At 41.2% G+C, this 72,089-nt stretch overlaps 2 protein-coding genes and 1 long non-coding RNA gene across 4 annotated transcripts in view; 2 read left to right on the top strand and 1 right to left on the bottom strand.

Moving 5' to 3' along the window:
• Positions 1-5,215: 5,215 nt before the first annotated feature.
• On the top strand, positions 5,216-39,299 carry LOC308668652. Its single transcript, XR_014026564.1, has 3 exons — positions 5,216-5,255; positions 9,591-9,689; positions 39,239-39,299. It is a non-coding gene; the product is annotated as an uncharacterized lncRNA (long non-coding RNA).
• A 5,953-nt stretch (positions 39,300-45,252) lies between these two features.
• SSR3 (signal sequence receptor subunit 3) lies at positions 45,253-53,477 on the top strand. The gene is made up of 5 exons (XM_081329009.1): positions 45,253-45,513; positions 47,721-47,847; positions 49,502-49,600; positions 50,464-50,595; positions 52,623-53,477. Exons 1-5 carry the CDS (start codon positions 45,372-45,374, stop codon positions 52,687-52,689), a joined length of 567 nt encoding a protein of 188 aa, XP_081185135.1. The 5' UTR covers positions 45,253-45,371; the 3' UTR covers positions 52,690-53,477.
• A 4,063-nt stretch (positions 53,478-57,540) lies between these two features.
• KCNAB1 (potassium voltage-gated channel subfamily A regulatory beta subunit 1) overlaps positions 57,541-72,089 on the bottom strand; it is a gene marked incomplete at its 3' end in the record, with an annotated part of 153,852 nt that continues 139,303 nt past the window's right edge. For both annotated transcript variants that reach the window (XM_081328750.1, XM_081328749.1), the window contains 6 exons: positions 66,229-66,314; positions 65,223-65,343; positions 64,342-64,436; positions 62,016-62,136; positions 58,096-58,184; positions 57,541-57,630 (listed from right to left, as the gene is read on the bottom strand). In XM_081328750.1, coding sequence (XP_081184876.1) covers positions 57,541-57,630; positions 58,096-58,184; positions 62,016-62,136; positions 64,342-64,436; positions 65,223-65,343; positions 66,229-66,314 — 602 coding nt within the window. The remainder of the gene's footprint in view (positions 57,631-58,095; positions 58,185-62,015; positions 62,137-64,341; positions 64,437-65,222; positions 65,344-66,228; positions 66,315-72,089) is intronic.

Here is a 72,089-nt window from a genome sequence, read left to right on the forward strand (position 1 = left end):
TCCCGAGCCGGCAGAAGAAGAAGAAGAAAAAAAAAGCGAAAAAGCACGCTTGTGCACACGTGCTCCTGGAGTAATCCCCTCCACTCCTTTTACAAAAGGACTTCTCGTTTTCCGAACCTTATGAGAAACTCGTAGCGTGCTTTGAACCGAAGCTGGAAACTTCGCTGCAAGAGTGGAGCAGTTTGTTGTTGTTGTTTTTTGTATACGCAACGGTTGGGCAACAGCCCTTAAGGTATCATTTCGGGTAAAACAAGAATTTCATTTCAGTGTCGGTTTCTGGCTTTTGAGCCGAAAGGGTGGGAATCAGAACTGGGCAGAATGACTGGCTGTTTGTATGAAACTGGCCTGAATTCGCTGGCGTTAACTAAGTCCCTGCCTCTTTGAGGACTTTTAAATTAAACCGTCATCTAATATAAATTAGAGAAGAAAGCAAGGAACCTAGCCAAAAACGGTGGGAACGAAAGAGGAAGCTCCAGAGTGGTTCCAGGAATGCTGTCTCTGTGAGAAAGTTTGTGAGATAACAATAATTTGTGCTCATTTTTTTTTCACGCACAGACACTTGCGACAAGAATTGTAATCCAGTGTATATCAAAAGTGAATATGAATTATTGCTTCTCGCAAACTTTCTCGCATAGAAACAAGTATTGTATGCCTGGAAACGCTTTACAGCTTTGACTTTGGCAAGATGATTGGTTTCGCTTATTGAGAAATACTGAGTTTCAAGTAGAGAAAGAGTAATTTCACAAAGAAGGAAGTGGACAGATAATAAATTTATAGATTTGGACAAGGTCATTATCTTTTATTTAGTACAGGACTAACCACTATTTTAATTTCACTCATTCTCCCTGCTTTTCACACCATTCATCTGAAACCATTAAATCAATATGTCCATCCGACACAATGAACTATAACAATCATAGATTCAGTCCTTTTTTTCAGCATGGCTTTAGCACAATAATGGTACAAAAACATGTTCCAAGACACAAATCCCTATTAAGTTAAGAGGGAATGTACTTACAACTGCTGTCAAAATTTAAATCATCAATGCAAAGCTTTTTGATTCAAGTGGTCCTCGATTTACAACAGTTCATTTAGTCACTGTTCTAAGTTACAATGGCACTGGAAAAAGTGACATGACCATTTTTCACATTTATAACCATTTTAGCATCCCCATGGTCATGTGATCAAAATTCAGACACATGGCAACTGACTCATATTTATAACGTTGCAATGTCTTGGGGTCATGTAACCCCTTTTGCAATCTGCTGATAAGCAAAGTCAATGGTGAAGTTAGATTCACTTAATCATGTTACTAACTTAACATCTGCAGTGATTATCTTAACTGTGGCAAGAAAAATTGTAAAATGGAGCAAAACTCAATTGTCTACTTAACAATAGAAATTTTGGGCTCAATTGTGGTAGTAATTCGAGGATTACCCATACTGCTGTAAAGCAATACTATGGATCTGAGGCATTGAATTTCATGGTTTTTATACCAAAACTACCAAACCATGAGATTATATTTGCCATTAAATTGGTCAGTGGGTATGTTAGGCAGTGGTGAATGTGATTTTTGATTCTCTTTCATCTCTCAGTGGCTAATTGAATCTTCAGCCTTCATATTCTTTTGGAGCACTTTTTAAAATTAGGACATCAAACTGTAGTGAATCTAGTCTTATTCATTTATTTCATTTATTAAGGAAATTTTATATGGCTGCCCAACTCAGTGATTCCAAGTGGCATATACGAATAAAATCCCCTCCCCCAAAAAACAGTGACAAAGCAACAAAATAAGGTAACAGCAGAAAGCTTTTTAAAAATGTGTTTTTGTGCAATTAAGACTGACTGATCCAATTCAATATCTGAGGTTTATCAGACCTTGAGCCCTTTCTTAATGTAAACAAGATTTCTCAGTCATTTTGTCTTCTCAGCATGTGCTTTAACATATGAAAATAAGATCTTGGTTTAAAAAACATTCACACAGGTAAAAGGGCTTTTGACAGAATATGTGAAAACAGTTTCCAAAAATCTTCCCAGGAATCAAGTGACTTCTATTCTGTGGTCCACTGGAGTTACTAATTATGTGCAATCCCGATTTGCTGATAAGAGTGAACAATTTTATTTGGAAAGTATGCTGATTGCCCTGATCAAAGCCCAATATTCATCCTTTAGCCCCTGGTTATCTGCCTTCAGCTCTGATAGCAACTGTGAATTCTTCCCTTTCATATATTTGCCTTTTCAGAGCTATTCACTTCCCTTTTTCCATTTCTTGCAGAGACTGATAAACACATTTTTCTGTCTCTGGGTTGCCTTCTCCAATTGCAGCTTAATATGGAGAATTAATCTGTATGATGCAGATATGCTTTCAGTTTTTCATTTTGAGCTATAATCTTACATAGTTTTTTAAAAATCAGTTGTATCTTCTTTTTCTACTTTACTGGCATATAATTTGTGATTTCCCAAGTAACTGTACTGAATCATAACAATCTCCAGATGACCCTGTGTCATATCTTGAATGACTGTCTTTTTTATGCGTTCTTTTTTATTAGTTTCCTCTTATGGAATTAGACACATGTTCTTGTTTCATCACTATCCTACGTCCCAAAACAAATTCCAGTTGATCTTTGTTTTTCTTAGTTTCATTTAACTTTTCTTTTTCTTCTTTCTTGTCTGCTTCTCTCTCGTTTTCTTTTGCTGCACTTCTTGAGTAAGCAGAAGTTGTATCTATAGCTGTTTGACCTATTCTTTTGGCTTGAAGAATTAGAAGATGAGGCTATTGAAGAAATATATGAAGTAGTTGAGGATGTAGTTCTATAACTCTGATAAGTTCACACATATCTTTATCATCCTTAATTTCTGATTCTTTCTTTTCCATTTCTTTTCCTTTGTCTTGTTTTTCTTTTCCTTCCTATTCCTTTTCTTCATTCTCTTGTTCTCTAAATCATATAGCCCAAGTTCTATCAATTTTTTCCCCAGTTTCCTGAACACGGGTTACACACTGTGTGGATGTTCTGGATTGCCTCGTTTGTCTTGATCTTGCTTTTGTTTGATATTCCAATTCATCTTCCTGAACTGGAATGAGGTATGACCTGTGCCTTTCCCTGACTTCTGAAGATGACACAGTACTGCTGGTAGTTGTAGACAAGGCAGTTGTAGTACTCACAGTATTTACAGCTGATGGTGTAACAGGAGCAGTCAGTGTTGTAGAAACATTGTCTTCCTCAGCTCGTAAACAATCTGAGATGCTGCTTTGCATGGCTGCTGCTGCTGAACCTGTTGTGGCCTTTGTAGGAGAAAGCAGATTGTTGTCCTAGAAAACAGATTTTTCTGAACACCAGTCACAGAGATAACAGTTGATGTGGATGTAATGTTTGGAATACTAGAATTAATCAAGTCATCTTGTCTTTTATGATAGCTTGAATTAAGTGATGAAGTTCCTTCATTTAATAGTCTTATATATACGTCTTATTCCCATTTTCTTCTAGTTATAAGATCCACTGCCATGTATCATACTGGCTTAAAAATTCCTATTTTCTTACTCTTCAGATTCAGAGCCAAACATATTGATATTGTAAGTGCCATATGCACATTGTTGTTTTGGTTTCTTCTTGTCTTTGTTGTCTACTTGAAGAGGACAATCTAGGGCAGAGGTGTCAAATTGACTGCATCGTGGGCCATATTGTGATATATCGGGACTTGTTTTGCCCTTGCGGTGCTGGGGTGGGCGTGGCCTACACGGGCCACATAGGGTCTGCAGGCCACGTGTTTGACATGCCTGATTAGGGCTTGAAGCTGAATGCGTAACTCAGTTCAATCTTTTTCCTTCTGAAATTGGTATAATAATAATAATAATAATAATAATAATAATAATAATAATAATAATAATAATAATAAAGTTGGAAGGGACCTTGGAGGTCATCTAGTCCAACCCCCTGCTCAGGCAGGAAACCCTATACCATTTCAGACAAGTGGCTGGCCAGTCTGTTCTTAAAAACTTCTAGTGTTGGAGCATTCACCACTTCTGGAGGTAGGTGGTTCCACTGGTTAATTGTTCTAACTGTCAGGAAGTTTCTCCTTAGTTCTAGGTTGCTTCTCTCCTTGACTAGTTTCCATCTGTTGCTTCTTGTCCTGCCTTCAGGTGCTTTGGAGAATAGCTTGGCTCCCTCTTCTTTGTGGTAGCCCCTGAGATATTGGAACACTGCTATCATGTCACCCCTCACTCTTCTCTTCGTTAAACTGCACATACCCAATTCCAGCAACCGTTCCCTAAATGTTTTAGCCTCCAGTCCCCTAATCAGTTCTTCCTGCCTGGTTAAAACTATTTTTATTTAAACAATAATCCCACCCAAAACCACTCTTGTCCTGCCCGCTAGGTCCCTGAACAACAAAATTATATGTATCAAATGTTAAAGAATGTGATCCTTTATCTCACAATTAATCTACCCTCCTGTTGTCTGGAATTTGGAATTATTAGGCATTAATTTACACTTTCGGAATCAACTACCTCTGAAGAAAGCATTCAGCTAACAACGATGTTACACTTTAACAATTTTCCAGTGGAGATTTAGACAATGGAAAACATCAGTCCTTTCATCCAAGAGATTTATTTAGCAAGCTTTTGTCTGAAACATGGAACAATATAGACAAAATTAGTAAGCAATCTGTAACCATAATTATAATGAATATTACAAGCAATACAGCAGACTAAACTATGATGCTGAGAATTAAATCAGTAGCTTGAGATAAATATTTAAAATATTGCCACTCGATGCCTTACAAATAATATAAATGAACGTCATGCTCACCTCAGTCCCTCTTTTCTTTACAAGATTAAAAAAAGAAAGCCAATCCCATGCCTGAGTACAGCTCAGAGCCTAATTTGTAGCCATTACAGGAGTCGTGCTGATGAAGTCTGATTGCAGCAGCTTATTTAAACATTTTTGCTTGTCCTTTATGCTCAGCTGGCAAAAGCTTTATAGTTTCAAATATGCAGAGCTATTTGGTCTTGAGATCAATTGAAGTTGCGTAGCCCCTATTTCAGCCTTAATTTGCCTTTGTTAGTTACCCTTAGTCTACCATAATTATTAATTATTTGACATCAGTTTCAGCTTCTTTACTCTTTGCCCCCTTGTGAATTTCTTCCAAAGACTTTACAAGGATGTATATTGGAACTCCATTATTGTTTCAGGCCTCTCCGTTAGGGCATTCCTTTCAGACGGAACAGCTCTCCAGTAAGCACACGTCAGTGGCCAGAGGTCAGTATCTGTTTCCTTTAATATATGAGGAGCATAAAGCGGGCATCAGTGCATATACTCCCCACCCCGAATCAATGAAGATTAAAACTAAGGAGGCCTAGGATGTCTTTAAATGCAGTGTGCTCTATGTGTGTCTGCCCTTGAAGACTATTTGGAAATTTCAGCTGGTCCAGAATACAGTGGTATGGGCAGTTATTGCCAAGCCTCTGTCTCTCCATGTGATACCTCTGCTTCGCAAGCTGCCCTGGTGGCCAGTTTGTGTCCAGGTGTGATTCCAGATGCTGGTTATGATCTATAAGGCCATACATAGCATGGGGCCCACTTATTTGAAGGGCCACTGTCTCCCATGGTGTTTGCCCAGCCAATTCGAGCTGACAGGGTAGGCAAGATCCAGTTTCCTTTGTCTAAACAACCTCACTTATCAGGACTCAGGAAGTGCACCGTCTCTATGTGGTGCTTTCCTTCTCAATGAGAGTCCTCCTGAGTCCAAAGAGGCACAAAGACCTGACCGTTCTCCCAGGATTTGCGCTGGAGTGTTTGGGGTCCCCTTTGTTGGATGTCAGTTGTTGATGGGATGTTTGGGGGAGAGTGTTTGCTGGATTTGCCATTTTGGTCATCTTTGAATTGGGTTCTGTTGTTTGTATGTCTGTTTTTACATTGTTTTCGGTGTATTGTGAACTACCTAGAGCCCAATTGGGCAGCATGACCAGGCATAACAAGGATTTCATTAAACATGTTGTACAAACTCAGCTATAATGTTGCAAGTGTGAGAAATAGGTTACAAATATTATTATTATTATTATTATTATTATTATTATTATTATTATTATTATTATTATTATTATTATTATTATTATTATTATTATTATATTTAATTTCTATACCGCCCTTCTCCTGAAGGACTCAGGGCGGTGTGCAGGGCAATAAAATGCAATAAAAATACAATATACAAAAGTTAAAATGAGAATTAAATAGAATAGCCCAATTGCAGTAAAAAGGTAATTAAAATTACAATTAAAATACCCCAAACCCATTAGACCAGGCCGGCTTGTTCAAATAGGTGAGTTTTCAGGTCACGGCGGAAAGAGCGAAGGTCAGGAGCCATCCAGAGCTCAACCGGAAAATAATTCCAAAGGTCTGGCACGCCCACAGAGAACGCCCTCCCCCTGGGGGCCGCCAGCCAACACTCTCTGACCGACGGCACCCTGAGGAGGCCCTCTCTGTGGGAGCGCACTGGACGAAGGGAAGTTGATGCCGGCAGCAGGTGCTCCCGTAAGTAATCTGGACCCATGCCATTTAGGGCTTTATAGGTCATCACCAGCACCTTGAATCTCACCCGGAGGGCAACTGGAAGCCAATGCAGCTCGCGGAGTAGAGGTGTTACATGGGAGTATCGGGAGACCCCCAACACAACTCGTGCGGCCGCATTCTGCACCAGCTGAAGCCTCCGAGTGGTCCTCAAGGGCAGCCCCATGTACAGAGCATTGCAGTAGTCTAAACGAGAGGTCACGAGCGCATGAGTGACTGTACGCAAGGCATCCCGGTCCAGATAGTGTCGCACCAGGCGAACCTGGGCAAAGGCCCCCCTGGTCACAGCTCCTATATGATCTTCCAGGGAGAGCTGTGAATCCAGGAGGACACCCAAGTTGCGAGCCCTATCTACGGGGGGTAATACCTCACCCCCGATGGTTAAAGATGGAATAACCTGAATTTCCCGAGATGCCGGCACGTACAACCACTCAGTCTTGTCGGGATTGAGCCGAAGCCTGTTCCTCCCCATCCAGACCCGAACCGCCTCCAGGCAACGGGACATCACTTCGAGGGCATCACTGGGGTGGTTTGCGGTGGAGATGAAAATCTGGGTATCATCAGCATACTGATGATACCCGACCCCAAAACCACGAATGATCTCACCCAGTGGCTTCATATAGACTGAGGGGTTTTAATTATTTATTAATGGGGTTTCAGTTTAAATTCAGGGACTTAATTTGATCTTAGTTTTAATCGATTTTAACTTTCTATGTTATGTATTTTTAATTTTTCCCTGTAAACCGCCCTGAGTCCTACGGGAATAGGGCAGTATACAAGTTTAAATAATAATAATAATAATAATAATAATAATAATAATAATAATAATAATAATAATAATAATAATAATAATAATAATAATAATAATAATAATAATAATAATAATATAGATGTTGAACAGGAGAGGCGAGAGGACCGACCCCTGAGGAACTCCACAAACGAGAGGCCTCGAGGCCGACCTCTGCCCTCCTGCCAGCACCGACTGTGAATGTCCCAGGAGGTAGGAGGAGAACCACTGCAAAACAGTGCCTCCCACTCCCAACCCCCTGAGACGCCGCAGTAAGATACCATGGTCGATGGTATCGAAAGCCGCTAAGAGGTCTAATAGGACTAGGACAGAGGAGCAACCCCTGTCCCGAGCCCGCCAGAGATCATTCACCAGCGCGACCAATGCCGTTTCCGTGCTGTACCTGGGCCTGAAGCCCGATTGGTACAGGTCCAGATAATCAGCTTCCTCCAGGAACAGAGGGAGCTGATGCGCCACCACGCTCTCAACCTTCGCAAGAAAGTGAAGGTTGGAGACCAGACGATAGTTGTTCAAAATAGCCAGGTCCAGGAAAGGCTTCTTGAGGAGAGGTCTCACCACCGCCTCCTTCAAGGCGGCGGGAAAGCTACCCTCACTCAAAGAAGCAGTTATCACTGCCTGGAGCCAGCCTCGTGTCCCCTCCCGAGCCGCATAAACCAGCCAGGAGGGGCACAGGTCCAATAAACATGTGGAGCTCAGCCTCCTCATGATCCTGTCCACATCTTCCGGAGTCACAGGATCGAACTCTTCCCAGATAACATCACCAAGACCGCCCATGTCACCACCGTCAGACTCTGCCCAGTCTGCATTTATAAATATAATGTATTTTTTTAAAAGAAATGGAATACTACAGAACTAGACTCCAGTTGCTCTCAGTTAATTAACTATCCTTAGATGCATCACAATAAAATAATATAAAACTAATTCTGCATGTTCATAAATATACTACTGCCCCAGCTCCATTAGTTGCCCTTCTCTTTTCTTCAGACAGGAGTATCCACAACAGCAGTCACTGGCTTTAAAAAGAAGTTGAATTGCACAATCAAAGTCCCACCCCTTTAATGTATGTTATATACATTGTAGGCACCTAAAAAGAGAGGGTTTTGATTGCCCAATTCCTCCTGTCTTTTGAAGCCAGACTTCAGACACAATTGCTATGTAAATTCCAATAATTTCTCCTATAAAGTGCATTTATGCTTATCAATTTCCCTTGCAAATGTCTATTCTGTAGTCAGTTTCTAAATAGGATCTTATCAGCACATCCCAGTTTAATCTGTATTTATGCTGTAGGGCTGGAAAACTACCTGGATTATTTTCTTTCTTTAATTTACAAGTTTGTGTGTGTTTGTGTCTGTGTAAATTTTCCTTTAGCAAAACTCTGGAATTAAGATTAATATTATTGAGCTTTGAAAGATACTGCTCTTAAAGGTAAAGGATCCCCCGCACATGCGTGCTAGTCATTTCTGACTCTAGGGGCTGGTGCTCATCTCCGTTTCAAAGCCGAAGAGCTAGCGCTTGTCCGAGGACGTCTCCGTGGTCATGTGGCCGGCATGACTGGACGCCAAAGGCGCATGGGACGCTGTTACCTTCCCACCGTAGTGGTCCCTATTTTTCTACTTGTATTTTTACGTGCTTTCGAACTGCTAGGTTGGCAGAAGCTGGAACGAGTAACAGGTGCTCACTCTGCTACACGGCACTCGGGATTCGACCCGCCAAACTGCCGATGTTCTGATTGACAAGCTCAGCGTCCTAACCCAGAGCCACCGCGTCCCTTACCAGCACAAAATAGACACTCTCACTGCACAAAATACCTGTCATAACCCCTCCCCAAATTTATAGTCACTATTCTAAACACACCAATGTCTATAAACAGCTGTGTTTTGGAAAGAGAAAAGCAACAGCTCATTTTCTTAGGAATTCTGATATGTTCACTAGAATTTCTCAGGAAAAACTGGGTAGCCTGTTTTCAGGCCCCAGGCACAGGTACAGTGAAAATAATGCTTTAGTTTTCCCCTCTATCTTTCAAGCTCACTTTTAGGTATGTCACTCTTCTAAGTTACAGGTGAATAAATGACTTCTGAAAAAGTCTGCTATCATTCTATCAAGGAGTCAGCAGGGATATTTGTAGAGTTATCTGGTGTCCTTCCTACTCTTGTTATTTCAGAAGAGGAAAATACCACTTAGGCCTGACACATTCACTAAAATGTTACTTTCTGCTACAGAATTCAAAATGGAGGATGTTAGAAGCAGCAGAAGGCAAGACATGAATGATAACCAAATATGCCAGAAAGAGAAAAACAATGGGAAAGGAGCACATACCGGTACTTACTTTTTTGCAAATTTTACACACTATAAGAAACCCAGAAAGCATACGGACATCAATCTTGTGTTTAGATAAGGACCTCCTGATTGTGAAAGTGAGTAATGGAAAGGTCACAAAGAGGTCTGGTTTGCACATTACACTATGATATGGTTTATTTATGCTTGACATATTGAATAAACCACATGCTAAAATATAGATCATGGTCTATAAACCACAGTGGCTGGGTTTGCACAATTTGAGAAGCTAGGCATTAGTAGCACTCCCTAAATGGAATTTTTATGACTTGCAAATTATATAAAAAAATATTTGTATTTTAATAATTTATAAATATGTAAAATTTTGCAAACCTATTCCTCATGTGAACTGAAATGTCACAGGATTTTGAAATCATTATCGACACATTTTGATGCACGTGATCATACTTAGTGGAATGATAAGTTTTGTTGGTCTGACGTTATTTTTGGACATAACTTATAGGTGGATGTGACTTACAGACAAAAAAACATACTACCTACATACAACTGAATCTTGTCATCCATTGTTGCATTGTCTGTAATTAAGTACATTGCAATTGATCGGTAACTATTAGTCCTAGATCAGGGGTAGGCAACCTTGGTTGCCTAACCCTGTCCTAGATAAATGCATACATTTTTTTCATATACATGGGTTTAGACTTTGTTTTATATTGCCTTATGCATGTGCAGAATGACACATTTGAAGTACCATATATACTTGTGTATAAGCCGACTCGAGTATAAGCCGAGACCCCCAATTTCACCCCCAAAAACTGGGAAAAGTTGTTGACTCGAGTATAAGCCGATCCGCCGTTCTGCAAGCCTCCGCCGCCGGCGGAGGCTGGATCCGCGCTCTGCAAGCCTCTGCCGCCAGCAGAGGCTCGATCCGCCATTTTGCAAGCCTGAATACACAGGAATACCCTGTGTGGCCGCGGCTCTCGGGGAAGCCCTGGCTGTCCGCTTCCTCGCTCCACGCTGCCATTCGGGGCCCGCGCGTTCCCCGGGCAAATCGCGGCGCCCAGCAGGCAAGGAAACACGCCTGCTCCAGTCGCCCCCCCTTCCCTCAGGAGACGCGAAGCAAGTGACCGCCCGGAGCTTACCGAGGACTTGCGCGCGGCCGAGGCTTCGGTGCTTCCAGGATCACACGCACCTCTCCCAAGCCGCCGCCGTCCGGAGACCTGCCGAAGTTTGGGGAGGTGCGCGCGCACCTCCCCAAACCTCCCCAAACGTCGGCAGGTCTCCGTTCCTCCGCGCAGACCTGCCGACGTTTGGGGAGGTTTGGGCGCCTCCCCAAACCTCCCCAAACGTCGGCAGGTCTCCGTTCCTCCGCGCAGACCTGCCGACGTTTGGGGAGGTTTGGGCGCCTCCCCAAACCTCCCCAAACGTCGGCAGGTCTCCGTTCCTCCTGCCGACGTTTGGGGAGGTTTGGGCGCCTCCCCAAACCTCCCCAGGTCTCCGTTCCTCCACACAGACCTGCCGACGTTTGGGGAGGTTTGGGCGCCTCCCCAAACCTCCCCAAACGTCGGCAGGTCTCCGTTCCTCCTGCCGACGTTTGGGGAGGTTTGGGCGCCTCCCCAAACCTCCCCAGGTCTCCGTTCCTCCGCGCAGACCTGCCGACGTTTGGGGAGGTTTGGGCGCCTCCCCAAACCTCCCCAAACGTCGGCAGGTCTCCGTTCCTCCTGCCGACGTTTGGGGAGGTTTGGGCGCCTCCCCAAACCTCCCCAGGTCTCCGTTCCTCCGCGCAGACCTGCCGACGTTTGGGGAGGTTTGGGCGCCTCCCCAAACCTCCCCAAACGTCGGCAGGTCTCCGTTCCTCCTGCCGACGTTTGGGGAGGTTTGGGCGCCTCCCCAAACCTCCCCAGGTCTCCGTTCCTCCGCGCAGACCTGCCGACGTTTGGGGAGGTTTGGGCGCCTCCCCAAACCTCCCCAAACGTCGGCAGGTCTCCGTTCCTCCTGCCGACGTTTGGGGAGGTTTGGGCACCTCCCCAAACCTCCCCAGGTCTCCGTTCCTCCGCGCAGACCTGCCGACGTTTGGGGAGGTTTGGGCGCCTCCCCAAACCTCCCCAAACGTCGGCAGGTCTCCGTTCCTCCTGCCGACGTTTGGGGAGGTTTGGGCGCCTCCCCAAACCTCCCCAGGTCTCCGTTCCTCCGCGCAGACCTGCCGACGTTTGGGGAGGTTTGGGCGCCTCCCCAAACCTCCCCAAACGTCGGCAGGTCTCCGTTCCTGCTGCCGACGTTTGGGGAGGTTTGGGCGCCTCCCCAAACCTCCCCAGGTCTCCGTTCCTCCGCGCAGACCTGCCGACGTTTGGGGAGGCGCCCAAACCTTCCCAAACGTCGGCAGGTCTGCGCGGAGGAACGGAGACCTGGGGAGGTTTGGGGAGGTGCCCAAACCTCCCCAAACGTCGGCAGGAGGAACGGAGACCTGGGGAGGTTTGGGGAGGCGCCCAAACCTCCCCAAACGTCGGCAGGTCTGCGCGGAGGAACGGAGACCTGGGGAGGTTTGGGGAGGCGCCCAAACCTCCCCAAACGTCGGCAGGTCTGCGCGGAGGAACGGAGACCTGGGGAGGTTTGGGGAGGTGCCCAAACCTCCCCAAACGTCGGCAGGAGGAACGGAGACCTGGGGAGGTTTGGGGAGGCGCCCAAACCTCCCCAAACGTTGGCAGGTCTGCGCGGAGGAACGGAGACCTGGGGAGGTTTGGGGAGGCGCCCAAACCTCCCCAAACGTAGGCAGGAGGAACGGAGACCTGCCGACGTTTGGGGAGGTTTGGGGAGGCGCCCAAACCTCCCCAAACGTCGGCAGGTCTGCGCGGAGGAACGGAGACCTGGGGAGGTTTGGGGAGGTGCCCAAACCTCCCCAAACGTCGGCAGGAGGAACGGAGACCTGGGGAGGTTTGGGGAGGCGCCCAAACCTCCCCAAACGTCGGCAGCTCTGCGCGGAGGAACGGAGACCTGGGGAGGTTTGGGGAGGCGCCCAAACCTCCCCAAACATCGGCAGGTCTGCGCGGAGGAACGGAGACCTGGGGAGGTTTGGGGAGGCGCCCAAACCTCCCCAAACGTCGGCAGGAGGAACGGAGACCTGCCGACGTTTGGGGAGGTTTGGGGAGGCGCCCAAACCTCCCCAAACGTCGGCAGGTCTGCGCGGAGGAACGGAGACCTGGGGAGGTTTGGGGAGGTGCCCAAACCTCCCCAAACGTCGGCAGGAGGAACGGAGACCTGCCGACGTTTGGGGAGGCGCCCAAACCTCCCCAAACGTCGGCAGGTCTGCGCGGAGGAACGGAGACCTGGGGAGGTTTGGGGAGGCGCCCAAACCTCCCCAAACGTCGGCAGGAGGAACGGAGACCTGCCGACGTTTGGGGAGGTTTGGGGAGGCGCCCAAACCTCCCCAAACGTCGGCAGGTCTGCACGGAGGAACGGAGACCTGGGGAGGTTTGGGGAGGCGCCCAAACCTCCCCAAACGTCGGCAGGAGGAACGGAGACCTGGGGAGGTTTGGGGAGGCGCCCAAACCTCCCCAAACGTCGGCAGGTCTGCGCGGAGGAACGGAGACCTGGGGAGGTTTGGGGAGGTGCCCAAACCTCCCCAAACGTCGGCAGGAGGAACGGAGACCTGCCGACGTTTGGGGAGGCGCCCAAACCTCCCCAAACGTCGGCAGGTCTGCGCAGAGGAACGGAGACCTGGGGAGGTTTGGGGAGGCGCCCAAACCTCCCCAAACGTCGGCAGGAGGAACGGAGACCTGCCGACGTTTGGGGAGGTTTGGGGAGGCGCCCAAACCTCCCCAAACGTCGGCAGGTCTGCGCGGAGGAACGGAGACCTGGGGAGGTTTGGGGAGGCGCCCAAACCTCCCCAAACGTCGGCAGGAGGAACGGAGACCTGCCGACGTTTGGGGAGGTTTGGGGAGGCGCCCAAACCTCCCCAAACGTCGGCAGGTCTGCGCGGAGGAACGGAGACCTGGGGAGGTTTGGGGAGGCGCCCAAACCTCCCCAAACGTCGGCAGGAGGAACGGAGACCTGCCGAGGTTTGGGGAGGCGCCCAAACCTCCCCAAACGTCGGCAGGTCTCCGTTCCTCCGCGCCCTGCCTGCCTGCTTCTTTCCGCTGCGGAAAGAAGCAGGCAGGCAGGGCGCGGAGGAACGGAGACCTGCCGTTTGGGGAGGTTTGGGGAGGTGCGCGCGCACCTCCCCAAACCTCCCCAAACTTCGGCAGGTCTCGGACGGCGGTGGCTTGGGAGAGGTGCGCGCGATCCCGGAAGCACCAAAGCCTCGGCCGCGCACAAGTCCTCGGTAAGTTTTTTTTGTTGACTGGAGTATAAGCCGAAGTGGAATTTTTCAGCCCAAAAAGTGGGCTGAAAAATTCGGCTTATACTCAAGTATATACGGTACCTATTTTTCATATAGGGTTAGGTGTTTAATGTATCTGTATTTGTTTTTCCTTTTCCTCATTCAGCTGCAGTAGGTCTGACTGGATCAGCCTAGTCACAAGGCTCCATGTGGCTTTCTTAGAGCAGCTGGCTCTTTTCCTCCTTGAACTGACTCACTAGACTGGTCAGGGAAAGAGTCATGTGGCTCAAACTGGTTTCATCTTCCACTTGGTTCTTTTATGATTTGGTCTGTCATCTTGCTGCTGGATCCTGGGACTCTCCAGAGGCTATTAATGGATCAATGTCTATGTGATTGAGATAGTCCCATTACTATGAAGTCTCCAGCCACAGAGATGGGCTGGTGATGATATATGGAACATGATATAAGAGGATTAGAAGGTAAACACCACAAATTAATGAAATTGAAAAAAATATAGATACATGATAGAGAGAAGGAAGGAAGAGGTCTGAATGAAGGTGGACTCTTCTGGAGACATGCCTCTGGTATCTATATAAAAAATGGAATCTTAATATGGAGCTGATTATTTTGGAAGCAGCTCTATTAAGAATATAGTTTGGGAAAAGGTCTTCTTTCATCAATATAACTATATCATTTTCTCCTAATTCTACAAAACCCCTTGTTATATCTCTGACAGAATTTGAGGAGGCTCTTGGACAACTTGAAGATAGTTTTACTTCCCCTTTTATAATTTAATTGATAGTTTTCATGCAAAGATGATAAAGATAAATTAGCTATAACTTTAAATCTGGAGGTCTATGTAGATTCCCAGTCATGCAGGTCATGGTTGTCCTGAAAGTGCTTTTTAAAAAGGCAACTGGACTTTGTTTTTCCTTGAAGATGTTTCACTTCTCATCCAAGAAGCTTTAAACAACAAAGAAAATAAGTCAAATTGCCTTTTGAAAAAAACATCTTTGGGACATTTAGGTTTGGAGATACTGAACATATTTCCTCTCAAGCATTTTCAAATGTAGGACATACCTGGCATATTTATTCAGGTCTCAAGTGTACTGTTCATCCTGTGTTGTTTATAGTAGTCACAACACAGGGAGGAATAATAAACTTGTCAACACCTTTTTTTAGTAGGAAACAAAGGAAAGGTAACGACTATTTTGCAATAGGTTAAAGGATACATGGAACATAATATAGCTCATATTAGAGTGTATTGTTTTTTTTATTGAAAAGTTTTACAATACATTTTATCTTTAACAATCCCTCCCCCCCTCCCTCCACCCAACCCTTCCTAACCCTCCCCCGAGTGTATTGTTGTAAAACTACTGTCCTCTGTTGTTTCATGGGTTTCTAGAGTATCATGCTTGGTATTTGACTGTCAATGACTTTTAAGTTTTCTTTCTCACCTTAAAGGATATTTCTAAGGCCTGCTTGGTGATGCAAGGGTTCAAAACAGTAAAAAGGTAAAGATTTCCCCTGTCCAGTCATATCCAACTCTAGGGGGCGGTACTCATCTCTATTTCTTAGCTGAGGGAGCCAGATTAATCCAAAGACACTTCCATGGTCATGTGGCCAACATGATTATACTGTATACTATGGAATGCTGGTGTCTTCCCACCAAAATGGTACCTATTTATCTAGTTGCATTTGCATGCTTTCAAACAGCTAGATGGGCAGGATCAGGGGCAAGTAACGTTGCTCATCCCATCACATGGTGCTTGGTTCTTGAACCTGGGCTGTCAGCTTTCCAGATGACAAGTTCACCATCTTTAACCCCCTGGGCCATGGAAAAAAGGTACATTTCGTCAATAATTGCAGGGTTACTGAAAGAAACATATTGAAAGAAAGATTGTAAGGGAAATTATCCATATCAGAAACAAAATGGTGTTAAGTGAACTGCTATTTTGGTCCCATAAAAAGGCAAACAGGAAGCATTCATGCAGAACAGTGCAGAACATCTTCCCAACTGGAGAATTGCTTTTAACTAACATTAAATGAGGCATGCATATAATTGGTTGTCCATCATGGTTGCTAGGGTACACTTTGCACTTAACTATTCCTTGCTTTACATACTTGGTGTGATCTCCTGCTTTTGGTGCTCTAACAATCTAAACCCTTTGCTCAAAGCAGAATCTGTAGGTACAGCATCCTTATTAGATAGTTGTGGCAAGAAAACTGATAGATTTTATTGACATCGACAAATCACCAGGCCTTGATGGCATCCATCCAAGGATGGATGTTATTAAAGTGCTTACAGCTGAGACTGTGGACCTCCTAACTAAAATATGCAACCTGTCTACACTCTGTGGTTGAGGACTGGAAGGTGACCAACATAACTCCCATTTGGGTTCACACGGAGATGCAGGAAATTATAGGTCTGTCAGCTTAACATCTTTTCTGGGGAAGATAGCAGAAACAGTTGTTAAAGATAAAATTACCAAACTTAGTGAGACACAGCCTTCTTAAAGGATATTGAACATGGTTTCAGTAAGGGGAGGTGCTGTCTATCTAACTAACTACTATAGTCCGGGTCTGGATGGGGAGGAACAGGCTTCGACTCAACCCTGACAAGACTGAGTGGCTGTTCGTGCCGGCATCCCGGGAAATTCCGATTATCCCATCATTGGCCATGGGGGGTGAGCTATTACCCCCCGTAGATAGGGCCCGCAACTTGGGGGTCCTTCTAGATTCACAGCTCTCCTTGGAAGAGCATGTTGGAGCTGTGACTAGGGGGGCCTTTGCCCAGGTTCACCTGGTGCGCCAGTTGCGGCCCTATCTAGACCGGGATGCCTTGTGCACAGTCACTCATGCGCTCGTGACCTCTCGTCTAGACTACTGTAATGCTCTCTACATGGGGCTGCCCTTGATGTCCACCCGGAGACTCCAGCTGGTGCAGAATGCAGCCGCGCGAGTCGTCTTGGGAGTTTCCCGATACTCCCATGTTACACCTCTGCTCCGCGAGCTGCATTGGCTACCGGTTGCTCTCCGGGTGAGGTTCAAGGTGTTAGTTATGACGTACAAAGCCCTTCATGGCATGGGTCCGGATTACCTACGGCAACACCTGCGACCGGCGTCAACGTCCCTCCGTCCAGTGCACTCCCACAGAGAGGGCCTCCTCAGGGTGCCGCCGATCAAAGAATGCCGATTGGTGACCCCCAGGGGGAGAGCGTTCTCTGTGGGCGCGCCAGACCTTTGGAACAGCTTACCGGTTGAGCTCCGGACGGCCCCCGACTTTCGCTCCTTCCGGCGCGATCTTAAAACATTCTTTTTCGAACAAGCTGGCCTGGTCTGACGGGATGGGGTTGGGTTTTTAAAATTAGTTTTTAACTTAATATGTATTAATTTTATGGGCATGATGTTTAATTGGTTTTTAATGGTTTTTTAATTTTTGTATCTGATTTTTATTGTGTATTGCCCTGTTCACCGCCCTGAGTCCTTCGGGAGAAGGGCGGTATAGAAATCAAATTATTAAATTAAATTAAATTAAATTATAGTGTTTTGAGGATGATAATAAAGATAAGGGCAAGCCAGTAGACATCATCTACTTAGATTTTTAAAAATATCTTTAATAAAATCCTTCATAAAAGATTTCTTAATAAGCTTAACAATTATGAAATAAAAGGGCAGGTCCTCTTTTGGATAAGTAACTGCTTAAGAATTTAAAAAACCTGTTTCTATCATATTGTGAGACATACAGTATCTCACAATGAAGGGATAGAACAAGGGATAGAGATCCTGCACCGATCCTAGGATCAGTGGTTTTTAACACTTTTATAAATTATCTGGAATCAGGTGTGACAAGTGGAATAGTTAACTTTGCTGGTGAAGCTATATTGTTCAGAGTGGTAAAAACAATAAGGGACTGCAAAGATCTCTGAAGGGATTTTCGCATGTTAGGGGAGTGGGCATCAAAATGGCAGATGTTATTTGACATGAGCAAACGTAAAGTAATGTACTTTGGAGCCAAAAAATACTGCACACATCCTGGAGAATTGAGAAATTCCCTGAGGATGAGTTCCAGCATGAACCCAAAAGCTTCAAAGAACAAACCTCCAGTCCCAGTGACTAGTTCAGGTTGGATCCAAAAATCCCAACTACTCACACAAAGCAATAGGTTCAGAAATAGCTGTGATCTCCAAAACAGACAGAATTACCTTCAAGAAGTAGGCAGGACTAGAGCAAAAATTAAATCTATTTAACATTAAAAAAGAATGAATATAGGCAATATGATAATTCTAAATTTGTTTATTTTTTCTTTTAGTTCACATTAAAAATACGTTTAGGATGAGCCCCAGAAACTTTGGGAATAGGTAAATTTGAAGCTCCAGGCAGTGTCTTCCTACATCCCTATGTCCTTTGCTTATGTGTCAGTAGAATAGCCAAGTGATCAGCTGAACTGAGTCTGCAGTCACAGAGCTATTCATGTTCAAGTGAACATAAGTCAAATTAATGGAAAGTATCAAGATTGCAAAGGCAGGTAAATAAATATACATGGGGTCATCAAAAGAAAAAACTGATAAAAGAGAATATTTGTAATTCAGGGTTAAACTGTGGGGTCCTTGGTACTCTCTGAGCTTGGTGGTTTTTTGTAGACATTCCATTACCAAACTAGGTAACATCAGTGCATCGTGGTTACTGATGATGTTACCTAGTTTGGTAATGAAACATCTGCAAGAAAAACTCCAAGCTCAGAGAGCATTAAGGACCCAACATTAGAAAAAAAGCTATTGTCTGCAACTTTATCCCTCTGTGTTAAATTTCATGTCTTCTGAGAGGTTATGTAACGTAGGGAAAACTTAAGATGACTGTAATCAATTAAATCAAGTGTATATATAGACATATAAGGCCACTGTCTACTATCAGAATCATCCCACAGATTTGCAATGGGACATATTTTTCTTTTTGCACCTGGCATTCTCAAACTGCCCCCTCCCCTTGATTTATGGGAGATGCTTCCTCCCTGTTTTAGTGTTTTATTGCTTTAGTTCTCCCTTTTGGTTTCTGAAGGAAAACAAGGGCAGGATGTAACCTTAGCTCTATTGCCTATAAGTAACTTGAGATCCTTTACCTATGAATATGTATGCTTTCATCGTCTATTTATGCATTAGTCTCTCCCACCTTTCTGAGATATATAAATATGAGTGCATCCCTTTATTGGGTTGGAGGTCTCAATATTCTTTGGAGGGAGTCCAAATTAACACATTGCCGTAAGCCTTGATTATTTGCTTTGGATCCTGGGGTGATTCCGCAGGAAGTTTATTCTCATGATTTGGACACCAGCCCTATGTTAATACAAACTGAGAATGCAGTTGGTGTTTGAGCAGCTCCATTACAGTGTTGGCTCATACCCTGTGCCGCTAAAGACATTAGAACCTAAAAACATGTCTTCTCAAAGTCTAGATTTTACAAGGAATTGCGTTCCCAAATATTTATTTTATTTTATTTATTTTATTTTATTAAATTTATATACCGCCCTTTCCCGAAGGACTCAGGGCGGTTTACAGGGCATTTAAAACAACCAATACAAAAGTTAAAAACAAATTAAAAAAAATAATTAAATCATCCCTAGAATTAAAACCCCAGTTAAAAATTCTCAGCCTGGGCCGGAGAGCTCAAAGAGCCAGGTTTTCAGGTCCCGGCGAAATGTGCGGAGGTCGGGGGCAGTCCTAAGCTCCACGGGCAGCTGGTTCCAGAGGGCAGGCGCACCCACAGAGAAGGCCCTTCCCCTGGGTGTTATCCGCCGACAATCTTTTATCGGCGGCACCCTGAGAAGACCCTCCCTGTGGGAGCGCACTGGACGAGGGGAGCTTGATGCCGGCAGCAGGTGTTCCCTCAGATATCCCGGACCCAAGCCATTTCAACTTATGTTTGATAAGACTTCCTGGCCATTCAAATCACCAGCATTTAGAATTTTTTCCTGAAAGATAAGCACCCTGAAGTAACATTTATAGTTCTCTACCTATCAACAGTGTTATAATTCAATATCGTATAGCACGAATGTCCACAATGCATTCCTTCCAGTATCCCTACTGGCAAAGAGTTATCTTGCTCCCTCTGAGTATATCCCTCTACAGTAGAGAGAGTCTGAGACCCCAGGCTGAAGGTAGCTTCTGAAAGCTTTGGGTATGGGTCTCAAAAGTTATCCAGAAACTGCCAGAAAGTGGCATTTATTTAATGTTACAAAAGGAGAAAAGTACAGAGTTATAGTATGATTTTCTTAACTGCTCTATTACCTACATAAATTGTATAACTATATGTGGGTGTCTGTGTGTACACAAACATTTGCATACAGTTTATATTGTATAAAGTGTATGCATGTGTGTGTGTATGTATCAGTGTGTGTATATTCATACATACATACACACACAGACAGTGGCATGAAGTTTATATATATATGTTTATATATAAACTTCATGCCACTTTAAAGATAAATCAGAGGCAACTCTATTTTGTTTCAGACCTGGACCCACTTTCACTTCATTTTGGAAACACAACTCCTGATATTCCCCACAAAAGTTCAGCACAGTTCACAGGCAATGAAGAACATGCTAAGAAAACTTAGGTTGTGGGAAAGAATTCAGGATCTCTACGGTTGTACTTTTGCATTTCTAACCTAGATGGATTTGCAGCAATAGGCAGATGAAGCCTTTTGTTAGCATGGGACAAGATTTTGTGTAAATTATTGTACACCAAACTGCTCTAACAATGCAGCTACAAGACTGGTACCAACCTCTATGAGAAAACAAAGGGAGAAAGACACGTCCCCTTATTATTTTTGTTTTTATTACAGATTACAGGATGGTTCTTACTTTACGAACACATGTTGTGTAAATTCCGAGTCATTCAGATGGTTGGCGAATCAGTCAATCAAACAATAAAGCAAATAGATCGGCAACCCAGCCAGCTGTTCTGTTTGGTATAGTGTTTCTTGGCCTGAAACCAAGAAAACTTTGGGCCATCCCTTTTCTCTGAGCCCTAAGAAAAAAGTAATTGCAAACCCTTTCTAAAAATACTAGTAAGAAAATTGCAACGATGTGTTCAAGTAGTTATCAGAAGTAAAGGCTGACCTGAAGAGGAGGGAAGGATAAATTCCTATGAATGAGGCTGCAGCTTGGAAACCTTAGGCTCTTATTTTTCTAAAGAGACATTAGGGTTTGGCTTAATGGTTTTAGGCCCTTACTTAGATAAGTAATTTCTGTTTCCAGGTGCACAACTGACATTTCTGTTCTTTCCCACAGCCATTCCATGCTTTAAAATCCTTCTGTATCCCAAACAATTTGCAAACATTTGAATTTCTTAAAGAAATTCAGTGCTGTTCATTTTTGCATTAAACTCAAATCACGACACCATGAAACTACACCTCTTTGTTGTGATGCAAAAAACATTTACTTCAGAATATACTTCTTGTCATCATAGAAAGGAGCTTACCGGTAATTTTAAAATAGAATTATATAAAACAATCCATGTCCCTGGCTTGTCATAAATACTATCTTCTAAAAGTTTTTCCATTAGATTGAGTATTGCAATAGCTGTTGCTAATCTCTCTTAAGCGCTCCCATTGCTTCAAAAGGGACAATGTAGGATCAGCAGTTACAGCCATTCACCATTTAATATTTGATGCTACCAATCTATGATTATTCATGTTTCTGAATTCCTTTCCAAATCATGTGCTGTTTCGTCAAATTGGCATGGTGGTACAATTCCTTATGGGACACTTCAGTTAGTATTTTCCTTCCCCAGAGTCTATACATATAGCCGTATATAGGCATAAATCCATATGAACATATTAGTGCAAGGGTCTAGGTGTGATTTTACAGAAACTGTTATTAATTTTAATTTGGCACAACAGCTGTTTACTAACTGCTCGGTCATCTTTGCAGCTCACTGCATGTGTCTGTGCGTGCATGCCAGAACATGGTGGGTTAATTAAGCAGGCTGGTGCCATTGGCAGGGATGTTTTGAGTGTGAGTCATATACTTACCCTTGATTAGTAGGTTTCAGTGAAGGTGAGACTCCCAGTCCACCAATTTCATCTGAGCTAAGAGTAGCATAATTCTGTGGTCTTGGTAATTGACACTCCAATGAATTCATTGTGCTAAGACTGACCCTGTTACTAATTGCTTCTGCGGGCTATTTGGAGAAGAAACACGGGATTTGGGTATGAGGCTTTTCTATTTTTGAAAGATAGCAAAACAAGAAACCAAATTTGAATATATTTTCAAAAGAAAATATTTGATGCAGGAAAGATCTCAGGCCTTCCTAGTCTGCTAAAAAAAACTGGCTTGATCTGGCTTGATTTCTAGAAAGCTTGCATGGATCTCTGTATAAGAACAGAATATAAGCAATATATTATTATATATTATTATTATTACCATATGAAAGAGAATATATGAACCGATGATGCAGACAGATGCAATTAAACTCTCAAAACAACCTTTGATTCAATGATACAATTTCTTTTTTCCTGATCCTTCCTCCAAGGGGAATGCAGTAGCTACATTTTCATTCTGTTTTCTCAAAAGCTGACTTGCTCGCTTACTTTAAGCTACGTGTCTTGACTACCAGAAGTCTAACTACATCTCAGAACAGCAGAAGAAAGGCTGCAGTAGGTCATCTGACAGGAACCACATCTAGCTCCTTTTTTCAGGGCAGTATTTCTCAACCTCAACAACTTTGAGAGGTGTTGATTTCCAAAATTCCCCAGCCAGAATGGTTGTCTGGGAAATTCTGGAAATTGAAATCCCCACAACTTAAAGTTGCTAAGGTTGATAAACACTGCTTCAGATTATTTAGAGAAAGCATAATTTCCAGGGATGGATGTCACAGCCACGTGAGGCACAGATCATCAGTTCTGTCCTCCAATGTTTTCAGAATCATATCACTCCAATGAACTTCAAAGTAATAGAAAAATGCAAAAAGCAAAACAAGAAAGTTCCCTTTAAAACAGAACATTCCAAGCGAGGGACCCAAGAAAGAGGTTGATATGTTTAAGACTGCAAAGTCCAAACAGGTTTTTTTTTAAGGTATACTGTATGTTTACACAAATTTGCCAAGCAGCTTATCCTACCCCTGTGTATGATGCTTGCTTTCTATGCAGGTACAAAAATATTTTGTTTTAATCTGACAATAATTCAAAACCCTGGCGTGAATCTTTTTATACAATTACTGCAAACCATCTCAGTCATAACTGCATGCTGTCACACCTCTCAATAATAGATCACGTTTATTCCAAACATCTAGAAGGCAGTAGTAGACAGTGCTTGATTTGACTAACAAGGCAAGCTATTTTATAGCACTGGTTCTTAATGGAATAAGCATAATAGTTTGGTTTAAACAATCGTTGATTAAAAAATCAGGAAGCAGAGATTAAAACCTCTGCATAACATCAATTTTCTTCAGTGGAAGAGTGATAACACATGGAGTGTCCCATGAATCAGAATGCTATATGGAGCTTTTTATTTATGAACAATCAGAATCAATTTATACTTTTCTTAAAACATAGCAGAGGTTGAAATCTGATACTAGCGAACTAAAACAGTGAATGTGGATCTCCAAACAGATAAATGTGACCGTGTTATAAAAAGCTCAGTGAAGATATAGAGACACCCACTCAAAAATAATGAAAAGTGCAGATTCCACTAGGAATCAGTAACAAAAATGAAAATGAATTGCCAATTATCATGGATTGTCCAAGCACTGCTGAGATGAAGCTCTGATTTCTTTGTCAACCACCATAAAGAAGACCATTGGTTTTCACATCCAGCTTTGCTACTATCCCTTTGGAATAGGAAAGGCCCAACTTCAGCACAGGAAAATTTCCCAAATTAAAATCAATATTCACATAGGAAACAGATACTGTGAGCAAGTAGACTATATATATAGGCTATATAGAATAGATACCAAAGAGCAGCATTCTCTTACAGCATGAGGAAGTGGTTGAATCTGCAAAATACAGGGAAACTGCCCTATAACTAACAAAAGCTCAGTTCAGCCCACTTTTTTTTATCCTATAATGAGGAAAAGTGAGCAGCTACATATGAAAGCAAAGATACATGTTAGAATATTATTAAAATGGATTAGCAAGCCCCCTCTTCTTCCTCAAGTGAAATAGTAAAACTGATCTGTCAGAAGCTTGGAGAGGAATTAAAAGAGGGAGTAGAGATGATGGGTAGGAATGGCAACCAGGAAACAAAATCTTATCAGAAAGGGCAAATACTTGAAGATAATTATCTAAGGCGGAGGCTGTCTTTTGACAAGGGAAGGAGGCTGTCTGACAAGGGAAGGCGTGGGCATGTTTTCTGAAACTCCCCAAAGAAATCTTCAATCACACCCATTATTGATTACCTGGCTTTGCCCCCAAGCTAACGAATGACAAAGTGTGACAAATGTTATATAATGTCTTAAATAGTGCTGTAAGAAGTAGAAAAATACTGGTGGAGTTAGTAACAACTTGAACTGGTCTCACTCACTGACTTATGATGAGTGTGGTATTGTCAGAAACGATTATGTCATGGTTAAATACAAGTGTGAATGGGGGGCTTAAGTGTTGAGATCTTAAAATGAATGTTTCAGAATTGGAAAAGGTTTAGGAAAGCAGAACTAAAATCATCAAGGGACTGAAACAAATGTTGCTTTGCTGTTTTGAATTTAGAAATTACAAAGTAAATAAGGAGATACTGTAATCATGCTCAGAATTAAGCAGGGCAATATTAGATTTATGTACAGTTCAGACACAGTTACCTTGAAAATACAGTTCATTCTTAGAAATAGTATCATGAACATGATAATATACATTTTTCATACTTACATATAGTATTTATTTATTTGTTGGTTTGTATCCTGCCTTTATTGTTTTTACAAACAACTCCTAGGCGGCAAACATATCCAGCACACTCAAAGGTGCTTTTCTGAAAGGAAACTGTGAGTTCTAGTCCCATCGTAGCCATGAAAGCCAGCTGGGTGACCTTGGGCCAGTCACTGTCTCCTAGCCCAGGCTTATTGTTATGGGGAAAACAGGAGGAGGAAAGGGTGTTGGATATGTCTATGGAGATTCTTAATCATCACGGCCGGCCGTGGTTGTTCCAAAGGTGCTTTTCCAAAAGGCAACTGGCCTTACTGGTTTTTTTCTTTGAAAACATTTAGCTTCAGATCCAAGAAGCTTCTTCAGTTCTGGATGTAAACCAAAACATTTTCAAGGAAAAAAACCAAGAAAGTCCATTTGCCTTTTGGAAAAGCACCTTTGGAACAACCATGACTGTGATGATTAAGAATCTCCATAGACATATCCAACACACTTTCCTCCTCCTGTTTTCCCCATAACAATAAGTTGAGAGAGAGTGACTGGCTCAAGGTTGCCCAGCTGGCTTTCAAGGCTATGGTGGGACTAGAACTCAAGTTTCCAGTTTTCTAGTCTGCTGCCTTAACTACTAGACCAAACTGGCTGTGCTAAATAAACATTTCTAGCCCTTGGCATCTACTGGAATCATTGTTCTTGTCAATATAACCAAACAACTGATGCAGTGTCACTGCTCAAGCTCTGGCCCCTTTGTATATATATGCAACATCATGATGCAGGTACAAAAGGGGCGGGGCTTGCATGACCCTGGCATAGAACCTCTTTCTTTACTTGTCACCTTTCAGCCTTGCTGGTGCAAGTCTCTCTTCTAGTAAGGGAAATGTATACGACTCATTCCTTTCTAGGTGCCTCTTGGATGAGTCCAAGGAATTGCTTGCTGTGTTTATTACTATGCAGTGCTAAAACAGGCTTTTCCAATTTGGTGCCCTCCAGATGTATTAGAGAGCCAGTACAGTATAGTAAAGATGGTCCTCGACATACAACCGTAAGTCAGCCTTACGACCTTTTCTTGCATTGGTTGTTAAGCGAATACAGCAATCATTAAACAATTGCCATGGTTGTAAAGCACACCCATTGTTCGCTATGGGCCAGTTTTTGCTTGAAACCAGAAGTAACAGTGCAAATTGCAGTAAGATGACAGTGGGAACTTGCTATAAATGCAGTCATGCGGTCTGTCTCTTTGAACTTTGTAACTAGGTCATAAGTGGCTTTTGGGGGTTCCATTGTAACTGAATGGTTGATAAATGATTGATTGTAAGTTGAGGACTACCTGTAGCTTAGATTTTGAATATGGGCCTGGGAGACACAATTTTTAGTTCCCACTCAATCATGGAACTCACCAAGTATCTGTGGACCAATCACTCTTAGTTTATCTCACAGGTTGTTGTTGTGGAAATAAGGTTAGGGGAAAAGTCCTTCCTACTAGGCATGCTGCCTTGAATTCCAAAAGTAAAGGTTAAATATAAGTGTGATTCATTAATAATTAGAATGTCCAGATGTTGAAGGACATGCTATTGGGAATTCTTAGAACCAAAACCCCTCCCTACAAGTACAAAACAAGCAAATGAAAATGAAAAGAGAAATCAATCATGAAAACTCAGAACACGGCAAAGCCTCCTTAATTATCAACTGGAGCCTCAAGTCTGAAGTCTGGAAAGTTTCACGGGTATAGGTAGTATTTCTTGTTGTAAATGATTCAGTGCTTAAAGCCAAATATTTTATGTTGGCCTTTTTTAATTAAATGGGTGGCAATCTATGCCCTGCCTTTTCTGTCTATACATTTGCAAAGACATGTGCCAGGGTACAATTCTGCGAATTGCTGTATTTCACTTTTGTATGATAGCGAGAACATATGCATAAGATAGATAAGACCAAATATTAAGGTATTTTGCAACATTCAAATGATGAGAATGAGAGCAAGATCTTGTAGGACAAGCCCTGCAACTCCATATAGGCAGTACAGTTGGTTTGTAATACATACAGTACAATGAGTCCCTTGGTGCCCACAAGAGATCTAAGTCCAGACCACCTTGAATTCCATTGTCTCTTATCTACCGCCAATTTGCTTTGACCATTGGTAGCTCATATTCTGGTAGAGAGCTTAAGCTTGCAATAAACCTTACTCATTTGAACTGCCTGGATTTTCTGATTTCCCTGGTGCCGATAACAGGTTGCGCAAAGCATGGAAACTATGTGTTGCCCTATATATGTGAAATAGCTCTACATCAGGGGTGTCAAACTTCCTAAGGCCATATGGATGAGATGCAATAGTAGTAAAGTTGGACACTGCTTTCCCCAAAGCAAACAAAGCAAAACAAGGCATGGGGGGAGGGGGCCCAGAATTGGAACTTAAGATGGTCTGAGTCATAACTTCGTTTCTGCTACATTAAAGGTAAAGGTTCTCCCGCACATGCGTGCTAGTCGTTTCCGACTCTAGGGGCCGGTGCTCATCTCCGTTTCAAAGCCGAAGAGCCAGCGCTTGTCCAAGGACGTCTCCGTGGTCATGTGGCCAGCATGACTAGACACCAAAGGCGCACGGAATGCTGTTACCTTCCCAGCGTAGTGGTCCCTATTTTTCTACTTGCATTTTTTACGTGCTTTCGAACTGCTAGGTTGGCAGAAGCTGGGACGAGTAACAGGCGCTCACTCTGTTACGCGGCACTCGGGATTCGACCTGCCAAATCTGCTACATTAATTCTGCTTTTATATCCACTTGAGCTGACTAGGCAACTTTCTGCTTTTACTGTACAACCTTCAGTATAAACTCTTGCCAGTTCCCAGATTCCTTTCTTTTGCTTCCTCCACCCCTGAAAATGAGTTAATTGGACCTTTTCTGTAGTTGTGCTCCAACCCTCTCTGGAAATTCACTTTGTGCTAAATTTATTTGATAAATAATGAATTTGGCTAAGATCTGTTCTGGTGAGTAGACATCATCCTTTCATCTTTATGCTAAAGCCCAGTTTATTTTTGCAGATCCTTAGATCAATATTTCTTGATTTTCTTGTTTTTCTTTTTGCTATGTTGCTATTCTTGTGCCTTAAAGTATTCTTGTTTGGTTTGGTTTCAACTTTCCTGTTGAAGGCTTGAGGACCTCAAAAATGAAGGAAATTTCAGAATGAAGGAAATTACAGGTTTAATAATGAAGTGCTGCTTGAAATGATGTCTGTTGGTCCTGCATTTTATATGTTTTACACGCTGTATGAAGATGGTTTATATTTTAAAAAACATAAACCTTTGACTCCTGGTAGCACCCAAAAATTCCTACATATTTCTCCCAGCCATAAATGCCCTTATTTAGACAACAGAAAGCTCCACTTCACTGTTCTTTTACCGTTTTAGCTGTAATAGCATCAAGTATGAACCTGTGGGAGGAAGATAAACCTGTGATCCCCTAGGGCAGGGGTGGGGAACCTTGGCTCTTTTATGACTAGTGGACTTCAGGCCATCATTAGATGGCAGTAAGGAATTAGCATATCTCTTTGTTGCCATCTAGTGGTCACATGAATTTCTGAAGCCTGCATATCGCACCAAATTACCTTTCATCCGTTACCTATGCTAACTGGAGGTGCTGCTATGTACTTCTGGATGCTTGTATGTTTTTTATCCTTGAAAAATGTTAGATACAAGGCTCATCCATTCCTGTAGAGCAGGGGTCCCCAACCCCTGGTCCGTGGACCAGTACTGGTCCATGGCATGCCGGCAACCGGTCCGCACAAACAAACAAAGCCCCATCCATGGGATGCAGGCAGCACACAAAACCACGCACTTTCTGGTCCGCGGAAAAAACTCCCCACGGAACTGGTCCCTGGTGCCCAAAAGGTTGGGGACCTCTGCTGTAGAGCGCAGAGGATTCAGAAGCAGCACAATAAACAAGGGCAGGAGGGGACTAAAATGCTTTATTGTAGTTACTGTCTTCCATCCCCCACTCCAACATTTTTAAAGTGGGAAAAAGTCTTTTATCTTGGCCAGTATGAATCTTTGACTTTGTCAATTCTTCTCTGAGGTATTTTACCTTCCAAACTCCAAGGACTGTTCTCAACATACTCGGGCAACCTTTTGTCCCTTCACACATCTCTCTGAATACACATCTCTAAACTTAAACCAGCTGTTTGGCCTGAGCAGAAAACAAGCTTTGTGGAGAAATATCACTTCTGAGGAGAGCAGTAATTGGCCCAAATCATTTTACTGCCACAGCCAAACTGAGTTCCCAGTGGCTATGTGTGGCTGTGTAGAATCAGAATGTGAGTGTTTGTGTTTTCCTTAGGCAACCATGTAATTTAAGATGATCCATCATGACACAAGTCAAAGGATTACAAAGCAATTTCTGAGGCTATGCCACACATAAAGACAGCAGCTGTGGCCACCATGAAGGCATGCTCTCAGTACATGTCTTTGTGCCCTCAGCAAGAGAGCAGCAGCTTTAATACATTCTTTTCCAAGAGCAAACTGCAGTCAAGCATATGGGTTTGTTTACAGCTTGGGCATTCAAGAAAAAAGAAGTCTGCCTATACTTTTTCCACTCCGTATTGCAAGCTTTGCAAAATCATCCAATGCCGACTGAGCATAAGGGATTTAGTCCCCCACATCTGGAGAGCACCAAACTGAAGTAAGCTGCTCATGGGTTTGCTTGCACAAGATGATTTTTCTCCTTCAGGCTTTTGTACTCATTAAGAAGAATAAATTCACACATTGCTTAATGATAGTCAAAGAAAGCAATCTTTTGACATCTGAAATCCATTGCTTATATGCATTTGCTGAGTTTAGAAGTACAGCTAATGCATGGACCTGACTGTTATTAGTTGAATATTAGTTAGTGATCTCAGGCTGGACCTCTCCCACACATGCCTCATATAACCATGAGAAGCTCTGGTTTTCTTTTCAGGCTAATATATCTGACATGTTTGGATTTATCTTCGGAATTCTTGCTTGTAATTTGCTTGTTCCAACAAAAAAAAGATGACAAATGTAAGTATTATGGGTATCTACCTAAAAGTAATATGCTTCTCAGAAAGACTTTTACAGAATTCTCTTTAGCAACATTGACTGAAATAAAAGGATGAGGTTACAAGAATCCCAGCACTAGAATTTCTTCTATTTAGAACCAATATAACCCCTTTACCACATAAAGCTAAAGACCCTCTGACTTTCTAACAGTTTTTCAGTGATCTGAAGTGGTAGTGGGGTCTGTTTACTGACAAGAGAAAAGCTTGCAGCTGCTTATTTATATAATAGTCGCCTGAAACTTCATTAGACTGGGAATAAGTATTAGAGCAAGCAATAGCTGATCTCCCCAGAAGACAACACGGGAGAGAATTTAGGACACATGCTAAATCTTGCTGCAGCTTGTTCTCCTAATGCTGTAATGGGCAGGCTTAGAGGTCAGAGGTTCACTGACCACTGCAGATTGTGCTTTCCAGGACTTGACAATATTTCAAGTATGGCCAGGTTAATTGGAAGACTGCTTCCTTCAGTAAATGACCCTACTGTTTAAATACTGTAAAGTTTAGCTTCATAGAGACGCATGCAAAATAATATATTCCAAGGAAGGGTGACCACTCAGAACATTAAACTCTTCTGATAGTCAAAATACAATCATCAGGGGTTTTTTTCCTTTATCGATAAGATTTCTGTTGCTTGAAGATGGAGCATCTTGGTTTATTTTTCTTCTTCTTTTATACCTAACACTTCCTGCCTGGAAGGAAATATGCTGTCTGGGTGGCTTTTGTTTTCTTTGTTTAAACAGCAGAACTCAACAGAAATAATCAGAGCATGCTGGTCAAAGAAGCTGGGAAAAGGGCTTGGCTCCTGATAAGCTCTACTGTGGTTAACAATCAAAACCCTGGAGGGTGTTGAAAGGGTCCCCTCGCTCTCTCCATTTTCTGAAAAGTAGCTGAACAATAAGGCTGAACATCTGTAGGATTCAGCCAGGCTTCTCAGGGTAGAAAAAGGGGTCCAAGGTCAGAGTAGGAGATTCAACCCAACCCCCAGCCCAGCCCTGGTGCCCCTCAATGAAACTTCCACAGCTATTTTTGTTCTAGAACTGGAGCCCAATGCTTATGATACCTATCAATGACATAAACTGGAAGGTTTATATATACTTATTAGCTAATTTCATAATCATTCACTGACATATATAATATAAACTTTAGCTTCTATTCTAAGCAATGGGAGAGAAAATATATTTGGAAAGTCAAAAATAAAAAATTCTGGCAGAGTTTAACATAATGTAGTTTCCTGGCCTTTGGAAAGTTGCAGTGTAGAAGGATTTACTGTACTGAGTGGCAATTTGGTACACTCTTATGGGTAAACTCTAGTCATCCAAGTGTCACAGAACATATTGCAAAACAACCAGAATGAATAGGAAACCCTCACTGTAGAACAGACATGTCAAACTCGCAGACACTACAGAGTAAACATGACATCGTGCAACGTATCGGAGCTTTTTCCCTATTGCCGGCAAGGGGGTAGGTGCGGTTTCCTGGTGACACGTCTGGCCCACAGGCCAGCTGTGTAGAATTCCTAATAAGAAACACAGAGCAGGAGACCTGAGACTTAGCCAAATCCCTCATCTCTGTTAAATCATTTTAATCTGACCAGATAAGCAGTAGAAATAGCCTGCACCGAGAACAGTTTAATTAAAAAAAAAGGTAGAATAGAAATCCGTGATATGCTATCATTTTTATTTATTGTCCTCTGAGGTTTTTTAAATGTTATTTTAACAGCTTTCCTTTCTGTAATGTGACTGGAGAAAAACAGAACCAAGCAATTTCAGCAAAGAAATGAACAAACAGCATTGGTGTGAGAGCAAATTTAGTGTGGTGATATGAGTTCTAGTCTGGATCCCACAAGTGGTGGTGGGGAGGGAAGGCTTAAGAGGTGAAGAAGAGGTCCTCTCTAAATTGTTACTCAGGAATTGCATTGTCATTCCAGTGACATTCAGGGCTGTTTCCAGTTGCCTTAGTTCCTTTTCTCAGCGGCCTGAAACTGAACTGTGTTTGCATTTTCATTTTCTCAAACACAGCTAGCTGAACTTTGACATGACTAAAAGGGCAGATTCTAAATGAGTCAGGCTGCTGCATGAACAGTACCCAAAGCCAGGTCCCTCCGGCAGATAAACTTACTGCTAAATCACTACTGTATGCAAACCTGTTGATACAGAAAGGCCGCTGTGTTCCCACCCTGGGAGTCAAACCTCATTCTGAAGTTATTTTCAGAGATTAGTGATCGGAACCAGAGGCCACTTGAAAGGTGGCCTGACTCCTTGTTTGGTTTCATTTTAAGACAAGAGAATAGGTTTCTGGCTCTGGGCTGCAAAAGCTAGATGGTGACTAGGTGACAGATAAGAATCTACTGTATCTCTTTACTGCCATCTAGTGGTTGTCTGGATTTTTGCAGCCCTGGAGAGATTGACAATGGCCTCAGGGACTTGTCTCCAGAACTGGTAGCAACTATGGTCACTGTCCCGAAACAGCTGAGAAATCAATGGTAACTGCCAAGTCACCTTCTCTCTTCCTTTGACAATCCAGCAACCTGATTTAAATTCCTGCCCAAAGGCAAAGGACAGGCAATTGGGTTGATAGGCAAACAAATGCTGACAGTTGAAAAAAATGGCAGGTAGTCCTTGACTTATGACCATAACTGAGCCCAATGTTTCAGTTGTTAAGCGAGACATTTGTTAAATGAGTTTTGTCCCATTGTATGACCTTTCTTGCCGGAGTTGTTAAGTGTTAACTTCAAACAGTCACTAAAGGATGATTGTAAATCTAGGACTACCTGTACCAGACTTTCATGGAAGGTTTTTAGAATTTCAAGTTGGAAACTTATCCATATTTAGAAATTCCCCAATTTCTGGAAGCTCAGCAACTAATTGCTAACTAATTGGTACACAGTTCTGGGATGACAGCGATGACAATGTCCATGTGAAAAGATTTACACTAGATGCCAATTGCCAATTTGAGATGTTATTTTTAAGGCCTAAAAGCACTTGTCTTTCTAAAAGACTGTTGCTACTATAAATAAATGTACAGGTATTGAAGAAGAAATGGCCTTTCTCCTCTTCCTTTTCACCTTCTTTTTCTTTGGCTTCATTTTTCAATACTGGCAGCTGATGTGATAGTATTGAGACAGTTTTGACATGAGCCACCCAAGGGAAAGGAATGTTAATGGTACAGACATCAAAGAAACTGTTGGCTATATCAGAATAGAATACTACTGAAGGAATAGTATAACAAAGAACATCACCCCTATAGTGTAATTGCCAGAATTTATATTTAATTTAGATAGAATTTAATACTCCATACTTTATGACATTTGGGTTGGAGAATGATTTAGCTCTTCCCTCTCATATTGACTTTTCTCCTTTCACTGGTCTCACATCACCATTTTTCCAGGCCCCGCTGGCTTCATTTTCCCTGTCCATTCCAAACACTAGTTTACAGATAGCTCTTGACTTATGACCATAACGGAGCCCACAATTTTGATTATATATTGCGACAACTATAAAATGGATCACCACATGATCATGCCTGACTTTATGAGCTTTTTTGCATAAGTTTTTTAAGTGAATGCTGCAGCATTAAGGGAACACCGTGTTTATTAAGTGACTCCATTATTTGCTACAGGCATTTTTTTTTGCTGGAAACTGTCATAAATCATAATCATGTGGCCAATGGACATTACAAATGGAGATAGATGCAGGCCAGTTGCCAAGTTCCCAAAATACTATCAAGGACTGGGAGGGGAGGGAGCGGATACTGGAACTTTGAACCTAGGTCATAACTTCCCTTTTTTAGGATCTGTTTTAACTTCAAATGATCACTAAGTGTCCAGTCCTAAGTCAAGGACTGACTCATTTTTCAATTCTGGTAAACTTTACTTCCCCTCTCCCAATATTGAGGGTAAAGCTTCATCCTCTTCCCAATATCAATTCCTGGCAAAGCATCAAAAACTGAAGAATACCTTTTTGTGTTTTCTATTAACATTTTGCACACCCAACATACTGTTTCTTAGCTACGCAGCTTTTAAATTTAAATAACTATATTTCTTTTCATTACAAAGAATTCATAACCTGGAATAAGTGGTTCATATATTACTACAAATGGTCAAAGTACAAAAGATGTCCACCATCTTCTAATGCCTATGAATGTCGCTATGAATGGATACGTCATAAGCGAATGTGCCAATTGCTAAGTATAGAATGCCAAGATTTGTTAATGCAGCAAGACTGGGAAAGCTGTATTGCTATTCTGGTATACCTTTTGACCTTTCCTGCTGTTTTTGATTTTAATATAAAGAGGTTTACCATAATTTATATTTTAAAATGTTTAATTAAAAAATCATTGAAGCAATGTTCTAAAATATGGTAACACAAATAATAAACAGATTAAAGAACATGAGTTTTATTGAAAATGATTTCTAGAATTTATTTTGAAGTCCTTCCTTCCATCTTGGAATAAAGCAGTGCAAAGATCTAAAGGAATAGACAATCTATGGCTCATGGCTCCAGGATTTCCCAGAATGTAGTGCCAAAATGCAGTGGCAAATCACTCAATAATAGTGTTGTAATTTTCCATTAATTTTTGGTAAGAGTGAAGATCAAGAAAATCAAGTAAGGCAGGTATGCTAAACTTAGGCTTAAGGCTTATTAAAAAAAACTCCTCATAAACTTACAGAACAGAGAATATAAGCCAAACACCCCAGCTGTCTCTTCTTATGACATGATTATGTTTTTGCCACATTCTTGATGGTGGTAGATTTTAAAAGTACGGTTTTCAACCACAGAAAGGTTCCACCCTTTAACTAAATGTACTAAATACAATTCCAAAATTGCTTGGGAAAATGAAAAAAGGATCTTGTTTGTATTAAGACTATAAAGAAAGTGCAGGTGAGATTTTTTGGGAAAGTGCCAATATCATGTAACGTAAATTCTGTTTTCTGACTATCTGCTTTGTGGTAGTTTCATGGAAATACTGGGAAAAGGCCAGTTGTATGTTCTGTGCCTATATGCAAAGACAGTGATCTTTATGCAAGATGACATTGGTGAATATTAAGTAGAGATCCATGTCAGGAAAAAAAGAACACCTAGGCAGAAACTTTAGCACTGGCCCCATCTGGTGATCTACAGATGAACTTGTTTTGGACAGTGAAGTGCCCCAGTTCTTTACACCAAATATCATTATTTCCCAGAAAAAGCCTTCAGTTTATACTGCCTGTGGGAAGGAAATCAAGTTCCCCCTTCACACATTCTTCCTTCTGTAATTCAGAATCATCAATTAGAATAGGGTCTAGACAAATATCAAAGTGCAACAAGAATCATCTAATGTAATACGGTGCAACATTCCTCTTTATCTAAAATCCCAAACCAAGATCTCTTTGACCCTGAAATCTCCTTGATCAAAGAAAATGCCTAAGATCCCTTTGACCCTGAGATCTCTTTGATTAAAAAAAGGCTTCCCCCCCCTTTAAAAAATCACCTTGCTATCAAATGCTAAACCACAGGTGTGCAGAGTATCTGAACCATGTGAGTAATTGGCTACTGTAAATACATTTTCTTATAATTCTTCTTATAATTGGGAGTGATCTGGAATTCCTACATAAAGAGAATTTGGAAAAGATTTAGGGGTGGCCACTTAATAAACTTTACTTCAAACAACTGTCTGCGTTTTTCCAACCCAGTTTGGAATGGATCTAATTTTCCTTCCAATATTGCCTATTCCTTAAAATAATTCACATCTATTAGTGTGCACTTTTATAAATGTAGTATGCACTTTTATAAATGTATTTAGGTATTTACTATCTTTAGGAGTAAAATCTCAGAGAAAAATACTGACAGCTTGCTTTCTGCAGAGACCCCTACAACTTATAGCTATCCAAGTATGCTGAATTAATTCTCATTTTCCTTCAATTTAGGCTTTTGTTTTGTTAAAAACCCCATTATCTTCTGAATAATCTAAGGGACAGATGATGGACCATAGGAGGAAATGCCGGGTTACTCGTGCTATTTTTTTTCTTTTGCCAATCTTTATCTTTTCTTGGATGCTGTGAGAAAAGCAAACTGTTCTTGACAAATATCTCAATGCTGTAAAGTATTTGAAATTGTCTGAGAGTTAGTCTGGGGAGAAATTCACAATAATAAATTATTTACAACAATTCTATTTTATTGTAAAGCGAAATTTAACCACTTGTGTTTCCTGTTTGATCTACCTGATAAGGCTGACACTGGGAATTAAGGTATCAGAAATGTAATCTTATAAAATTAAACTTCATATTTTTCTTTGCCCTTATTGGACAACATACCAGAAGTTGCCAAAAGACTTGAAGTAACATAGGTGTATGACATTTATAAATGCTAAGTTGGCATTGAATGGTTTATCAAAGATGCTGAGCTATCACAGAGGAATAAAGTTCTTTTTAAACCTTGTATAAACCAGGACATCTGTACATCTGGTTCATTTCCTCTTTTGTTTCAAAGCAATCACAGTTTTATAACTAGTTCTATCATTTTAGCAATTGCCTGAGAACTTTTAACAGTATGGCACCTTCAGGAAGGTTTCAGCTTCCTGTCACACTTTACAGATTAGCTGGGCCAACCATCAATAGACTCCTGACATAGCCAATCACAGAAATATAAAAGTTACACTAGCTTATTCTCCATTTGCTGCAACTGAGACAATGAGTAACGCTCAAGCGATTGTCGATATCTGAATTGCATATGTCTGTAACAAATCATTCATGCAGTTCAAGTGTTTTAATTAATCATATTAATCAATGTGAGATATTTTGTGGGATTCCTGAAATCTTCTAATGTGTTGAGCCAATTAATGGTGAGGGTTAGGCCCTTGCACAAGACTGCAATTGTAGCTCAAAAAGAAACCCCCTTTTGTGATATAAAATACATAGTTTATACATCTTTCTTGACTACCTTCAAAACTATTCACTTGGAAATGAACTTTATTTGAAAATACTGCAAATAATCCTGAGTTTTTGTTTGAAAGGCAAAGGACAGGAGCACTCCAACTTGCCCCAAGATTTACACGTCCTTTACTTAAGATTTTCCTGTTGTCTTTGAAGCAGTTGCAGGTTTTTTTGTAAGGTTAATTTTTTTACAAGCTAACTCTAAAGTTATATTTCTGACCCCTCTCTTCAGTCTCTATTTATCATTTAGATCAGGAAGACCCAGATTAAAAAAAGGTTTGTGATTCAACTATTGTGAGCTGCAGCAGTACAGAGCAACTAAAGAGATAGTAGGTCACCTCCTTTAGGGAAGATAAGCATCTCAATCACTTAAAACTTGGCAAGTTCAGTGACATTTCTCTCACATACCTTTAAGATAGCTAGGAATCTTCACTGGGCCACTGGTTCTTCATAATTCTCTTATTATTTTATGAAAAATACACATAGATTCCACAGTATTAACTCTCTACTTTGGCATCTTAATTATGAAAGAGAGAAAAGAGGCTAAGAAAGGATATACTGTAAACCAGGGGTGTAAAACTGGCAGCCTGTGAGCCAGATCCGTCACACGCAGGCCATACCCACCCCAACACCGCAAAGGCAAAAAATGTCGCGATGCGTCACGATACATTAAGTGATGCAATCGAGTTTGACACCCGTGCTGTAAGCAAAATGACCTTCTCAATTTTGACCTCCATTGCTGAAATTTTCTTCCTTATTCTTGGCCGAAAATAAACTAATTCAAATGTTGGCATACAACATGCAATGGCAGCCATTGCTGCAGATCAGTTTGGGTAGTCCCTATGTCTGAAAAATTCCATTTAGAGGCACCTGCAGGACTAGAGGCTTTTCCCAAAATGGTAAAAGCAATCTTACGATGCAACTGGACTGTGAAATCTTTTGTCCAGGTCCCTCCTTAAGGGTCCTCTCATAACTTAAGTAACACCAGCTGCCTGCAATTACTGTAGTGCAGGTTCGCATCCCACCAGGCTCAAGGTTGACTCAGCCTTCTATCCTTCCGAGGTAGGTAAAATGAGGACCCAGATTGTTGGGGGCAATAAGCTGACTTTGTAATAATGCCGCTTGGGGGGGGGGGTGCGAAAGCCCTAATAAGCAGGCATATACATAGAATGAAGGCTATTGCTAAGCACATTGATTTGTGCTTTAAATTGTAAGCCGCCCTGAGTCTTCGGAGAAGGGCGGGATATAAATGGGATTTTAAAAAAAACTTCCCCAATCATTGTAGACATGGGACACGGTGGCTCAGTGGTTAAGTTGCTGAGTGTTAAGACTATTATAGGTATATAGCTTGGCAGTTTGAGATTCAAGTGCCACCAGATGAAGTGAGCTCCCATTACTTGTTGCAGCTCCTGCTAATCTAGCAGTTCAAAAACATGTAAATTCAAGTAGATGAATAGGTACTGCATATAGGTATGCAGGAAGGTAATAGTATTCCATGCTTCACCATATGCTCTGTGATATCATCTGGCTGCATGACTATGAAATATCTCCAGATAATGCTGGCTCTTGGCTTAAGAAACGGAGATGAGGACTGCCCCCTAAAGTCAGTCATGTAAAACCTGCAGGGACACCATTTTTACCATTGCACACATTGTGCCCCTAGCTTTCCTGACCCCTTCCCCTGAAATGAGCCCAGTGGTTTTTGTTAAAAATTTATTTATAAAAGAAACCTATATTTCCACAATTAAGTTGTTAGAAATCCTAAATTCCTGGCTTCCCACTGTTTCATCATCAGATATCAAGCAACAGTGATAATTTTTTTTAAAGCTTTGATATGCAACTGGAAAATTTTTACAGTCATCGATTCTCTTAAGAAATATGAAGATTATTGCACTTAAAGTGGAAATATTTCTGATAGTTGCCTATTTTAAACTAGTCTAATTCTTTATAAAATAAACTGACCACTGCATGCTTATTTACCAAAGGAATCAAGCCTGTCAATTTCCAGTGAACAAGTTCAAAGGTCTTTATATGTATACAAGAACATTTTTTATAAGAGGAAATGTCTGGTTCCATATATGGGAGAATTTCTGAAAATGTTAAGGCTGAAGGCTAGACTGGGAAGTTAAGTTGCATCATGTTCTGTGGTGCTGCAGGAGAACTGCTTAATTCTTTTCAACTTGTCACCAAGATGAAAGTCAACTCAAGGGAATCGTTACCTTTTTATTCTATTTTGGTGGAAAAATTATTTATGAGCGTGATGTAATGAAATGGCTATCTAGCTAATAAAGCTGAAAATTCAGTCAGATAGTTTAATGGTTTTCTGGAACAGAGTTTCATTTCTGATATAAGGTTTATATATTTACTTGCATTTTGTATGAAAATGAAATATTTTTACAAATCACAAAACAACTGTTCTTCATTCTCTTGCCACTTTATAGTTTTCTTTGGAGAATGAAGAGAGAAAAGACAGACACACAGAGCATGTCCCTTCAAATGGCTAATAAACATTTCAGAAGGTTAGAAATTTGTCTACTTTGGAGGACATTCACTTCACTTGAGAAGGCATAATGAAGCTGATTTGTTATTGGATCAGACAAATCCCCTGTAATTCAAATGATTCTATCATTTTCCATCCACGTTCTATCTGAGTCTGTCTGGACTACAAAAGATAAAACTACTGATCCTTTGCACATAGTACTAATCACATGGTAATTTTATTTGTATCCCACACTTTATCTGATTACTCAAGGTAGGACCTCACGGGGGTTGTTTTATCCGCATCACAATCCTAATAGGTAGTTGCAGAGAGAGAATGCAAATTTGAATCCATGATCCAAATCGACACCTTAGCTTATAAACTGCATTCTACAGCACATAATTTATTCTTATTTTAGAACTATTTTAAGCTCGTCCCTAATTTTAAAAATGAGAAAAAAATATGAAAACACTCTAAAAATCAATGTTCATCAATGCTTTCAATATATGAAAAAAATTGTGCATGCACGCACAGAGCTTCACATATATTTCCGCACTACTATCTATTTTTTATTAAGAAACTATATGGCTTATGTTGTGAATGCCAGCTGCACTTCCAGAAAGGTCAGCCTGCTTCCAGTCTGGCAATACACCTCTCCCCATTTCAAATAGCATCTTCACAGGAGGAGGGGGAGATGCTCTCCCAGCCACGTAGGCAGATTCTCCCAGCCCTTCCCTCCTAAGCAGAAGAAAAGCTTTGTTCTTATAACAAAATTAGGAAAAAGGATAGAATCCCAAAGGATGCATAATTGGTCCTCTACCAAGGCACTGGAGGAAGTGCAGGAATTTGAAAAGCGTATAGTATGTTCTATCACTTGTTGATTTCCACAAAGGGCCTGTTTTTAACTGTCAGAGAGCCTCTTCCAGCATTGTGGGGAAAGGAGAAAGCCTGTCAATAGTGTTTTCATATGGATATTTCACTCTCTGGGCTTTCTGAGGAGGATCCCTAACAAGATTCGAGGAAATGCCTGATGTCTTCCATTCAAATGGGCACTGTTTTGTCTTAATTCCTTCCCCAGCATTCTAGTATGCTGACAAGTCTTTGGGAATATGTGAAGATGAAGTCCCAAGGCAGTTGTGGCATATAACACCACATAGACAGTGGTGGATCGCTGACATTTCCTAGAAATGCTGAGCTGAACCTACGGTAAATAAGGGACAACACTATAATTCTATTGATTTATTTTTAAAAATACGCAATAAACATTGTCCTTGCCTTTGAACACCTTTTGGCTACAGCAAGCCTAGTTAACGATTGGAATATCCAGGGAGACAAAAAGGGTAACTGAATGAAAAGGAAACTTCAAAGTTCTCTACGTTTAGTAGAAATCAGTAAATGCTTTAGTCAGAAACAGCACTATGTATATGTTCTACACTACAGTATGTGATGCAATCATTTAAATCTCTGAATAATTTAAGGGAATTGGATGAATCAGACTTCAAAATGTGCTTTATTAAGAATCTTCAGAAAACCTGTACTATTTTGAATCTCATTTGAATCTCTTTATAGCTACCTTTCTTTTATTTGTAGTGGACATCATCATCTTGCAGTTCCTTCTTAGTTCTGCTTTGTTTCATCTACTTGCAACTGTACCTCTGGTCTGGGAAAAGCTCTGTAATTTATCTCTTCCAACAGATTATTTGCAGTTTAATATTTAGAATTTATATTTTAAGTGTTTTTTCTCTATGAAATTGGTTTAAATCTCAAAAAGATGATAGTTGTGAATTCTACAGTCACGAAGTGATACTATCATTTAGTTATTTTATGTGGTATTATCACTTAGTGATAATAAGTGATATTATCACTACAAGAAGTGACAGAGGAAGTTGTCAGAACTTTGGGCAAGAGTGACTATATATTGGAATTCAATATAATGCAAACACAAGCAATAGAATATAATCCAACCAGTCTCTTCAACTTTAAAAGAGCTTATTTTAACAAACTCAGCCTAAGAAAGATTCCATAGATGAAGGGAAAGGGAAAACTACTAAAGAAGCATGGGAAACTGAAAAATATTATCATAAGAGCCCAGCTCAGTGCAATACCACTGAAAAAGAAAAGCAAAAAAATCGAAGAAGAAACCAGCATGGTTGCACAAAGATCTCTGATAAACTAGAAGACAAAAAGGACAAGAACAAAAAATGGAAAGAGGGACACATAGCTAAGGCAGAATATCACCAGGTAGCCCAAATCTGCAAAGATGAAGTCAGGAATGGCCTTATTCAACAAAAAGCAAGGTTTTACACTTAGGCAGGAAAAACCAAAGGTACAAGTACAGATTAGGCTCAAAAACAGTAGCTGTGAAAGGGACCTTGGAGTCCTAGGGGACAATCACTGAAATATGAATCAGTAGTGTGCGGCAGCAGCCAAAAAACCTAATATAATCCTTGGCTGTATAATCAGAGGTATAAAATCAAAATCATGTGAAATATTAATACCACCTTACAAAGCTCAGTAAGGCCACATCTGGAATACAACATCAAGTTTTGCTCGCCATATTACAAAAAAGATGTTGAGACATGCAAAGAAGTTGCAAAGAGGAGCAACTAAGATGATTAAAGCAGTGATGGGATTCAAATCTGTGAACAACTGGTTCTCTGTGTGGATGCCGCTTCTGAAAGTCCATTCTGGGCCTGGGCAACAAAAAATTAGCTACTGGTTCTGCCGAAGTGGTGCAAACTGGCTGAATCCCACCACTGGATTAAAGGCCTGGAGACTAAAACATATGAAGAATTTGGGTTTGGCTAGCCTAGAGAAAAGGGCTAGGGGAAACATGATAGCAGTATTCCAGTATTTGAGAGGCTGCCACAAAGAGGAGGGGGTCAACTTATTTTTCAAAGCACTAGAGGGCAGGACAAGAAATAATGGATGGAGAGGAGAGAAGCAACCTGGGATTAAGGAGAAATTTCCTAACAGTGAGGACAATTAATCAATAGAACAGCTTGCTCTTAGAAATTGTGGGTGCTTCATCACTGGGGGTTTTTAAGAAGAGACTGGACAGTCACATGTCTGATTTGGTATAGGTTCTCCTGCTTAAGGAGGGGGTTGGACTAGAAAACCTCCAAGATCCCTTCCAGCTCTGTTCTGATTGAAGATCTAATGAAACTTAAGACTCAAATCAAACAAGTGAAACAGCCATATGCCTAAATGCTATATGACCAGAAGGTGGTGCTATAGAATTTTCCCTTTTCATTTTTATCAACAGAAAAACAGCACAAGTTTGTGTTTATTTATTTATTCGGTACTCAAATATACCTGCCTATCTGAATCCAATTGACTCTGGACAGCAAACAATATCATAACAATTAAAACCATTACAAATTATACAAATAGGCAACTGAGGATTATCATAATCACATAAAAATTAACAGTCCAAACAGGTATCAGGGCCCCTGTGGTACTCTCAGGACGCAGGCTCATGCACACAGCCATGGCTTTAGAGCAGGGGTCTTCAAACTTGGCCCTTTTATGACTTGTGGACTTCAACTCCCAGAATTCCTCAGCCAGGCATGCTGGCTGAGGAATTCTGGGAGTCGAAGTCCACAAGTCATGAAAGGGCCAAGTTTGAAGACCCCTGCTTTAGAGCCTTACAGAAGGCTAACAAGGTGGGGGCCATCCTGAGCTCTGTTGGAAGGGCAAGAGTTATCGCTTAGAAGCCATGCCTCCTTGGTCCCCATGGGCATGCCTTCTCCAAGGATATCCTGGAATGCCAGCAGACATTCCTTGGCTGACAGGACCTGCAGCATCCTCAATCTACAAAACCGAATAGAATGGGTAGAAACTTGGGAGAAGATAGTCATTTAAATAACCTGGTCTCAAGTCATATGGGGCTTTAAAGATGCCAACCAGCACCAGTTGTGAGACTTCTCTCACAACTTAGGGTTACAGCGAGGATGCCACATGAAATGTTCCTACAAGATAAATGGTAGCAGTGAGAACTACCAAGCTGCTACCCCAAATCAGGAGGCACAGTCAGATATGAAAAAAAACAAGAGGATTTCTGGGACAGGAGGTCTGACATCTCCAGCTGATGGGTTCAACTCTTCCACTGCAGCTTCAACTGGACAAAGAAAATGTATCTCTTGTGTGAATTTTCCTAAGGCTAGCACTCTCTCTGCCCCTTCCTTCCACCACATCTCAAAAAGTCTTTTTCCTTAGTTTTTGTAGGGTTAAGCAGGGCTTTTTTCTCATAGAACGCCCAGAACGGACTTCCGGCACCTTTTTTGGATGGAACCTTGTAGGGTAGGCAAGGCAGGTTGTATGACATGTGTGAGTTCCGGCACCTTTTTCTTTTACAAAAAAAGCACTGGGGTTAAGAATAAGGTGGGGTCGGGGTTGGGATTTGGGTTAAGGTTAGGGTTTTTCCAAATAACATTCTCAATATTTAGCAAACAGCGTAATGTCTGGGTTTATGTATTTAACAAACAATAACAAGGTTAGGGTTAATAAAATCTGTACAAAAAATATCCTTTTTCCTTCAGTCCTCCCTACTAAAAGCTGGAGTTTTAACTGAAATTAGGTATCCTAAGGTTACCATTTTTGACTGACAGTAGTAAAACCCAATCTTCACTTACTAAATCAAGATTCTCTCTCTCTCTCTCTCTCTCTCTCTCTCTCACACACACACACACACACACACACACGTGACCCGCCCATAACTCCAATAATAACTTCTAATAACTCCTTTTAAACAAAACATCAAATGAGAGAACCATTTTCATGGAAAGGGAGAACTTCCTGACTGTACTCTTGCATTAGAGGCCAAAGACAACACTCTCCTTAATAGCTTTTAAAAATACTGTGTATATGAAGGGCACCATTGACACAATTTTTTAAAAAGTATTCGGATAATAAGCTATGACCTGGATGCCTAGGAATCTCCATAGACATATTCAGATAAGCAAATTACTCGACACCAACGTACCTCACACAGCTTTGTACTGTGCTTTTGGGGAGAAATAGGAGAAGGGAGTTTTTGTGTGAGCCACATTGAACTCCTGAAAGGAGAGGAGGAAGATATAATTACAATAAATAAATAATTTCTTGGAAGTGCGCTTGTTCTGGGGCGGGGGAAGTCTTTTATTGCCAATTCCCCTCCCGCCCGGTTCCAAAACCGAGCAACCGTTTTCAAACCTTTGGGCAGTACCTCTTCAGAAATACTTTCCTGAATCATCCCCTTCCTTCCCGCATCTCAGCGCCATTAGTAGAGCGGCCTTTTTCCCCAGGCAGGAGAGGCACAGAGGGGTTTTAGCTCTACAACCAAAGGACTCCAGAAGGCTGCAATCCTCTATGCCAGGGGTCGGCAACCTCGGCTCTTTTATGACTCGTGGACTTTTTATGACTTTTTATGACTCGTGGACTTTTATGACTCGTCCACGAGTCATAAAAGAGCCGAGGTTGCCGACCCCTGCTCTATGCTAAACAACCTGGGGGCGGGGGGGTAACGCAAGGACCACGGAAAACTCGCGGCTATTCCCACGTGGCAGTGGCGGCGACTCAGGTCGGGATTCGAACCGGCACCTTGCCACATCCGCGCCGCGCTTCCGCCTCCCTTCACAGGCCCCGCCCCACAACGGAATCCTAAGACACGTCAGCAAAGATCTGAGGATCCGGAAGTTTTATTAACTTGGCCAAAGGGGTTCTTCCATGTATCTCCATCCGTATTCTCCCGAGACAGAGGATTTTATATATATATATATATTTCTTGCTTTTTTCCATAACAAAAGCGGCACGTTTTAAGGAGGGGTGGTGGTGGTGGGGGGGAAGCCTATATATATATATATATATATATATATATATATATATATATATATATATATATATATATATATATATAAAAAGACTACAGAACTACCCGCCAACCAGGCGTGACCTCGGAAGTACTCTCCGGCGGGCGGCTGCCAACCGGAAGAAGCCCCGCCTCTTCGTTCTGTGCGGCGTGTCCGCTTGTTGGCAAGTACGGTGGCCGCGTGGGGGGTCAGCACCGTTCTGTCTTTGGGTTCGGTTTGGGAAGGAGAGCAGCGGCGGCGGCGGCGATGGCTCCCAAGGGCGGTAGCGGCGGGGCTCGGCAGCAGTCGGAAGAGGAGCTGCTCCTGCAAGATTTCAGCCGCAACCTTTCGGCCAAGTCCTCGGCGCTGTTCTTCGGCAACGCGTTCATTGTCTCGGCTATCCCGATATGTGAGTGGAGGGGAAAAACCAACGGCGCTGGGTCTTCCCCCCCCCCTTCCCTTTCCTCCCCCTTTCTTTCTTCCTGGTGAGGCTAGCCCAGGGGTCGGCAACCTCGGCTCTTTTATGACTCGTGGACTTCAACTCCCAGAATTCCTGAGCCAGCTGGCTCAGGAATTCTGGGAGTTGAAGTCCACGAGTCATAAAAGAGCCGAGGTTGCCGACCCCTGGGCTAGCCAGCCTCGCCTGCCAGCCGCCAACAAGCAGACGTTTGATGGGAGAAGTGATGCCTCTTGTGGGCGACCTGAAGACGACTGCACCCTGTGCCAGTTCTGCCTGTCCCACATCTGGGAAAGCCAGAAGAGCCTCGCCTGGGGGAAATCTTCCTTAGCACAGCTGGCCCCAAGTTGGTCTCTGCGGGTGTGAGAGCTCCAGCTCAACATTTCTAGGCAGAATGAACTGGGAGAAAAAGCCCTCCCCCCCCCCTCCAACGAAACGACTAAGGCAGGGGTAGGCAACCTCGGCTCTTTTATGACTCGTGGACTTCAACTCCCAGAATTCCTGAGCCAGCATAGCTGGCTCAGGAATTCTGGGAGTTGAAGTCCACGAGTCATAAAAGAGCTGAGGTTGCCGACCCCTGGACTAAGGGAAACTTGCACCTTTCTTGTTTTAGGTGCTTTCTGGCACCTCCTCCTCAGATATTAATAATGAAGGGTCAGAAAATTAGACTGCATTGGCTGGAAGATTGCTTTAGAATTTCAATCCTAGCACCTTTGCTTTAGAATTAAAGGTAGCCTAATACAGGGGTCCCTATCCCCCGGTCTGTAAACCGGTACTGGTCCGAGGCATGCCAGCAACTGGGCCGCCCAAACAAGCAAATCCCCATCTGCGAGATGCAGGCAGCGCGCAAAACCACGCACCCTCTGGGCCACGGAAAAACCTCTCCCCACGGAAACGGTCCCTGGTGCCCAAAAGGTTGGGGACCTCTGGGCTAGTGGAAATACTTTGTAGGATGTAGCGTTATCATCCTATCACAGTTAAGCCCAAAATTTCTGTTGAGTGAGACATTTGTTAAGTGAGTTTTCTTCCATTTTCACAACCTTTCTTGATGCAGTTGTTAAGTGAATCACTGCAGTTGATAAATTAGTAACCCAGTTGTTAAGTGAATCTGGCTCTCCCATTGACTTTGCGAAAGCTGATCACATGACCCTGCAACCATAACTGAACCAGTTGCCAAGCATCTGATTTTTGATCACGTGATCATGGGGATGCTGCAATGGTCATAACAGTGAAAAATGGTCATAAGTCACATTTTCCAGTGCCATTGTAACTTTGAACGGTCACTAAATGAACAGTTGTAAATCGAGGCCTACCTGTATTTAGAAGACAAAAATAGTGGCAAATGACTGCCAGGAAAACGGTGCTGAATTCTTAAGCTGAATTTAAGAATGCCTTTATCTTCCTTTGTGCATTGTTCATAAAGATATATTCAGGCAAATTGTGTGTTTTTACTTATTGGTGATGTTTTTACCAAGTCAGTCTGAAGTACTGGTTTTGGAGGTAGTGCAGGTAGCCCTCAACAACTGCAATTGTGACCAGAATTTTCTGTTGCTAAGCAAGGTGGTGGTTAAAGTGAGTTGTACCTGATTTTACAATATTTTCTTGCCGTAGTTGTTAAATGAATCACTGCATTTGTTAAATGAATTACATGGTGGTTAGGCAAATACAAGTTCCCCCATTGACTTTGCTCATCAGATGCTGGCTGGGATGGTTGTGCGTGGCGATCACATGCCTTTGGGATGCTGTAGCCATCATAAATGTATGCTGTTTGCCAAGTTCACGAATTTTGCTCACATAGTTGCCTGTTGCTTTTTTCAGTGCTGTTGTAACTAAACTATCGCTAAAAGAATGGTTTGTAAGTTGAGGACTACCTATAGGACTAACTGAAATTGTGTGAGATGGTATTTATTAAACAAACAAATCTTCATGACTAGTCCTTGCATTTATGACCTTCTCAGGTCCAAAAAGCAAAGGAACGCTGAAGTAAGATCATGAGGCAGATTTGTGGTTTTACTTAGCTTGATGACCAAGTTGCCAGTCCCAATTGTGGTTGCCAAACAAGGACTACTTATATCTGTTTTATTATAGCAAGTCAACCAAGATGTGTTGTGCAGGCTAATAATCAAATCATAACTATCTTTAAAACTTTTTTACCTTAGGGCTTTACTGGCGAATCTGGCACATGGACCTCTTTCAGTCTGCAGTCCTCTACACTGTAATGACCCTTGTCAGCACCTATTTGGTTGCTTTTGCTTACAAGAATGTGAAGTTTGTTCTTAAGCACAAGTAGGTAGTAAAACTGTTGCTATAAAAATGTACTAAACTGCAAAATATTCTTTCAGTTTTCCCTAGATGAATTATTAAAAACCATTTTTGAAAAAGAAAAAAGGACTAGAGGTGGCGTGATAGCAATGTTCCACTAACTAAAGAAGAGGTGAGGGGGGTGGGGTGTCAGACTATTCTCCAAAGCAGCAGAATGCAGGACAAGAAGCAATGGATGGAAACTAATCAAGGAGAGAAGCAATCTGGAACTAAGGAGAAATTTCCTGACAGAACAATTAATCAGTGGAACAACTTGCCTCCAGAAGTTGTAAATGCTCCAACACTGGAAGTTTTTAAGAAGAGATTGGATAGCCATTTGTCTGAAATGGTGTAGGGTTTCCTGCCTGAGCAGGGGGTTGGACTAGAAGATCTCCAAGGCCCCTTCCAACTCTTATTCTATTCTGTTCTATTCTGTTCTACTCATTTCAAATCACTATGGCATATTTAGTTATAATTATTTTGCCTTGCATTTGGAAAAGTTTCTAAAGCTGCCAATCACAGATTGCGCAGTTTTACAGTATTTAATTTTCCGTAAATATGTTTTGCATATTATTAATGCATTTCAATAGCAATCACAGTGTTTGATGTGCTTTCAAAACTGAAACTTGAATAACTGAAATATTTCATGTGATTGTCCCTAAGTAACAGAAATGAATATACCACTGATCAAATGTTTTTTTTAAATGAAGAATGAACATTTTCTATAGCTCTTACCTTAATATTTTCTCTTAAGGTTTCCTGGAAAATGCACATCACTAATAGTCAGCAAGAATAATTTCCTTCATTTTTAATTTTGTATTAAAATGCATCTACTTTTGATTTAAATATGTTTGATGGAACCCACTAAAGTTGAATGTTTCCAGCAATTGTTTACTATAAGTTTACATATGCTTTTGTTACTTTTTTTTTACGATCCCTGTCTGGATCTGTGTGGATCTGTGTGAAACAGAACCGATCGATTGATTGTTTTTTTAATGAATGCTGAGACTTTCACTTTAATATGACTTTGTGCCCATGGAATTTTATTTTGTTTTATTTTTATCCTGCCTTTATTATTTTTATAAATAACACAAGGCACCAAACATAGCTAATATTTCTTCAGCCTCCTATTTTCCCTACAACAACAACGCTATGAGGTGAACTGGGCTGAGAGAGGTTGACTAGACCAAAGTCACTTAGTTGGCATTCATGTCAAAGGCAGGACTAGAACTCACAGTCTCCCAGTTTCTAGACTCATACCTTAATCATTAGATCCAACTGACTCCCATGTTCATCATCATGTTCACCCATGGAGATCATTTTGTTGTTGTGCAGAGAAGGCCACAGGAAGTATTTTCAAAAGTGGTTTGGTCTCCAAGGACCATAGGGAAATGTCTAGTCACATGGTTATAACACGTTCTTTGGCCTAAGGAGGGGGAGGGGGGATGGAAACAGCTACCGTGGTAGGAAAAAAAGGATAGTGGATTATACCTTGAACTTTGGCCATATGGTCTGCGAATGATCATGGTTGCCTGGGATGGGCGCTGTAAGCGTCCAAACCCTGTAGTATGAAATTGATAATTACATTATTTGATTGCTTTAATAAAAAGGTGGGATGTCAATGCTTTCCTTTTTTTAGGGTGGCCCAGAAGCGGGAAGATGCTGTTTCCAAAGAAGTGACCCGCAAGCTTTCCGAAGCAGATAATAGGAAGATGTCACGAAAGGAGAAGGACGAGAGGTGATGTTCTGCCATTATCCAATCATACAATGTTACTCAGTAACTGGATTCCCTTACTCTCAAATAGAGTTCTACAGCTGGAGGTTTCGGGGGGGGGGGTCAACTTGCTGATTCTCACCATTTTGTAGCATACTTGATTTGGAGTTGCAAACTTTGTGCTTGCTAATTTGAGGCTCCTTATTGAAACAGTGGAAGTGAAGGGATGCCTGTTAAAATTAGGCATCTGTTAATGAATGGGCATTTTTAAACTGCAAAACACATGAGAAAACTGCTGATTTTTTTTTATGAAGCAGTAAGTATGGACTAATTCACTAACGGTCCCTTAAATCTGTTATTGTCTTAAAGGTGTTTCTTCGTAGTTTTTAATCTGGTATTTGTCATTCACCATTTTATATAATGTGCATTAGAAATGATTTTTAAAATATATTTTTAAAAAGGCTTAGTTTTCTTCATTTTTTTGTTATTCATTGACACTTCAAAAATTACTATCTTTCAAAAATAAGCTACAGATTATTTCATTTCTAAAAACTATTACATGCTTGTTTGAAAGATGGCCAGGGACTTTGTTGGCAAGAAACCAAATCCTCTTAAGACCTGATTTGAAAAATGGTCTCTGATGCTTGTCAACTTTCATCAGTCTGCTGGTGATAAACACAATGTAGTAGGAGAAATTGCATTTTTGTCATATTTGGAGAAATAGTTTTGTAGTAATCAGTTTTAGAATCTTGAAATCCACGGAAAAATCAATACAGTACATAATGAAAATATATTTTTTTAGAAATACTGCAAATGGGAAAAATGGTTTTGTCAGTGCCAAAGTGCTACTGTGTATATCAAAATAAACATTTTTTTTGCCTTTGCAGAATTTTGTGGAAGAAGAATGAAGTGGCAGACTATGAAGCAACAACTTTCTCTATCTTTTACAATAATACCCTTTTCCTCGTTCTGATAATTGTTGCTTCCTTTTTTCTGTTGAAGAACTTCAACCCCACCGTGTATCCTCTTTTAGCTTTTTAAGTTATTTGTAGAAATAAAGGGTTTCGAACTAGTAATATATATAATTCAGATATGGGAAGGAGTAAGTTGTAATTACCGTACTAAGATTCACTCTTATCAAAAAGGCAAAAGAAAAATCTCTGTAGGTCTCCAATGTGACCTACAGAGTCAGTCTCGCTGGCCAAAGCAATTTTTTCAGTTGTGTAGCTCTTTAAATTGTAAATAAGAAAAACACATGCAGAGAGCATTGAAGTATTACTTGGTTAGAATTAGAAGCATCACTTCTAATTCTCCCCATTACAGTTGTAAGTTGTTACCAAACTTATGATTTATTTATTTATTTGCAGCTTTTTTCTTTTTTTATAGCCAGCATCAATTAAGTGAAAAGAGGAATTGGAAGGAATGTTTACTGAAATCTACAAATGAACAGAATTGGCTTTGATAGTTATTACTCTAAACAGTATTCAAAATGATCCTGGTAGGTTAAAGCAATTGGCTAAAAGTAAAATAATGGAATTTAACGATATCAAGTACTAAATTCTTCAGCGAGGAGACTAAAATAAAAGGATAGGTATAGGAAGGGGTTCTTGGTTTGGTAGTAGTAGATGTGAAAGCATTAATCTAGAGCAGGGGTGTCAAACTCACAACGTGACGTGTCGTGACGTATTGTGACTTTTTTTCCAGTGCCAGCAATAGGGTGGGTGTGGTTTTGCTATGATGTATCTGGCCCGCGGGGCTGGCAGTTTGACACCCCTGGTCTAGAGAGTGATAATGGATTTCAGGTTAATATGGCTAAACAGTGTGATTTGGCTTCAAAAAGTCACCACTAGGTGAGATGGATGGCATACAAGTAAAACAAATTAATGTAGTGTAATGTAATGTTAAGCTACATCAGTAGGAATATAATTTCCCAGACACAAGAAGTAACCATTCCTTTCTTTTCGCTTTGGTTAAACTGCACCTTGGGTATTGTGAGTTCTGAATTTAAGGATTCATAATAGATCATTGAAAGTGATCAAGGAACTAGAATCTAAGCCCTATGAAGAAAGAGCAAGGGAACTGGGTGCCTTTAGCAAATGCAATGAGGAAAAAATGTAATTGTAGTCTTTAAATGAAAGGGAGCCACATAGAACTTGGATGGGATGCTCTACTGCAGGGGTGTCAAACTCAATTTCATTGAGGGCCGCATCAGCATTGTGGTTGCCCTCAGGGGGCCGGGTGGGTATGGCCAGGGTGGGCGTGGCCTACTGGGTGGTTGTGGCTAAAGTGCATATGGTCTACTGGGTGGGCGTGGCCAGCTCTACATCGTTCGCATCAAGGGTGCCTATGGGGGCCTGGGCAGGAGTGGGACAGATCTGAGGGTCTCTGGGCCAGGGCCAAGGCAGTGGGGGCCGTTCCCTCACTGTTTCCAGGATGGCTTCGCGGGCCACATGAAACCACTTTGTGGGCCGGATCTGGCCCCCGGGCCTTGTGTTTGACATGTCTGCTCTACTGGGTTCTCTTTACGTAACTTAAATTTCCTGATCAATTTACTATTGAATTCAAAACATTCTGTATTGAACCAGAGTTGGGAACATAGAACTTGGAGACGATGTCACATAGTCACTTAGAGGAAAGTGAAGTGCTGTTTTCTTCCAGTCTGCAATGCAGAATATTGAATAGTGGAGTCCTAGAATTAATTACCCCTAAGGGTGGTGGGCAGACTTTCATTGGAAGTTTTCAAGTATAGACTGGGCAACAAAATGTGTTCATTTTGATTCCTATGCCGGGCAGAAGATTGGATTCAATGACCTACATGGGTGATTTGATGAGGTGCCATCTCACTGCCAAAGGGAACTGTTGATTGTTCCCAAGTGCCTTGATTTTTTGCATTTGATATCAGATAGTAGTGTTCATATATTTATGTGTACTTGGGAGCTGTTTGTTGCACAGTTCTTTTGTAAGACATTTGCAGTAAGAAATCCTGGAATGAATACAGTATATATATATTTCATTTTACTAACATTTTCCTTGACTGCTTTTTCAGAAATTACATCCTCTCCATCAGTGTTTCATCTGGACTGATTGCTTTGTTATCTACAGGCTCAAAGTAGATAGAATTCGTTTGAGTACATGAATTCAACTCTGTCTTGCCCAGTCAGAAGAAGGTGGAAGTGCCATTTTCTGTACATTGGTCTTTTTCTTTTTTTTTGTAAAAGATGGGATGAGAATGGGGAGCAGTTTTGTTACAATACCATGAAGATGAGGCATTCTAATTTAGGCTTGCAATATTATTCAAAATATTTTTGACCATTTGGGTCAACATAGGAATCCGGTTGTATCATTTGAGAACTTCATCAGCTAGATCTGGAATTCTTGATTAGACGTTTTTTGTTACATTGTTATTAAAAAAAAAGCTTTGCTGAAAACAGTGTATGTGTAAATTTGTGATAAAGATAATTCTTGACTTAAATTCTGGTACTAGAATTTCCATTGCTAAGCAAGCCAGTTATTAAATGAGTTGTGCCCAATTTGACAACCTGGGCACTTTCTCCTCAAGGGCCCAGGCTTGGGCCTGCTTTATTTGACAACTGTGGCCCAGTCTCTAACTCTGCTTGTATGGTTTGAAAACTGATTATTTCTCAAATTTTGCTCCAAGCTGAATCTGCCTACTCAAGAGACACCAGAACGAACCCCCCCTCCCCATTTCTCAAAGAGGTGACTTTGAACTGTGCATTTTCTACCATAGCTACCTTCCTGTGAGTTATTTCAGGGTAAGTTATCTCAGAAATAAGATCTCCACCCTCACTTTTAACATTTTGAAACCTTGTTAAGATCTGGCTTTTTTGAGGTTCTATGTAGGGGGGATTGAAGAGTGAAAGAGATTGTATTGGGATGTGCAGTGGCAATGATTACTATTACTAAAAAATAAACATTTTATTGATATTTATCATTGATATTATATACATTGGCATTTGCAAGACACGATTCTACTGACTGAGGTAGCATGAAAATATATTAAATCTTCAGACTTGTAGAAATTGCTAAAAATAATAGTTTGCTAGAGGCATAAGGCTGTTTGCCATGTATCTGAACATTAAGGTAAAGGTAAAGGTTCCCCCGCACATGCGTGCTAGTCGTTTCTGACTCTAGGGGCCGGTGCTCATCTCTGTTTCAAGGCCGAAGAGCCAGCGCTTGTCCGAGGACATCTCCGTGGTCATGTGGCCGGCATGACTAGACGCCAAAGGCACACGGAACGCTGTTACCGTAGTGGTCCCTATTTTTCTACTTGCATTTTTACATGCTTTCGAACTGCTAGGATGGCAGAAGCTGGGACGAGTAACAGGCGCTCACTCTGTTACATGGCACTCGGGATTCGACCCGCCAAACTGCCGACCATCTGATTGACAAGCTCAGCGTCCTAACCCAGTGAGCCACCGCGTCCCTTATCTGAACATTACATATGTGCAATATTCGAATCCAAAGTGGGCATCATTTCTGTTCCTCCTCAAAGAAGGCATATATTTTTCTGAGTTTGTACAATAGCAATACAGGCTTGAGGTAAAGAAGAGTTCAGATGGTAACACATGGCAGAAGTTGCCTATGCTGGGTGCAAAGCATCTTTGCCTGCTTCAGTCCAATACAACACAAATCAAATTTGTATTAAGTTACCTCAAGTACCAGTGAATACATTTCTTATTATAAAGAAACACATAAGCATCCTGTGGCTCTTGGAGGAATAGTTTGGCTTTATTTTGCAACATACACTTTCTTAGCCCAGTTATGGCAGTGGTTAGAATGCAGTATTGCAGACTAATTCTGCCCACAGCCTGAAGTTTGATCCTGATGGGCTCAACATGGATTCAGCCTTCCATTCTTCCAAGGTTGGTAAAATGAGGACCCAGATTGTTGGAGGCAATATGCTAACATTGTAAACCACCCAGAGAGTGCTGTAAAGCATTATGGGGCCAGCTTATAAATCTAAGTGCTATTGCTATTGCTGGATGGGGGAAAAAAATAAAACTAAAAACAGCATTGAAACCGCACTTAATCCTTAGAATGTTTCTTTTCCTGCTCAAAAATCAATAGATCCAGTCATATATTTGGGGCACAAAATGCCTTTATTGTGTCCAAGCTAAAGTAGAAAGCAATTCCTAGTATACAGCAATTGAATTCATTTACATAGAATACTGAAGGAAATAGAAACATTAAAAAGGGTGTATTTATTTAAAATCCCAGGAGGTTGCTTTGTTCACAGGATTGCCATATGAAATTTCAAACAAGAGGAACATGCTGGATGTAGAGATAGTGTCTTAGAAACCTCAGAATAATATATGCAGGTGTTCCTTACCCCAATTCAGACAAGCATCATGGAAGTGTCTTTTCAGGAGCTTGATACATCTTGGTTAAAGAACATCATTAGAGCTTACTGTTTCCACTGAAGTGAACAGACAATGCTGTTCTAAGTTGGAAAGAGATGTGATAAATTACTGACATCTGGGCCACACAAGTGTATTGGATAAATGTGCAAAACCATATAATTTTATACAAAGGGGAACTGGAAGCCTTTGATTTCCATGAACGTGGTCTGGAGTACACAGATCACTAGTCTAAATTAAGAGCCCCATTGCAAAAAGAAATATGCCAATTTCTATGGTAGGAAACCTAAAATAAGATTAATAATGTTCAATAGCAGGAAATAGGGAATACGTAATGCATAGTTGATACTCGACATTTTAAAGCACTGGAGTAGTTTAAGTCTTAATCATAAAATGCACCCCTATAAATATTTAGCAAGATTTTAGATCTTTTAAATTATTTTAAAAATGCACAGGGTTGCACCATCAGAACCTATAATAACCTGATATTGCACAGAATAGAAAAATGTTACTTTCTAGTCAAAGGCAAACCCTAAGAAACCCCTTAAGTGCATGGCACTTATTCTGTTAGAATAAGGATTCTTTGCTATCAATGTAGACTATCATAACCTATGGGAAAACTGCCTTTTTCTGGGATGTAATGCGCAGGAAATGAAAATACCTGGTAGAGTTCATTCTGCATGGTGTTAAAAGGACAGATCCAAGTATCTATAGCCAACAAAAGCAAAATACAGAAGAAGAAAAAATACGAGTATGGTTAAGAGCTTGAAATTACACAGTATCGAAGCCTGAACAATAGTTGCCTTCCTTAAAGTACCAGCTAATTTTGGACTTAAAAGCTTAACCAGATTGATAAGAGTCCTTGAATGAAGGACTAGATGGGAATCTAAGGTGTGGCCAGAGACTTTATACCATTTGTTTCCTTCAATTGCCAAGAAAATTGCATGGTTTTGTCCATTTGAAGTATCTTTCATGGAAACCTCTAAATAAAGCCTGGCAAGTGTGGCAGAACAGAGACACTTGATGCACATGGATACCCATGGCTTTTTTTGTACAGATTCTTACCATATGGTGTCCTCATTTCTGTTTGCTTTTGTTGGCTTTTAGCCACATGGCTGCAACAGAATAATTCTGTGCAAATAAAAATACAGCCTTTTAATATGCAACAACAAATGCACGCACAGAATCTGCACCCAAATTCTACAATGCAGCCCTGGCATTCATTGGTCTGGTTTAATACTTGGCTATTTTTGATATTCAGATGGACAGGATGATTGAAAAATCCAAGCACTTGCTCCTGTTAGTCTAATGCTGCAATAATAACAATCACAGATGCAATTTACAAATGGAATGGGGGGAAGGGAAGGAACTGAGCAAACAAAAATCTGAGGAGTTCATTGAACTGTGTTAAAGATTTCATCTACAAGGCTATCAGAAAATTATACAGTTCTACACACTATGTACATTTATTATACAGTTGCCTAGACATTGCCAAAAAGATTTTAATAAAAGAGCATTTTAAGTACAGCATTTCAATTTCCATTTCGGTAGCAACAATAATTTTTCTCTTAATTTCACTGGCTAAGTGTTCTTCAGTGAACATCTTACAGCAATCTCCATGGTACCTGTTTACTTCGGTACTTACACTTCAGAAAGTAACTTGACATTTTTAAAACAATGCATTACAATCCAGCCAAAATCACATTAAAATTATGTTATTTCAGTGGGATTGTACAGCAATTCCAAGCATTCTTTCTTAAAGAATTCTTACAATGTGCTTCAAGCAAAGTTCTCAGCATGCCAGAAGGGTTTATATAATATTGATAAAAACAAGTTAGTCCTGCCTGCAGGTTTACAGTCTGAATCTTGCTTATAAGTGTTTGGCTGGAACAGATACATGTTTTAAAAATTAGATGATAGACATAGATAGCAATCTCTAATTACTCATTTTTTTGGTCTTTAAACAGTAAACCCTTCTTTCAGCCCAAAGACAAACTAAACAGTTTATCTAGAAATCAATTCTATTTAAAAATGCAAATGGAAAAACTTTGAACTTAGTTAAGATAGCTTGAAGAATCTAAATCCCTGAAATTGTCTAAGCTTTCAACTGTGTCTTGCTTTTTGTTTATTGAAAAAATATAGCTATACATCCTTCTTTTTATTTTCAAGTACCTAAGGCTTAGAAATCTTTGATTCTTTGTATTTTCACGGCATAAATAGGAAGAAAGAAAAATAAGACTCAGTGGGGTTAGAATCTGTTAGGAAAATCCTGCACAAACCCCAATTAACTGAATGTTTCTGCATTATTTTCTATATTTTTTCATTCTTTCATTAGAGTCAAATTGATCTCAGTCAAAATTTTATCCAAACTCTTAAGATTTGATATATTTTAAAAACAGTAAAGACAATTTAGTTTAGACAGATCAGCTATGTTACTGAATTTTAGTGGAACATAACTGCCTTGGAGGATCTAGTAAATTACAATTGCAGAGTATTTTTTATTGTAACTGGATAGTATCAACTCAGTATACTACTATGCACAGAGCTGTTGTTTAGCCATGCAGTCCAGACTAATCATGCAGTACATTAGGATCTGTAGTCCTTTTTGCAGAAAGGTTTGTTCCCCAAAATATTATCAATTTCATTCACAATGTGAGATGTCATCTTTGGAAGAACCTGTAGGCAAAGAAACACACATGTACTTTAACTAGTGTTGCTCTATGATTTTGAAACATAGATTACAACAATTGTAATTGCAATTGAGTTCCAATTGCAAAGGAACTCAAGAAAAATTGAATTCTGTAATGCCTTTAATCTCCATACAATGGTCATTCTTTTTTGCTTTGTTTAATCTAAAAGAATCTGAAGCTCAAATACTTTGGCTACTAAATGAGAAGAAAGGACTCATTGGAAATGACCCGGATGTTGAGAAAGATTGAAGGTAAAAGGAGAAGGGGGTGGCAGAGGATGAGGTAGTTAGATAGTGTCATCGACTCAATTAACATGAATTTGGGCAAACTCTGGGAGGCAGTGGAGAAAAGGGGGGCCTGGCGTGCTATGGTCCATGGGGTCACAAAGGGTCAGACACAACTTAGTGACTGAACAACAACAACTAATCCTAAAGAAAGCCTCTGTACTTGCCTGTATGGCACCCAGATTTTCTATCAATTGCGCAGCATTGGATGATCCAAGGAGAACAGAACTCACACCTTCATTACGAAGACACCATGCTGGGAACATGGGAAGTACATAATAAAGCATTTTGGAGTCAGCAAAGATAACATTAAATTGGCAAACTTAGTTCTCGGAAATTTTATGAGGCCTTTACCTTCACCATTATTATTTTAGTGAAACACTTCCCAACTGCCTTTCAAAAATTCAGTTTTCCCACAGGTCAGTTCCGTATCATTTCAATGTTCATAAAATTCATTATATTAATTAAGAACTAACTCAGTAATATTTTGAAAAACAAAAGCAGTATATAAAATAAATGTTTAATGAAATTTTGAAGAAAATACATTTTAATCAAATTAAAATTAATTAATTAAAATTAATTAATTTTAATTACCTTTCACAAATATCTAAATGTCAAAGGTTTTTGATAAGTTGCAAAACTTGGACTATACTGCTATTATAAAAAAATTCAAATATGAAAGGTTTTTGTAAGAATGAATATAAATTGTGAATATTATTTACAGCTTGCCATTAATTTTTGTAAGAATTAATCATGCATTTTGTGTCACTGATCTTATGCAAATGACATAACTTGCCATTTTGATGCAGTTTTGTATTTAATGAACATTAAAATTACAATTTCATTGTAAATAGAATAGAGTAGAGTAGAGTAGAGTAGAGTAGAATAGAAGTTGGAAGGGACCTTGGAGGTGTTCTAGTCACACACACACACACACACACACATACACCCCCGCTCAAGCAGGAGAACTTATACCATCTCGGAAAAGTGACTGTCTAGCCTCTTTTTAAAAATCTCCAGTGATGGAGCGTCCACGATTTCTGGGGGCAAGCTATACCACTGGTTAATTGTCCTCACTGTCAGGAAGTTTCTCCTTAATTCCATCATAATATCAAAGAATGTATATTTGTGGAACTATATAAATAAGGAGCATGCTTATAATGGGATCTTTGTGCCATATCATCTTGTTAACGTAAAACAGCTTTTATTGTAGTAGTATCTAGCAAGATTCTATAACCTGGAAGATTCGGTTGGATTCTGTTTTCATTTATCAGGTGAAGCATGTTTTGCTTCCTTAGTTTGTTTTTGCTGCTGCTGCTGCTTTTTAAATTTTGTAAGTAGGATTTTATTTGCAATTATGATCTAAGATCATTGGCTGGCTGCTGGGATGGAGTTGAACCTAGGTCTCCCCAGTTCTGTAACCATTAGAATATACTTATTTCTGTTCATTTTAATTGTGGCTGAAATTCATGCTTGGATTTAAAAAATAGCTATTAAATTATTTCAACACCAATAGTATATTTAAATTACCGTATATACTTGAGTATAAGCCGACTCGAGTATAAGCCGAGACCCCCAATTTCACCCCCAAAAACTGGGAAAAGTTGTTGACTCGAGTATAAGCCGATCCGCCGTTCTGCAAGCCTCCGCCGCCGGCGGAGGCTGGATCCGCGCTCTGCAAGCCTCTGCCGCCAGCAGAGGCTCGATCCGCCATTTTGCAAGCCTGAATACACAGGAATACCCTGTGTGGCCGCGGCTCTCGGGGAAGCCCTGGCTGTCCGCTTCCTCGCTCCACGCTGCCATTCGGGGCCCGCGCGTTCCCCAGGCAAATCGCGGCGCCCAGCAGGCGAGGAAACACGCCCGCTCCAGTCGCCCCCCCTTCCCTCAGGAGACGCGAAGCAAGTGACCGCCCGGAGCTTACCGAGGACTTGCGCGCGGCCGAGGCTTCGGTGCTTCCAGGATCGCGCGCACCTCTCCCAAGCCGCCGCCGTCCGGAGACCTGCCGAAGTTTGGGGAGGTTTGGGGAGGTGCGCGCGCACCTCCCCAAACCTCCCCAAACGTCGGCAGGTCTCCGGACCTCCGCGCCCTGCCTGCCTGCTTCTTTCCGCTGCGGAAAGAAGCAGGCAGGCAGGGCGCGGAGGAACGGAGACCTGCCGACGTTTGGGGAGGTTTGGGCGCCTCCTCAAACCTCCCCAAACGTCGGCAGGTCTCCGTTCCTCCTGCCGACGTTTGGGGAGGTTTGGGCGCCTCCCCAAACCTCCCCAGGTCTCCGTTCCTCCTGCCGACGTTTGGGGAGGTTTGGGCACCTCCCCAAACCTCCCCAGGTCTCCGTTCCTCCGCGCAGACCTGCCGACGTTTGGGGAGGTTTGGGCGCCTCCCCAAACCTCCCCAGGTCTCCGTTCCTTCGCGCAGACCTGCCGACGTTTGGGGAGGTTTGGGCGCCTCCCCAAACCTCCCCAAACGTCGGCAGGTCTCCGTTCCTCCTGCCTACGTTTGGGGAGGTTTGGGCGCCTCCCCAAACCTCCCCAGGTCTCCGTTCCTCCGCGCAGACCTGCCGACGTTTGGGGAGGTTTGGGCGCCTCCCCAAACCTCCCCAAACGTCGCGCAGACCTGCCGACGTTTGGGGAGGCGCCCAAACCTCCCCAAACGTCGGCAGGTCTGCGCGGAGGAACGGAGACCTGGGGAGGTTTGGGGAGGTGCCCAAACCTCCCCAAACGTCGGCAGGAGGAACGGAGACCTGCCGACGTTTGGGGAGGTTTGGGGAGGCGCCCAAACCTCCCCAAACGTTGGCAGGTCTGCGCGGAGGAACGGAGACCTGGGGAGGTTTGGGGAGGCGCCCAAACCTCCCCAAACGTCGGCAGGAGGAACGGAGACCTGCCGAAGTTTGGGGAGGTTTGGGGAGGCGCCCAAACCTCCCCAAACGTCGGCAGGTCTGCGCGGAGGAACGGAGACCTGGGGAGGTTTGGGGAGGTGCCCAAACCTCCCCAAACGTCGGCAGGAGGAACGGAGACCTGCCGACGTTTGGGGAGGTTTGGGGAGGCGCCCAAACCTCCCCAAACGTCGGCAGGAGGAACGGAGACCTGCCGACGTTTGGGGAGGTTTGGGGAGGCGCCCAAACCTCCCCAAACGTCGGCAGGTCTGCGCGGAGGAACGGAGACCTGGGGAGGTTTGGGGAGGCGCCCAAACCTCCCCAAACGTCGGCAGGTCTCCGTTCCTCCGCGCCCTGCCTGCCTGCTTCTTTCCGCTGCGGAAAGAAGCAGGCAGGCAGGGCGCGGAGGAACGGAGACCTGCCGTTTGGGGAGGTTTGGGGAGGTGCGCGCGCACCTCCCCAAACCTCCCCAAACTTCAGCAGGTCTCGGACGGCGGTGGCTTGGGAGAGGTGCGCGCGATCCCGGAAGCACCAAAGCCTCGGCCGCGCACAAGTCCTCGGTAAGTTTTTTTTGTTGACTGGAGTATAAGCCGAAGTGGAATTTTTCAGCCCAAAAAGTGGGCTGAAAAATTCGGCTTATACTCAAGTATATACGGTATTTGGATTCAAACTTCAAAGGAGACCACCCCAGTTAATGGGATTGAAATCATGAGTAATTTAAATCCTGCTGTTTTTGATGAGCAATCCTTAGTGTAGTTAAATCTGGCTTTTAATAAAGAAATGGCAAGTGTTAGCATTGTGTTCAATGAGCCATTTTCCATTTTCTCTTGAATGGACAGTATCTCTTCAATGATGATGATGACTTAGCTACAGCTACACCCAACCTAAGTATTCTTCCTGCTTCAGAAATATTTGCTCTATCATACATATACATCATAACACACATACACATTATTAATTTAGATTTACACAAACAACATCTATCTAATTGGGGTTACAAAGCCCAAGCTGTCATTTTTCCCCCTCCTGCCTCTTATCCTGGGACCGGGACAGCATTACAGCATTTTACATAAGTAAATAAATTCAAACATAAATAAAATTATGACATCACTGGGGAAAATTCTACCTGAGAACAAGCTCATAATGTCAACGCAGTTAAGCATCACTGAGCACAAAGATAAAAAAATAAGGACGGGGGGGGACCCCCAAATTCCTTACCGACTGCTAGCTGAGGTAGTGTACATCCAAGGCGTTCAGCAATTGGGAAAAGTTCTTTCAGTTTTGTTTGTTGCTTTCTTCCTTCCTCGCTCACAATTTTCTCCTTTAGCCACTGATAGCACTGGCAAATCAAAACACAATAAAAGACAATTTAAGCCCACATGTCTGAATTTCAATTCACAGAATTTCCACCCAGTTGCCATACTAGCTGAGAATTACATATGATGTTCAGCACACCTAAGGGGGACCACATTGAAGGAGCCTGGTTTATATCAGCCCTTAATCCTCACCTTCATTTTGCTGATCAATGTTATTTCAAAGTTTTATCAGAAAATGTATGTACTATACATATACAAATTTTATTGGAAAATGTATGTATTACTCTATACATCCAAGAAGTTACTGAATGAAGCCACTTTCTGGCTCTTTCAACATACTGAATCAATAGATTTACCAATCACTCTTGATTTACACTCACAGGGAAAAAAACCATAGTTATTATTAAGCAAAATTTGCATGTTGTGCGAGCATGTTGCTATTGTACCGAAGAAAAATAGGAAATTTGTGATCTTCCAGATGTTGAAGATACCCAATAGCTCTAACCAATTTGGCTAATAGTGAAGGTTGTTGAAAACTGTAGTTCTAAATTCAGAAGACTCCGATTGTAATCATAGTGTGATTTTTCACTATCATCAATAAGGGTAGTTATACTAACCATAAATTGACCAGCAATCATGAACAAAATTATTCTCATAAGAGTGGTTGGAGGATGGGAGTTTACTTCTATGTTGTATTTAATCCTCATTTAATTCACATACGTAATCTGAGCTAAACACAACAAAACATTTGTCTATTAATCTCTTGTGTGGAACCACCTATCCGCCTTAAAGACTGACCTGCAAAGCTGTAAAGACTGCTTTTGAATACACCACAATAATTGGCATGCATTGTGTCATCCTTCAAAATAGCAAACAACTTTTATACTTTTGCCAAGAAAATGGTCTAGACAGGGGTGAAATATTTAGACAAGTCTGTATGTCAACTGACAAGATTTCCAGGTTACAAGGCATGTCTTTAATTACTTTGGGGGAAAATGTTGAACTTTCACAATTCAGAGTGATGATGTGGTCAGACCAGAGCCGGAAGAGTCTGGTCATTGATGGTGCCAGTTCTAAAACAGGAGTTCTTTGTTTTACAAGTACACAAAGAGAGAATTTTGAAAAGCAAAAATGAAAACAGGAATAAAATATATGGAGTTGGAATGTTCTATAAGTGGGTGAATGGCCTGAAATAAGCCACTTTATTATCAGTTGATTAGATGATTCAGACGTGAGAAATGGAGTGGCAATAATATTTTAAAAATATTGCTCTGTATGAGCTCAGCTATAACCCAATAAACGATAGGATGTTATCTAGTAGAATTAGTGGCTACCAGTAGACATTAATCTTAAACTGATACATGCATTCAGGGCTTTTTTTCTCATAGAACACCCAGAACGGAGTTCCGGCACCTTGTTTGGATGGAACCATGTAGGGTAGGCAAGGTGGGTTGTATGACATGTGTGAGTTCCGGCACCTTTTTCTTTTACAAAAAAAGCACTGCATGCATTTAATGCAGGTGCAGTGACTGAAGAGACTGAGAAATTCTATTGCAAAAGGGTAAACTGCGACATCTTGAAGCAACACAATGCCATGAATGGATGTTTAGAATGCAAAAACTCACAAAATGGAAGATCTTGGAACTACAGTCAGATTCTTATTGAATAAATTTTTGCTGGTCATTCACTGAATAAATATTATTGATTGACTGACCGATTGGATAAATGCAATAATACAGTGGAGTTTTGCAAAGAAAATCTATTTATTGCTGATTCTTGCTTCAAGCAACATAGATATAAACTCTACAAATGAACATCATTAAATGAAGCATATTGGAATAAACCTAGTTATATATTAATAAATAGAAGACGGAAAAGTGAAATCCAGTCAACCAGGACATTTTCTGATTCAGATTATGGAGAGATCACATTACTAGATCAAAATGTAAGGATTAAATTTAAAAGTTCAAAGAGAAGTCGTCTTGTCAGAATATAAGACCAACGTAAGGAACAGATTCAGTATGCTTATGTGAAATTTGATTGGAAAAGAAACTGAGGCATGAAATAAGAGACAATGGGAAAGCTGAGGTTTTTTCTAGAGACAAGGATACATATTGTCCTTCGTATTTGTTTACACTAAGTAGAAAACGTTGTAGGACAAAAGTAGTTCAGGACTCAGGTGAAGCTCTTGTGAGGCAGATTTCCCAGGTAGCCTATGGGAGAAATACCTTCAAGGATGCCCTTGATCCTTCGGGGACTCCACTGGCATATTTTCCTGAGATAATCCCACAAGCAAGTGGAGACCAAGTCATTGCTCCAACTCCTACAAAGCAATCAGTGAGACAATACTGTAGAAATATCAAAACTAACACAAACTGTTTTAAAAACCCCAAACAATAAAAGGCCAGAAACCACTTCTCTAAGAACAGTTACATCATTTTGAGGCTTAGAAAATGTTCAGTCAGGAAAGAGATTAGACGTTTTTCAAAATAATGCAAAATATATAAAATGAATATGGTTTTTATCCCACTTTGTGCAAGCCCCAGTCCCATGTAGGGAACCTCCAAGACCAGAATAAAGCAATCATGCAATTCATTGCCTATTTTGTTGAAGAGAAATGCCAGTCTTCTCGTGGAGGCTTAATTCTTAGAAAGTTTATTTAGGATTGCACCCAATTTGGTCTAATGGTTAAGACACCAGTCTAGGAACCAGGAGATGTGAATTCTATCCCTGTCTTAGGCATAAAGGTTGGCTGGGTGATTCAGCCCCATTCACTTCCTAGTGTTGCTATGAGGAAAGAAGGAGGGGGAGGGAATATTAGGTATGAGTTATTTTTAAAAATAATAAAGATAGGATTCAAAAAATCTAATCTTAGACCTTTAGGAGTGAGAAAATGAGCATCTGTAGTTTTCATACATGACATAAAAGTGCTGCAGTCATGAAGAAGCCTTGCTGTCAGTTCCTTACATGCATAAAGATAATTCTTCTAGGCAAAGATTTATATACCTACCAAAATGATTAAACAGGCACTGTCTCCAAGTATATGCTTTGGACATAAAAAGAATTGATTTCTCATTCTTTCATGAAAGATGCTGCCTTGGTACATTACCTATCTTGTGGTATAATTCTGGCAACTGAACTTCAACTTTGTCTCTTTGGAAAAGGTGATATTCTGCTTGTTCACATACCGGTGGGATCATATTAAACTGTCTTGCAACCGAATATGCTTCCTGTTGAGAATCAGCAGCAAAAGAAAAATACATTAGCAGGGAGAATTCCTCAGGCATAAAATCATACATCAGTCAAAACCACTGTTTTCCATTCCTCATTCAGGCGTTATGTATTAAGGATCTGACACTCGATTTACTTGGTGAATACATTAAAAATATTTTGAGCAATGAAAAAAGCACTGCTCTGAATGATCTGATAGTTTTTGTTTTTTTAAAAAAAATTGTACAAAAGCCTGCAGATAGCATCCTCTCATGGGTGACAAAACACTATTTGCAAAAATGTGTGTGCATTAAGTAAAGACAAAGGCACATTATACAGTATATAGTAGCTGCCATGAATGCAATATGGTAATGTAACAAATTGAAATGATAAATCAGAAAGCTATATTTTAAAAAGCAAGTGTAGCTTCAGTTGCTGGCTAACTGTGTATAAACAGCTCTTGAATTGCAAAATAAATATAGGAACATACAAATCAACGTATGTTGGGAAAAGGAAGAAGCATGCATGATGAAGATTTAGGTCTATGTCAAGTTGATCATGCATCTCACTGATGCATTTTTAATTCCTATAAGCAGATGCCCTGCTGGTTTTTCTGGCCTTGGGGAACAAAGGAAGAATGGTAGAGCAAGTCAATATTCGGCCCAATTCCAGTGTTTCTACAATTTATTCAAAAGTGATAACATAGGAAATGCAGGTACTAGTCTTTCAATTTTGACATTTTCCCACAATGAAAATACAAGAGGAAAATGTTTGATGACAACATTGTGTACATGGCCCACAAACATGAGACTATAGAATCACAGCAATTTCAGGCCAGAATATTCTTGATGTTTAATTAAATGTGAATTAGTTGATTATTGTTCATTCCCAAAAAGCTAGATTACCATAATCTCCATGGCACTCCAGCGCGAAGTCCCCCAATACATTGTCATCCCCCGATCAATCACATGTGTCATTGCTCGGACAATCTCTAAATCAGAAAAAAAGGCAGAATTATGCAACAGATGCAAATAGATAACACCCTACTTCAGGAGCCAATATTTTCAATTTATGCAAGAGAAATGGAGTGCATGTGATGCTGATCCATTACCAGCATCTTTCACTTTGATGCAGAAAATCTGTAGAGAAATTCTGAATTCATTTAGATGAGTTGGGTTACAGTGCTGTACACACTCACAAAGCTGATCACAAGGCCTATTAGATTTTCTTCAGGCCTTGCCCTGAACATAATGGAGATAGGACTATGCACGGGATTAGGGCACTGTCCCTGTTACAGGTAGTCCTCGACTTACAACAGTTCCTTTAGTGACTGTTGAAAGTTACAACGGCACTGAAAAAAAGTGTCTTGACCATTTTTCACACTTACAACCTTTGTAGCAGCCTCATGACCCTGTGATCAAAATTCAGATGCTTGGCAACTGGTTCATACTTATGCCCATTGCTGTGTCCCAAGGTCATGTGATCACCTTTTGCCACCTTTTGACAAGCAAAATGAATGGGGAAGCCACTTAACAACTGTGTTACTAACTTTTCAAGTGCAGTGCTTCACTTAACATCTGTGGCAAAAAGGGTCATAAAATGGGGCAAAACTCACTTAAGAAATGTCTCACTCAACAACATAAATTTTGGGCTCAATTGCGGTCGTAAGCTGAGGACTACCTGTATTTTCTTGATCTGACTTAACTGTGGTCCAATAAATGTTGTACATATTACAGTGGTACAAAACATTCAAGATACATTGGTCTGAAGGAAGCACTGCTCCTCAAGCATGGAAACAGGCACATCTTCTAAAACGTTCTCAGATCATCTCTGCATTTACAGGCAGGAAATGCTGTTTAGCACTGATCCGTTTGTACGCAAAAACAGTATCTATGAACCCGCATGCACATACAGGCAACCCAAGAAAACTTTATGCTAAAGTGGTTTATATCGTATTGCTTTCTATACACATATGGATTCATGTCCTTGTATGGAGGTCACTAAAAGATTTTTCACACTTTCCCTTTCAATACATCTACATTCAACTTGGCCAGTAGCCACCCTGAATGAAATCCCAGCCTTATTGGGAAGAAAGAAAAAGCTGTTAGCATGAAGCTTAGTCTTTCCTCATTTTTGTGCTGTTTCCCAAGAGCGTTGTAAAAGTAGCGAGATAGGGATATGTTCATCATCACCTCAGGAGTAAAAAAATCTTATGTTCATCATCACCTCAGGAGTAAAAAAAAAATCTAACAGATGGAGAGAGTGATAACATTTGGACTTTCTCTGTTTGGATGCCTTTTTAAAATTTTCTAGGCACCCATATGGATATGCAAAAGAATGTACCACTTTGCTTCACCAAATATGTATGCATGCCCTGAAGGCATCAGGAAGGCCTTAAACAAGTCACATTGCACTTGCTTGGTAGCTTTAAAGTGTGGATAGATATGCTTCGTTCTTCATCTGCACAGCCCAAATGTAAAATGTGAAATAAAACTGTTTTGAAAGTACTTTAGTAGCCCAACCAGGGCATATTGCTGGACCCGCGGTTCCTATATATGTGCCTGGTACATTCTTTTCTAGACTGAGAGGCTTTTCAGACAAACACTCATACCCTAATCACCACACTCCTGCAAGTTGGTCTTCATGGGTTGCCCTTTGAAGACCACCCGGAATTTTCCGCTGGTTCTCAATGCAGCAACATGGGCAGTGATGGGCATGCCTCAGTAGGCCCACATAACATCTCTCCTTCATAAGCTATCTTGCCAGTTTGCTTTCAATTGCAATTCAAGGTGCTGGTCATTACCTACAATAAAGCTTTACCTGGTGTAAAGCCTGGTGACTTGAGGGACTGTCTGTCTCCAATACTGTAGTTATCTGCCTGGCCTATTCTGTCTTGTAGGGTTGGCAGTCTCCAGGTTCCTTCAATTAAAAACAATGTTATCTATTGGGACACTGGAAGCACACTTTCTCAGTAGAACACCTGCCCTCTGGAATGAGTCATCCCCAAGACCTAGGGTAGATGGCCCCACTCTGCTATTGTTTATAATGGTTATGAAAGCCTGGATCTTCACCCAGGTCTTTGGTGAGGGAGGGCGAAACCCCTTACTTCATTTCTAACTGGTCTGTTCTTGCCATCTTTTATTTAAACTTGGCTTTATTGTATTTCCCTTGTTTTAGTTGTCCTTCAGACATGACACATGAAGTTGAGATAAGGGAAACTTTGGTCACCTAAATATAAAACATTTGGAAATTATAAATAATAATGTTATTTTGAATATTGATGGGAAATTAAAGCCTGGGGAAAAAAGCAATAACAGGACACTGATTGTATACAAGGATCAAGTGCAAATGCAATTAAGATATGTATAAGCTAAAAATATTGATCATTGTAACAAAGATGTTTTTATTTAGTTGATAATAATAAGAACTGTATCAGCCTAATATTTATTTATTTATTTATTTATTTAATCCCATTTATATCCCACCCTTCTCCGAAGACCCAGGGCGGCTTACAATCTAAGAAGCACAAATCAATGTGCTTAGCAATAGCCTTCATTCTATGTATATGCCTGCTTATTAGGGCTTTCGCCCCCCCCCCCCAAGCGGCATTATTACAAAGTCAGCTTATTGCCCCCAACAATCGGGGTCCTCATTTTACCTACCTCGGAAGGATGGAAGGCTGAGTCAACCTTGAGATAATAATAATAATAAAGTTGGAAGGGACCTTGGAGGTCATCTAGTCCAACCCCCTGCTCAGGCAGCAAACTCTAGACCATTTTGGACAAATGGCTGTCCAGTCTCTTCTTAAAAACTTCCAGTGTTGGAGCATTCACCACTTCTGGAGGCAGGTTGTTCCACTGGTTAATTGTTCTAACTGTCAGGAAGTTTCTCCTTAGTTCTAGGTTGCTTCTCTCCTTGATTAGTTTCCATCCATTGCTTCTTGTCCTGCCTTTGGGCGCTTTGGAGAATAGCTTGAGTCTCTCTTCCTTGTGGCAGCCCCTGAGATATTGGAACACTGCTATCATGTCCCCCCTCGTCCTTCTCTTCATTAAACTAGACATATCCAATTCCAGCAGCCGTTCCTTATATATTTTAGTCTCCAGTCCCCTAATCATCTTTGTTGCTCTTCTCTGTACTCTTTCTAGAGTCTCAACATCTTTTTTACATTGTGGTGACCAAAACTGGATGCAGTTTTCCAAGTGTGGCCTTACCAAGGCATTGTAAAGTGGTATTAAAGTTCACGGAATCTTGATTCTATTCCTCTGTTAATGCAGCCTAGCACTCTGTTGGCTTTTTTGGCAGCTGCAGCACACTGCTGGCTCAAATTTAAGTGATTGTCCACTAGGACTCCGAGATCCCTCTCACAGTTACTACTATTGAGCAAGGTACCCCCTATACTATACCTGTACATTTGGTTAAGCCTGTCTTCTGGTGTGTTGGCTATTCCTGCCAGCTTGGTGTTGTCTGCAAATTTGATGAGTTCCCCATTTATTCCTTCGTCCAAATCATTGATGAAGATGTTGAAGAGCACTGGGCCCAGAACAGAGCCCTGGGGCACCCCACTACATACTTTCCTCCATGTAGATACGGTTCCATTAAGGACCACCCGCTGAGTACGGCCGGTCAGCCAGCTAAGAATGTATCTGGTGGTGATTCTGTATAACCCACATTTTTCTACCTTATCAAGTAGAAGGTTGTGGTCTACTTTATCAAATGCCTTACTGAAGTCCAAGTAAATTATATCCACAGCATTCCTCTGATCCACTAATTTTGTCACTTGGTCAAAGAATGCAATAAGATTTGTCTGGCATGGTCTGTTTTTGACAAACCCATGTTGGCTTTTAGTAATGACTTTGTTTGCCTCTAGGTGTTCGCTGATTCGTTGTTTGAATATCTTTTCCAGAATCTTACCAGGTAAGGGAAAAAGAGAGGAAATATCCGATGTTGTAATATGAGATTTATACTAAAGACTTATGTATGCTATTGAACTATTGATCAATCCAGTCATCACATTGCTTTTTAAATATTCAATTATAAAATGAGAAAATCAATAAAATGTTATATATAAAAAAGACATGACACATTTTTTCAGTGTCTTTCCGAAATGCAGTACCTGGAACTAGGGTTTGTAGTACTACTCTAAATATGGTTTAATACTACAGAGAGGAACCATTACTTCTCTTGACTTTGATACTATACTTTTGTTAATGGAGCCAAGGACTGTGTTTGCTTTTTTAAGGGGAGAGAGGGCAAATACATCACACTGTTGGTTTATATTAATCTTGTACTGCAATCCAACAAGATTCCTAGATTTTCAATCAAGAAACCATTTTGCCTTTTACCATCCAACAGTATGCAAATGCAAATGTACAGTCATGCATTTAGATCAAGTTTAGGCTTCACAGAAGAAGGGAATAGCCCTTTAGATAAATATTAATATTAATTGAGCTATAAACTACATAACCAGCTTTTTAATTTCTCTTTTTTATTCTGTATTTTTAGTTCTGAAGCTCCCCGTAAAAGAGTTCAAGCATATTATATTAAATTGCATTTTCACCTCTTAGCCTCCACTCCAATTACAAGAATAAGAAAAAAAATCCTTCTGGTATTACAATGCTAGACAATTTGCTTTGAAATAAAGTTATCTTCTTACAGTAAAATTAATATAATGAATACATCTGAAATGACATATAAACTGATTAATTGCCCTGCAATTATTTAATGTAAGAAAGGACAAAAAAGAAAATGTGTTACAATAAGTAATATCAGCCTTAATGAGACCCAGCATGCCAGTAAAGCCACTGCTGATGAGGAAGTCTATCTGATATTATTCCCACAACTAGCTCCTCATGCCATGGAACCCAAGCACTTGAGCAACCATCTCATCCCAATTGCACTGACCCATCCCGCCACATCAAGAATGGAGACATGCTGTGTTTCTGGTAGGTCAAGGAATTTGACTGGTGAGATCTAAGAAGAGACCCCCACCCTTTGGAACATCTGACCCCCAGAGTTGTGGTGAGCTCCCACTCCTCAGGTTTTATGGAAAAGTGTTAACCCTTGGCTTTGCCAATTAGCACATGGGTCTAAGAGTGCTGGGGATGCCTGGTGGCTTGAGGACACTTCCGCTGCCTTGTTGACCTGTTAACCTTCTGAGTTTTTAACTTTGTTTTATTATTTTTACTTTCAACACTTATTATATCCTACAATAATAAATGAGTTTTTAAAATAGCAAAACACCTTATGAGGTTGGAACTCTCACAGAACGTCTCCAAAGAATGCCACAAATATTGTTCTCATGTAAAATATCATGGCATGGCATGTAGTTAGACTGAAATCTTACAATTTTTGGCTATGTCATGATGTTTCAATCACAACATTTTAAAAAAAAAACATTTGGTAAGGCAAGGTAAGCAGACAATGTACATACCTTTCTGTTATCCTTTCTTGAGGCTTACTTTTATAGAAATGAAAATAAAAAAAAGATGATGCTCTGGCTTGAGAAGACAGATGGTAGACAATTTTTATCTCCATATTGCTCCTCAAAGCTTGACAATCAATGCCAGAAATCCCCAAAAGACTGCATCTCACAGTTGTTTCAGCAGGAACAACAAGGGCATCAAAACAGGGTTGGTCTCACAAATGTAAACTCCATCATTTTGAATGTGTGTGAGAGACATTGATATACACACAAAAAGGGCAGGACCTGCATTGTGGTGCTCCATCTGCCATCTTGCCATGGACACAACTTATAAGGATGGATGAT

This window comes from Vipera berus, assembly GCF_964194415.1.
Source record: "Vipera berus genome assembly, chromosome: 5".
Classification (NCBI taxonomy): Eukaryota; Metazoa; Chordata; class Lepidosauria; order Squamata; family Viperidae; genus Vipera; species Vipera berus.

Coding starts and splice junctions, on each gene's coding strand:
- SSR3 (XM_081329009.1), top strand. CDS start 45,372: ATGGCTCCCAAGGGCGGTAGCGGCGGGGCTCGGCAGCAGTCGGAAGAG. Junction 45,514..47,720: donor TGTCTCGGCTATCCCGATAT/GTGAGTGGAGGG, acceptor TTTTTACCTTAG/GGCTTTACTGGCGAATCTGG. Junction 49,601..50,463: donor CGAAAGGAGAAGGACGAGAG/GTGATGTTCTGC, acceptor TTGCCTTTGCAG/AATTTTGTGGAAGAAGAATG.